The 70,122-nt window shown below is 41.6% G+C and overlaps 7 protein-coding genes across 9 annotated transcripts in view; 4 read left to right on the top strand and 3 right to left on the bottom strand.

The window, feature by feature from the left end:
- Positions 1-6,830: 6,830 nt before the first annotated feature.
- rnd1b (Rho family GTPase 1b) lies at positions 6,831-15,517 on the top strand. Its single transcript, XM_061074768.1, is given in 5 exon segments — positions 6,831-7,172; positions 7,670-7,757; positions 14,438-14,547; positions 14,648-14,782; positions 15,272-15,517. Coding segments are annotated over 5 exon segments (921 nt in total).
- A 14,821-nt stretch (positions 15,518-30,338) lies between these two features.
- Positions 30,339-34,462, bottom strand: LOC133005376 (probable E3 ubiquitin-protein ligase DTX3). 2 transcript variants are annotated; one of them, XM_061075039.1, is made up of 3 exons: positions 34,095-34,462; positions 31,817-32,034; positions 30,339-31,405 (listed from the first exon to the last, which is right to left on the bottom strand). In XM_061075039.1, the coding sequence occupies exons 1-3, from the start codon at positions 34,443-34,445 to the stop codon at positions 31,327-31,329; spliced, it is 648 nt and encodes a 215-aa protein (XP_060931022.1). In that variant the 5' UTR covers positions 34,446-34,462; the 3' UTR covers positions 30,339-31,326. The 2 variants fall into 2 exon arrangements, with proteins under 2 accessions (XP_060931022.1, XP_060931021.1); XM_061075038.1 differs by having other exon boundaries at positions 34,080-34,462.
- Positions 34,463-37,759: 3,297 nt separating this feature from the next.
- LOC133005664 (ADP-ribosylation factor-related protein 1-like) lies at positions 37,760-38,798 on the top strand. The gene has a single exon (XM_061075413.1). It carries the CDS (start codon positions 37,890-37,892, stop codon positions 38,493-38,495), a length of 606 nt encoding a protein of 201 aa, XP_060931396.1. The 5' UTR covers positions 37,760-37,889; the 3' UTR covers positions 38,496-38,798.
- Positions 38,799-39,651: 853 nt separating this feature from the next.
- On the bottom strand, positions 39,652-43,654 carry dtx3 (deltex E3 ubiquitin ligase 3). The gene is made up of 4 exons (XM_061075412.1): positions 42,950-43,654; positions 41,672-42,474; positions 40,573-40,790; positions 39,652-40,050 (listed from the first exon to the last, which is right to left on the bottom strand). Exons 1-4 carry the CDS (start codon positions 42,960-42,962, stop codon positions 39,975-39,977), a joined length of 1,110 nt encoding a protein of 369 aa, XP_060931395.1. The 5' UTR covers positions 42,963-43,654; the 3' UTR covers positions 39,652-39,974.
- A 5,539-nt stretch (positions 43,655-49,193) lies between these two features.
- On the top strand, positions 49,194-53,128 carry ptges3a (prostaglandin E synthase 3a (cytosolic)). Of its 2 annotated transcripts, none has more exons than XM_061074894.1 (8): positions 49,194-49,327; positions 50,195-50,308; positions 51,205-51,274; positions 51,368-51,466; positions 51,653-51,742; positions 51,843-51,887; positions 52,026-52,050; positions 52,169-53,128. In XM_061074894.1, coding segments are annotated over exons 1-8 (447 nt in total). In that variant the 5' UTR covers positions 49,194-49,325; the 3' UTR covers positions 52,171-53,128. The 2 variants fall into 2 exon arrangements, with proteins under 2 accessions (XP_060930877.1, XP_060930878.1); XM_061074895.1 differs by having other exon boundaries at positions 52,029-52,050.
- Positions 53,129-56,292: 3,164 nt separating this feature from the next.
- Positions 56,293-57,459, top strand: LOC133005264 (lens fiber major intrinsic protein-like). The gene is made up of 4 exons (XM_061074892.1): positions 56,293-56,652; positions 56,833-56,997; positions 57,095-57,175; positions 57,274-57,459. The coding sequence occupies exons 1-4, from the start codon at positions 56,293-56,295 to the stop codon at positions 57,457-57,459; spliced, it is 792 nt and encodes a 263-aa protein (XP_060930875.1).
- A 2,678-nt stretch (positions 57,460-60,137) lies between these two features.
- The window catches only part of stat6 (signal transducer and activator of transcription 6, interleukin-4 induced), a 19,715-nt gene continuing 9,730 nt past the window's right edge, over positions 60,138-70,122 (bottom strand). Inside the window, exons 5-20 of the mRNA XM_061074935.1 lie at positions 69,590-69,770; positions 68,037-68,128; positions 67,484-67,632; positions 67,024-67,140; positions 66,763-66,930; positions 64,780-64,867; positions 64,571-64,693; positions 64,278-64,370; positions 63,815-64,018; positions 63,635-63,729; positions 63,408-63,541; positions 62,345-62,494; positions 62,171-62,231; positions 62,018-62,068; positions 61,598-61,714; positions 60,138-61,486 (exon numbers count right to left, since the gene is read on the bottom strand). Of these exons, the coding sequence (XP_060930918.1) occupies positions 61,429-61,486; positions 61,598-61,714; positions 62,018-62,068; positions 62,171-62,231; positions 62,345-62,494; positions 63,408-63,541; positions 63,635-63,729; positions 63,815-64,018; positions 64,278-64,370; positions 64,571-64,693; positions 64,780-64,867; positions 66,763-66,930; positions 67,024-67,140; positions 67,484-67,632; positions 68,037-68,128; positions 69,590-69,770 (1,881 nt within the window). The 3' untranslated portion in view covers positions 60,138-61,428. The remainder of the gene's footprint in view (positions 61,487-61,597; positions 61,715-62,017; positions 62,069-62,170; positions 62,232-62,344; positions 62,495-63,407; positions 63,542-63,634; positions 63,730-63,814; positions 64,019-64,277; positions 64,371-64,570; positions 64,694-64,779; positions 64,868-66,762; positions 66,931-67,023; positions 67,141-67,483; positions 67,633-68,036; positions 68,129-69,589; positions 69,771-70,122) is intronic.

Genomic DNA, 70,122 nt, shown 5'->3' on the forward strand with positions numbered 1-70,122 from the left:
CTCTTTAATATTTATTTAAGGATCTTTGCCTCCATTTCATGTTTCACGCAACACCAAAATAAACGCATCCCATCTGCATCCGCTTTCACCATGTACAACTATAGAGCCAACAACATACCACACATGTAAATGATACAAAGTATGTGCATGACATATTGTACTCCTGTTTCATCAGAAGGGCTTTTTAGGACCATGCTCGCATTCACTTCTTAACATAACATAACCAATCACCCATTATCACAGCTTAACTGTACATAGTGTATATTCAATATGCAGATATTATTATTATTATTATTATCAAATTGCACAGAAACAACAAATGCCGACAGGAAGTAGAAGGGTTTTAGTCACTAATCTTTATGCAGCGCCTCAGAGAGCATGTTGTTTATATGTATTTTCTTCTGTTTTGAGAATGATGCACTGCAGTTATTTAGGACCACCGTACCGATCGCTTCCACTGACACCCACATTCATTTCTAAAGGACCAGGTTTGAGCTACATAACTTCTTCTCGACCAAACATAGAGAGCACAGTACCTTCTTAGGATTGAAAATCGAAACAAAAACAAAAATTCTAAATATCAGCTCCTCCTGTCTGCTTAATCTTTATCGCAGGAAAATTTCTACAAAAGGTGAATTATTCTTTGGACGTCCAAAGCACAATTTTTTACAAGTATCATTTCCTATTGTGCTTCACTTGCCTAAATTCTGTATGCAATACAAAGTCTAGACACTAGCTGAGACTATCAAGATATCTCCTCAGTTATGATGGGGTATAATTGCACTACTATCATTTATATGTCTGCTTTATGATGCAATAAATGCACTAAATGTTATGCTGTACCCACCTCCAATACTGAGCAAGCTGGTCTGATGGTAAACGTCTCCCATGGTTTCTGACAAGTCGACGAGAGAAATGAGATCGAACGGTGTCTGACGATGATGTGTACAGGGTGCATCTTTTGTCTTTGGTACATTTGAGAGAAGAGGTGAATTAAAAAAAAAAAAAAACATTTAAGTAACATTACTGTGTGCTGTGTTTTTATTTCTCCCCGGTAATTCATCAAACCACCAACAGAGGGCAGAAGTAGGATGTCTTGAGAGTCCTTTAGGTTGTGTGCTTCATGATCCATCTTGGAAATCAGACACAACAGTAATGGCCTTTTGACTCGTTTTAAACATACTATTTAAAAACGTACCTCTTACGAATGTAGTGACTTCATTGTTAACTGATTTCCATGAAACTATAATCTAAAAAGCTGTCAGAGTTATACAAACACTGTTTCTGGAAAAAACACATTGCCATGCTATTTATTTTAAAACAGTTTCACTCACTATGTAGAGTGCCTTGAGATAATGTATATTATGATTTGACGCTATACAAATAAAATATTTTTTTTTTTACTCTCTTTTGCGTCCTTTTGATATGGGACTGTATTTTACTAAACCTACTCAACTAATATAAATCTTAATATTACAGCATTGGCCAATATATGCAAGAATGCCTATTATACAGCCGACAACATCCAATGTTTGTAGTATTTAATGTTATAAAAATATATATCAATAGTCAAACGCTTTCTCTACCTGCAGTCCATGAAAGTGTTTCTCCCGCTTCACCACTCTCCCTATTGTTTCATAGGCTAAATGTTGGTCATTCAAATTTCCAGGCTCCATATGTGCAGAAAAATATTTCGTAGTTTGGCCCATTCACCTTCAAAGACAATAATGTTCCAGCCCTTTCCATCATATTTATCACCGCAGTTATTGCTTCACTCCAGCGGTTACAAATACACAATAGATTCATTCTAACTTTGCCTAAGCAGTGTATGGGAGATTCTTTCCAAAGTGACACTTCCCTCCGGCATGAAGCTATAAAGACATTTTGGGATGAAAATGAAGCTCAGCTGGTGTCGACCTCCCTCGTGCTGTCGCAGCTCAGTGGGAGCAAGCCCCTGCAGCCAGGGCTGGACTGGGAGAACAAAACGGCCCGGGCATTTTTTGGCTCAGACCGGCCCACATAATTAGCCGAGCACATCTGCCATTAAATTGACGTAACTTATGTCTTCTAAATGTCTTAAAGTAGCTCATATTAAAAGTACTTAAGTATCAAAAGTATCTGGTGTTGAAATGTACTTAAGTATCAAAAGTACAAGAACTAAAATTAAAAATGCAAAGTGCTTTTTATAGTAGGTCTAGGACACAAAACAACCCAAAATGTTTCTCCTCAAGATTTATCTCAACTGACTGAAAAATTACAACAACAATATGCATATAATGTATAATTTTACCAATTTTGAACCCTAGATGCTGAGGTTCAAATAGTAATGGACCAGTGCATCTGAACTTCTAATTAACTATAAACAAGTGCCTCTTGTGTCTGCCCAAGAACATTAATAAACCACAGTATAACCACTATACTATAGGCACACAAAATAAGACACTATCTCTTATCCTATTTTAGAGGAAGTAAAAGTCGTAACAAGATTTCTGAAGGTGAACCTGCGGAGGGATAGACCAACCTCTCGCGCTGCCCCCCCCCGACGGCAAACACGCCACCGGGACCTGCACATCTCAGGAGGGAGGGGGCAGCGAGTGAGAGAGAGAGAGAGAGGTGCGCCGTGGTTAGAGGCGTGCGACGCCAACCTCCGCTGCTCAAGTAACGAGCCAGTTTGGAGAATGTATTGAAAATTGAAAATGCGCGCTCACATGTCTGCCTCCACTCGCTCATCATTGTCGAGTCCTCCTCGCTCGTCTCCCGGCGCACCTGCTGCTGCTGGGCTGGTGAACCCGGCACCACATAGGTCCGTCAGTTTGGCACATTTAGCAGCCTCCACCTCCAGAGACTTCTGCTTTTTTTCCCCGATGCGTTTTTTACTCTTATTATCCATTTTAAGTTTCTGTTTCAGCAGCAGCCCGTCCCGCGATTCCCCCCGCCAATGCCATGAGGTCCCGCCCCACCCTGGTTTGTGTTGTGATTGACAGCACTGTCACGGCTCTCTGAGCCTGTCAGCCCATGATTGATTGACAATGACAAACAATAGACCAATAATATGTGTCGATGCTGGCAACACACTGCTAGCCCTCTGTAGCCAATTGGCCGGCCCAATTGGAGGGAATTTAGAGAGGAAGAAGAGAAAAAAAACAAAACAACAACATAGCGGACCAGACCGGCCCACATTGGGTCAACGGCCCACCGGGATTATGCCCGGTATGCCAGATGGCCAGTCCACCCCTGCCTGCAGCTATAGCTTCCAGAATGGATAACAATAACAAAAGTATAAAGGTTGGACTGTCCTAATACTTTTAGCAGTAAAGCTTAACTAAGGTGTTGGCCGTATCTCCTGACTCACTTAAATTCAAAATGATAGCAAGGTTTGAAATATCTAATTTTTAAACAGGGGGCAAAACTTTTGAAAGTCTCCCGCATTGGTTGGATGATAATTTGCCAACCACCAGCATAAGTTGGGGACGTATCATCAGTTTCTGCCTTTAATCACTAGACACCCTCTGCTGAGGCAGGCCCACCGCAGGCTGATCAGACCTGGGGGTCCCTAACATCTTGTGCCCCAGTTGGGGTCTTAATCCTTCTTATCCAGAGTCATTGGCTCCAGCGTTCTGCAGTCCCTGATGTTTCTTTTACGATCTGGCACAGGACTGGATTCCCAGCTCTTTCAGCAGCCTGCTGGTGGATGTTGCAATAAAGCCCCTGCAGACAACCTCCACTGGGCTGACTAATGCTTTCCATTGCTTTTATAATCCCAGGACTGAGGACGTGCAACATAAATCTCTCTGATCAGCCCTCACACGAGCGGTAATATAACCTGCCAGTGATTTAGATTCATCACTTCTAAACCAGGGATTGGTAGCCTAATATCACAGATCTATCCCAGACATGCTGGGGAAAATGTGTAAATTGCTGCTTCATATGACCACATATGAAACTCATGTTAGAAATTTGATGTTATGACACCATGTGCTGAGTCTCTGTTGGAGAAACTCGTGACCGGGATAATGACTCAGCTATTGTCTGTTTTCTTGAGGCTGTGTGTATGACTGTCGTCCGCCTCCTCCTCTTCCTCATCTTCGAGTATCAGCCATACTGGAAGCTGTCACTTCATGCCTGATGATTATTCACAGCCACCTGTCTCTCCCTGTCCCAACACAGCAGCTCTGTGGTGCCAGTGCAGGCAGTAATGTATTCTCTGCAGTTTGCTTCTGAGGGTTAGAAAGAGTTCATAGTCTGCAACTTTCCTTCTAAGTGTCTCTTTCTAACTGAAGTTTAATACAGTAACAATCAGTGGTGTAGAACAAAAAGCTTTGCCCTGTGTATATAAATCCTTGGTAGACTCACTTCCACTATAATGCAGCCATTGTCACACATGTACAAGGGATCTTTTCAAGAGAAAGTGTTTCGAACACATGTGTGCATTAAGAAAGGTTGCACAGTTTGAATCCTCAGCGTGTTCATCCCTCTTTTCACAACACCCTTTATTTACTTTACACTATGTTATTAAAGAAAAATATGGAATGTTATTTCTGCTGCAGTGTTTTAGGTCTTCATGACACCCTGAGCGTGAGACAAGAGGGGAAGGGCATTTAACTGTGGCCCTTACACAGAGGAGGGATTAATGCATTACTATATTATAAAAAGACGACTTAATGAGACTTCACTTCCAATCATGTTTGCTAAATTTAAGTGCATTAGTTCCACGTTAAGAGCTATATAGGCCAATTTGTTGCAACATAGAAACAGCACGTTTGAGTTAATCGGGAAGTGGCCATAAAATGATTCCATTACTGTCATTGTTCCTCAAAGATTATATATGTGTTACCTTCTCTGCAGGTTTCTGAAACTGAGCAGAATGCTGCATTATCAATAACTATATATACCTAACCCAGAACCAACAACCTGATTTTTTCCTCAAGATGCAGGATGTATTCTCTGGGAATAATGTAAAAGATCACATGTCCCTATTCATCGGCACAATCTGTTCCTTAAACCCTTTTTTAAAAATGTATTTTCAATGATTGTTTTTAATCTTCGGGTTCCCATCTTTATCGTTCTCCTTGAAAACTTGTTTTGCTTTATCTTTCCCCCTATTTTTCCTACTTCATATATTTGTCATTCACCAAAGACCAAAGCAAATTCCTTGTATGTGGAAAACCTACATTCTGATTCTAATTCTGATTACTTGAAATATGTAGAAATACCATGAATAAAGAGAGAATGAGCACGATGACACCACAACATATTTATTTATATAGAACACAGACAGGTCTCAGCATGGGGAGTGGGGGTGATTGGTGTGAACAAAAGGTAAATTACTTAATTACTTTACTAAGTTCAAAACTGCTCAGGACTCTGACTACCAACAGTAAGTAAATTAGCCAGGAGGCTGTTAGACACAGGAGAAGGAAGTTAATTCACTTTTATCCTTTGGTTCCTCTTTAGCAAACAATGACGTGCTGCTTCGGAAACCACCTTCAGGGTGTGAAATTCAGTGCCTGTGTGTCTCCAGAGGTTTGAGCAGCACGAGTGAGAGGAGCGACCTGTGACGTGACGTGTGGGCGGCCGATAGCTTGTCACCTATCACAGGGCCTCACACCGTCCCTCCACATGTCGGCATGGTGGTATTACACCGAAGCAAACTCAGACCGCCCTTTGATAAGCAAACATTCACTGAGATATTCCTTAAATCTTATCTGTCTGCAGAGTAACTGTGAGCGGAAATCTCCCATTTAAGAAGAAATCCACCACTCATAGTTGAATACACAAACGTTGCTTCCATCCCCAGTTCCAACACCAAGGGGTGATATGCAGAAATTGCCTCAGCACTAAACATTTTTATCAACAGTTTTAAGGCCACTCTCTGTTAAAGTTGTTTATGTTATTTAATATAACATAAATAATGTGAATGTTAAATGTGACCTTCACCCTGATCTGTGGAGTGCATCTTTTTGCTCCCATGTATGTGGATTATGGAAGTGACAAATAAAAACCGAATCTGAAGCAGCAGAGTTGTTTGCCTGCAATTGACTTGACTTCGTCGTGCAGATTAAAGTTAACTAATTAGTCCGCGGCGGATTTGTCTTCGGGTCCCGATGGGCTGGGCCAGTGGTTTGCTATTGATCCAGCGAGTCAAATCAATCCAATCAATCAATTTGCTGCAGGCTAAGTGTCGAGACCCACAGGTGACAAAACAGAGCTCTGCAGCGACTGACTCTCACAAGCCGGAACACACACTGATGTTAAACGTGTGTAAATTCATTGAGTCAGACTTACACTTGACTGCCAAATCTGGCCGGATATAGTTTGTACTGCTTGGGTCTATTCACCATTAACCACACTAACAAGTTTAGGGTCACAGGAAGGCCAGTAGTGCTGCATCATTGCCTGAAGTGGCCCCCATCCTCATGCCATCCGGGAATATAGCAGTAAAAGGTCATCATGAAATAAAAGATCTTTTTTGTTTTAAGTTGTTTTTAAGAGACAACATAAATCATTTATCCTTCTCTCATCCTTAAAGCAGTCCTTGGATTTTCCTGCACTATAATTTTTATAATTTAAATTTTTTATTTCCTTTTTCTTTTCTTTCAAATGTAATTTCACGGTTTCTTAAAACCTGCTCTCTCCTTTTTTTGAATTACATTTTAACATTTCTTATTATTATTACTGATGTTATTATCATTATTAGTAGTAGAACTACTACTAGTCGTGGTAGTAGTATATTCTTCTCAGTATAACCTTCGACAGTGTTCTGAACTAAATGGAAAATGAAACTGTTGCATCCTTGACTCTGATGTTGATCACTGAGTTGCAGCAGGGGGATGTTAGAAAGCCTGTGGAATGCTGCGCTCTGATTGGCTGCCGCTCGCCCATATATAGAGCCGCAGTGGCAAATTCAATCAGATCAACTGCGGGCATCCAGAGAGAGAGAGGGACTCACAGGGACGCTCATCACACCACACTGGGAATCAAACTTGCGCTGCTCTGCTGCTTGCATCTGATTTTTTTTTGAATACTAAACACACTGGACCACAGTTACCATCATGAAGGAAAGGAGAATTACACAACCGCTGGTCGTGAGATGTAAACTGGTTCTTGTGGGAGACGTTCAATGCGGAAAAACAGCGATGTTGCAAGTCCTGGCGAAGGACTGTTATCCCGAGGTAATGTTCCGATGCACTCATGTTCTTCATCTTTTCTCAAACAACAAATCAGTTGCTTTGTATTTTCATTCTAATTAGATTCTCTTAAAACGACTGAAGACGGCAGGAGAGAAAAAAAAAGCAGTGCGTCTGTTGCAGTGATTGTTCTCATGCGCATTTTTCTTAGACCTCATCCTTTCGCTTTAGTTTGTATCCATGTACCGTAAAATACTTTAAATCGCAGAATCTTTTCCATGGCATTAGCCCGTGAGGTTGTATTCCCTTTACATGCACCCGTGGCTGCTTCTCTGGCGCATGTGCTGCAGTGATCCAAGTGATTGATGGATCTGGAATCGCATCACATTCCGATGAGGCTCATGTGTATTTCATTTGATTACTCGATGCGTGTTGTTTTTTTTAATTTATTTTTTCGTGTGTCGCACTGATTATCCTGATAACAAGCTGTTCTCCCTGACACCTCCACACTAATGGCCCCACGCTGCTAATTGCTCCCTCAGACCTACGTGCCCACGGTGTTCGAGAACTACACGGCCTGTCTGGAGCTGGAGGAGCAGCGCGTTGAGCTCAGCCTGTGGGACACCTCAGGTAAGTGATCCGCCTCTGCTCCTCTCATCTGGGTGGCCTCTGGTGGCCTGCCGCCGTCTGTCTGCGCCACGGAGGGAGGAGGCAGGAGATCAGGGATGTAATGAGAGCAGGGAAGATAGTGGCGGAGACAGAGTTCATTCTACTGACGGACACGCATCGTGTGCACCTGTTGAGCCTGATTCATCTTTTAGATTAATCATAATTTAGTATAATAATAATTAAACCTTTTCCATATAGCACCTATGAACAAGGTTACATATCTTTTTTACAAAATACATGGGAATAAAATAAAAGAACAATCCTTTTTTTTGAAAGATAACAAATACAAAAAAAAACATATAAAAATTAAAGAACATCCATCAAAAACCAGTTAAAAAAACAGGCTTTATAAAATGATTTAAGCAATGACTTAAAAAAAAGATGGCAAGTCCAGTCTTTTCAGCCAAGGAGTTCCAGCGCCTCGGGGTCATTCAAGAGCCCCTTATCCAGTGATCAAACACCCACTAACTTCTGGCTTTTGTCTCCAATGAGAATTTACACCATTAGCTTTCACCACCGGTTCAAATGATGCAGTAGATTTTATCAGCAGTTAAAGGAAAGAAGACACCTGGGTCATTCCTTCTTCTTTTTTAATTTGAGAAGCTGCACCTCTTCTGGTTGCCACGTTATGACGTGTATTTAATTTCCGGTTCTTGGTGTGTAAAAAGCCATGAACGTTTGTGTACTTATTGTTTTTTACTGGCACACATCATTTGTTTCTTCGTATCATACAAGATGGTGATAAAAAGCAGAAAGACAAACTCAATCTATTAGTAATAGCAAAGGAGCCAATCACCTTTTTTTTGTGTGTTTACCCACGTTTAAAAATCCTGTGTGTAACCACAAATTTTATTATACAGCAAGTTTTAGAGGTAAAACCTAAATTTTAGAATTGAACATTGGGAGTTGGTAGCTCTTTATTACCTGATGAATTGTTTCCATGTGGCAGGAAGAGGGATTGACAAATCCAAAAGAACATGTCTGTGTTTTGCTGGAAACTATTGGCAGCAAGACAGAGATTATTCCACTTCACTTGTTGTTATTGCTGACTTTGTGCATCATATGTTCATTTACACAAAGCGTGAAAAAGAGGGTCAATGTGTCAGTGTGGATCTCCCCGGGGATCTGTTGTTCAGCGTGTTGACCTGAATTCTGTGAGCACGGGTCTGGAGCACCTGTTTGATTCCCCCTTCATGCCTGCTGCACAATAGCTTCATCCCTCTGCCTGCACTCTGAGCTTTACATATCTGCAGTATCATTAGGTCGCCGTGGCTGAGCGAGCCGGCTCGTGTGTGTCTGTACGACAAATCCTTTATGTAACAGACCCACTTGCATGAGACGATGCAGTTTGTTCTCATCTTTTTTTTCAACCCAAACATCATCCAAAAGCGGCAGTAGGGACACAGTGAGTGAAATTCTTTCCCCAGACCAAATCCTGCTTTTTAATCCCAGACTGGGGACCTTGGGTCAGGCCAGCATGAGTGGGCCCGGTGCCTGCAGATGATGGACATGCAGGGAGACATCCTGTCGAGCAGGAAGGTTTTTTTGGAGCAGACAGACAAGAGGCAGCTCAGAAACTCTGGTGACCTGCATTCGCCTCCATATGCTGCCCTAGGTCAGCACTCAAACAGCATGATGCAGAGGATTAAGACTCTGAATAGGACCACTGGGCCAACACCCCTTCTGACTTATCCAATATGTCTCACACACTTTCTCTCTCTCTCTCTTTCTCTGTCTTTTTCTTAATTTTTTTCTTGTCGCTCCCTTGTTAACCATGGAGAATAAAAACTTTTGTTTCCGGCTTGTCCTCAACTTCGAGGAACAATGAACAGAAACAATGACAAATGCTGCACGATATTTTACAAAAGTAGTGTAGTAGTAGTAACGGAGTGCAAAATATATTCAACCTTTATTTTTATTACAATGAGGAAGAGACCTCATTTAGAGTATAGCTGATTATAGAAAATAAACAAAATATTCCCCAAAAAACAAGAAAACGCAAATATGAAACTAACTTTGCAAAGTGGCAAAAAGAGCAAGAGTAAAAGTGGTCAGATTAAGTACAGTACTTTAAATTTGATTTAAAGCTAAATAATCAATCAAACCAATTGAATGTACTCAGAAAAATAGGTTACAAAGTGAGATGAAAAACTTAAATTGCCCTCAGGATAACAATGACTTGAGCTTTAGTTATATACTTTACATAAATCTATAAATTAACCCACAAAATCCCCAAATCCTGCATAGATGTTAATATTTCAATTATATTTTTGTAATCCGGCTTTGGGTTTGATTGAAAGCCTTTTCAATTTCCTGTTCCACTTAGAGGAGAACTTACATCTCCTCCTCCTCCCTCTTATTTTCTTTATAGACGTCTCTCCTGTATCTCCTGTCAGTGCTGCTGGTGATGGACGACAGGCGCAGGAGCAATTTGTTGCTCGCACTGTACAATTTACTCTTCTTACTGTAATTTGCTCTGATTACGTGGAGCCGCACCGAGAGGGTCTCCTCATTATCCCGACTCCCCTTCATTGATTAGACTGACCTCATCACCGGCCCCACATGTCAGGCAGCTCCTTCCACCCGGCTCCGCCATTGGATTTACAGAGCAAAATCAATCCACGGGTTTTAATCAGCCCAGTCTGATCGGACATGCGGGGGGGAGAAGAGAAGAGAGAAAGAGGAAGGAAGGCGAACACTGTCCATCGGCTCTAACTCATGAACAGAGGATAATGGATCTTGTTATGGAGTTAGTGACAGATTTCTTTCAGTTTGAATGCTCTTGCAGATAAATCTATTGAGGTTTAGAGGATTCTGGTATCTAATAATTTCTTAAATGATATATAGCTAAATGAAAGTTAGTTGGAATGAGCCCAATATCCATTTAAAGTGATGAAACAATCTGTATAATTGTAGAGGAGAGACATTGTTAATAGACAATAATTTTGTTAATGGTTAGATATCAGTCAATTCTAATGGCGACTCAGCTCACATTGATGTTAAGGTTCATTCTATCTAAAGGATGCATCTAATGATTATTTCCATTCTAGATTTATTCTCTTTATGGTTAATCGATTAATCGCTCGCTCTATAAAATCTAACAAACTTCTGAAACAGACGGTTGTTTGACTCAACTTCAGAAACCACAGCGTGATGAGCTTTGACAGTGTCAGGTTTCAAAGCAAAGCTTGTTAGCCTTTCAGACGTGGCGATGCACAGGAACAAAGACTCATCCTCCCTCTCCCTGCAGGGGGCTTCACCGCTGATTCTGACTGGCTCTGGCATGTGAGACCAGGAAACAACTGTTTGATGCAACGTAGTGGGGTTTTTTGGCCATGTCTGTAAAGCCCATAGTAATCAGCAGCACAGCTCCCAGCCGGCTGAGTGTGGGTGGAGGGGCAGGGCCACGCTCTCATCCCCAAATCTGTGAGTCATCCCATCACTGGATCATTTATCTGTCTGACCCCTGTATTCTCTCTGCTGGAGAGGAGTGTGCTAATGATGGAGACGGGCGATGTCACTCAGTTGATTAAGCACAGAAATGCACTCGCTCATGCACGCACGCACGGCGAGTCGGGTCCTCCCATCCCCCACCTGTGTGCTCCATCACAAGTCTCGGCCCTGTGAAGCCTACTTTCATACTGAATGGCCCAATTTCCACCGCAACAACGCTTGGCTCTGGGCGCTTCACCATCGAGATGGTTGGAGCCCAGCTCAGCCACATGGAATTTGGTTATGCTCGTTTTCATTTTCCCTCCGTTCCCCCAGTTCGTCAGCCTCGCTCTCCACGTTTCATGCCTCACAAACTCTCCATCTGTTGTAGCGGCGTGCTGTCGAGAAAAGGGGGAGAAAGGAAAAACATTTGGGCCACGGTTAGGCGCTGCATGTGCATCGATCTGTCTCTCCGAGGCTTTCTCTCGGCCGTGGCAAAGAAAGGAAGGAGGGATGAGAGAGTGAGAGAGTCAGAGACTGGTACCCTGTGATATCACACTGCAGGGGGTGAAGGATTAATGGCATAGGAGGGCACTTTGTGATCCGCCTCAGTAGGATGCGCCTCTTTCCCCCCTCTCTTCCTCTTCTTTTTTTTCTTGAAACACAATTGAAACTGTGATTTCTTCCAGGATACTGGATCCTGGAGTGTTGGAAAATAGCTGCCAAGGATGCAGAGCTTTAAATACTACCATTTACACAGTCATATCATTTTTATTTACCTTTTAAGGGTGGTATAAATATGCCTTGGTGAATCCTTTGTCCCAAAAGAAGATAAAATACATTTCATTGGAGGGTTGAGAAACCTAAAAACTCCCTGGATGTGTCCTCCCTCAACCTTCCCCCTTGACAGGATAATAGTACTAAACTAATTTGTCAGCTTTAATTGCTGAGGCTCTCTGACCCCCTGCACAGCATCTTTGCGGCTTTTCATTGATTAGATCACTGGCTATTTAATGCAGAATCACACCCAGGTTCCCAGCAGAGTGATCACCCCCTTTGCAATGTGATTGAGAAGATTTATAGTGCCTCAGAGACACAACACACACACACACACACTCACACGCCGACTCAACATCCCGGTTGGGCTAATTGCTCTGGTGTGAATGTGTGTCAATTTCCACAGTCAGCTAACGCAAAGTTGTCTGAGAAATCGTTTATGGGCATTAAATGAAAGTAAATTTCATTCTTTAGATCGCTTCTCTCTTCTTGTTGAATACAGTTGTAGTGCATCATTTAAATTAATCAGATTATTTCAATTAATTTACTGTAAAAATGGTCAAGACATAGAAAAAAAACGTAATACACAAAATTGCATCCCTTTGTTCCTTTGCAGTGATGTTTACATTCTCCAGGACCCTGAGCCCTGAGGAATTTCATCACAGCTTGTCATTATTCCACTCACAGCGCCCGGCAGCTGGCAAATTCAGTTTTACCCTTTGATAATGTGGAAAATCATTAAGTATTCATGGAACTGATCTGTATGCAAACATCCATGTTGCCTGTGCTTTATTTTTCATATGTTTCCTTATGATGCATTGTTTTCTATGGTGTAAATCAATTAGGCTGGGTTGTGTAACATGTAATGAGTGATTACAAACACCGCCTCTGTTATCTGCGGCTATAAGAGGCACAATGAAATCCTTTTGGGATTCACACGGAGCCTAAAGTAAACATGTTAATCCCATTGAGCTGCTCCTCTTCTGTTTCATCTTGTCACAGATCGCTATCACCTCTGGCTGCAGCAAAATTTAAATGTGTGAGCGTGTGTGTTTCATTAGGTGTGGTGCTGGCCTTAAATATGTGTTTTTGTGCGATGGATGTGTGTATCTGTGGTCCCCAACTCTGTTGCAGAGCAGAGGAATGTCCCCAGCAGTAGGTGGGTGGGCAGTTTGCTGTGTAAAATGATTGATTGGCAGTTAAGGCGAGCCTTTATGGAGAGGTGGGAGGAATGCCTGATGTAGATGGCGGATTTCAAGGCTGTTGCTGTGGTAACAGAGGGACTGGAGGTATCAGCGCAGAGCGGAGGATTTTTGGGGGGGTGGGTGGCTTACTTAAGGATTCCGAGCATGAGTGGGAGCGTCCGCCTGCCCCGAGCCCCACCGTTTCACTTGCGTAATCTACTGCAAGAGAAGATCAATGAGGATTTAGTGCTCGATTGTCATCTTCTGTCCCTCTGAAATGCCAGCAGAGGATAGAGGAGGGGGGGGGGGGCAGATTCAGGGACAGCAAAGTGAGGCTCAGCAGGAGAAGTGATGTCGATTTCACCTAATCCCTGCAGCTGTATTCTACCTTCCGCTGCTGCATCACACATTTTTACTGACCATCGGCCTGTTGTCATAGCGATCAATACGTCAAACAGTCCCCACTTTAAATTAATTCATTAATGGCTTAACACACAAAGTCTTACATATTTTATAATGCAAATTTAGCCTGTAACTTTGATGTGATTGATAGAAGCCTTTTAATATGAAATATAGTCTCCCAGTTTAATAATATCAAAAGACTGTTTTTTATCAAACATTAAAGGGAAAAACTCGTATAGATAAACTTTGAGAACTACAAACTGTAAGTTTGTTACTGTTGGATAAAACACTAAGGATATTTGGCTATATTTCAAAATGGTGGCTTCAATAGATTCTCCTTTATCTCACAAATCAACAGTAGATATCAATCAAACTCAAATCGCAATAAGAAGAGCACACACATCCGCCAAGACTGATTGACTGTTTACATTAAATGTAATATCTTCTCTAAAGTACCTGGAATTTATATTTGTTACCATACAGTAACTGAACAAAGACAATTATTTGATTGAGTCTTTAACTACAGTTTAAAATTCCACCTGTTGATAGAAATTAGGACTCTACAGATGTCATATTTTTCAGACAGGCAAAAATCTCACAATGATTAAGAAACTATAAAAATCCAGATCCACAAAAAAGTCCATCAAGTCTCCTGATAACCTGTCTAGTAGTCTTTGGGGTAATCCTGTTAAATAACAAAGCAACAAGTACAGATGAAAAATAAACCCAATCACCACCAATATAGTTGTTCTGTGTTCTGATCTCACCTCTGAAACTATTTGAAATCAGAGGTATCCGTGTGTTTTTATGTTTGTCTTGATGATTCTCTTGTCTCTTCCCCATAAGGTTCTCCATACTATGACAACGTGAGGCCTCTGTGCTACAGTGACTCAGACGCAGTGTTGCTGTGTTTTGACATCAGCCGTCCCGACACTGTGGACAGCAGCCTGAAGAAGGTAAAAGTCTCACTGCTGCTTTCATTGTGAATTCTTTTCTTTTGGATTGTAAACCGTTATTCACTGTCCACTGAAATAACCGACCTTTTTGCGTTCACAGTGGAAAACTGAGATCCTAGACTTCTGTCCCAGCACACGCATCCTGCTCATTGGCTGTAAGATTGACCTGCGCACAGACGTCTGCACGCTGATGGAGCTGTCCAATCAGAAACAGACTCCCATCGCCTATGAGCAGGTGAGACACAATGGGTTAGCACATTAGCACAATGAGGAGAATATTCCATCTGAACAGAAACCATGTATGGCCAAAATGACTTAGAGCATTTATCAAGCATTTTCTTTGTAGGCTTCATATTTGTCTATATTATCTATTCAGGCTGTTAGCAACACATCTTGATGCCACTTAACTCATCGTCATCTGAGACTTAAAAATATTTTAAATGGTTCTTGAATCAGGCTCTTGGGATATAAATATATATATATATATATATATACACACTATATATATTTATTTGATTGTATATGATGACAAAGGAATACAATTAGTAACCTGACCCACCCGTCAGTGACGCATGATCTTAATTTTGTAGCTATTTTATTGGCTTGCCAGGACATTTCCTCCTGAGCCTCTCGCCCCCAGTGACACTAATACAAATACAAAATTCTGAGAATTTATTAAGGGATGTTTTGAATGGCGCCCTTCATCGCTCCACTCATTTTTCAGGGCTCTGCCATGGCCAAGCAGCTGGGTGCAGAGGCTTACCTCGAGTGCTCGGCGTTCACTTCGGAGAAGAGCATCCACAGCGTGTTCCGCACGGCAGCGATGGCGTGCATCAACAAGCTGCAGCCCCTCCAGAAGCCCAGCCCCACACGCCGCCTCTCCAAAAGACTGCTCCACCTGCCCAGCAAGTCGGATTTGCTCTCCTCCACCTTCAAGAAGGAGAAGGCCAAGAGCTGCTCGGTCATGTGAGTGAAGACCTCTCGGGTTACAGTCCTCACATGCGACCCCCGGCCCCCCTGCCTCTTTGGTCTCGGGGAAGGGGGGGTGGGCATGATGGTTTTATCAGGGCTTCCTGCTGAATCCTTCCCTTACCCCCCCGGGAAACCAAAACGCCCCTCAGAAGAGGTGGACACCTCGCTGTCCACTTGCTCCTGAACCTTTTAGCGCACATCCATCTTTCTCCACTACTGTTAATCTTGCTTTCAAACAAACCGTATCAGTCCAGGTTTGATCATTGAGCGCTCATGTCTTCACCTGTAAACAGTATGCAACTAAACTGGTGTTACACCTGTCTGATTTTACTCTCTCTAGGCACATGTTGATTTTGTCCAATATGTGCAACGTGTGACGTTTAATCTTGTGATGTAAATGCCTCTTAGACAATTCAATGGATATTTTTCTAAGTGCAAAACGAAATCTAGCATGAGACCGTCAGGAATTAGCAAAAAAAATCCTGTACATCCCTCTTATCGAAGGTGTGTGCGGTGCAAACTAGCTTGTTGCTGTTGTCCCCGTTGAGGCCTGTGAGAGCACAGAGGTGCAGAGGGAGTGGGACACGCCACAGTGAGAGCTGTTACACAGAGGGCTGTTCTCATCGTCTCAGCGGTGATGAGAGCAGGGATAAGAGCTGTGAGTGCAGACCGCAGTCTAGACTATATCAACCTGCATGGATTGTTGGTGCATGGTTGTGTAGCTCTGCTCCCGCGCTGCTCCACAGGCTTTCAGTGGACTAATGGGAGGAGGAAATGACAATGCACACAAAATAAAAAATAAAGGGAAGTTGAACTGTGCTTCCGGTGTCTGCTGTCACAGCTGGAGTCTTATTTTTAAAAAACTGTTCTGGTGACGGGACAGACACGTGATTTGTACTGACGAGAAGAGACTGTTGTTGTTGTGATCAGGAGCATGAACACAAACGGTTCAATGGCTGTTCAGAGTGACTTATGAAGCCGTGGCTGGTTATTGACGCCAGCGCTACGACGGTTATTTAAAAAAGCGGATGATGTCTGTAGTCGCCCACCTGGTTCAGGCTCACTTCTAACGGGAGGATCTGGTTTGTAATTTCGAATATTTCTCAGAAGATTTGTAGCATTGCATCGTTGACAGTTTTCCAACAAATCTCAGATGGATTGCCGTTTTGAAAAAAAAAAAGACTTTCATATCACTTACCCAGAAGTCACTGAGATTTTTTGACGACTGTAATATGCCTGTGGATTTCTCTCGATTCCAACAATTCAATGTAGCACTCGCAACCCGACTATTCTTCCGAGATGAGTTTTGTGTCTCTTGTTTATCTATTGACCTCCAATAAGCAGCTCTTACTATAAGCTACAACGACTGCAGCGCAAAACATGGAACCTTTTCCTGAGCTTAAATCTTTGACTTCATGGTTATGTTTGTGTGCAGCATCGATCTCTGTGCTTCTAACCATAAAGCAATAATGATTTAAGTGCTTGTGATGCAAGGCAACCCGTGTGGCAATAAAGACGGAGCTTTGTGATTACTGTCATGCTCTAAATGCTCCATGGACATGTGAGCGAGAACCATCCCTGCTGTACAAAGAGGCTGTTGATCTGTGTTTGCCCCTCCCCCTCCGTGTAGCCACTGGTATATAAAATAACCAATGACGACATTATAGTAGTAAAAAAAAATTGGCGTATGCGAATAAGAGGGAACACCAGCGTTGGAGACTTTCCTGTCAATTTTACATAATCATCATTTTAAAAAGGTACTGAGGCAGCGCAGCCGGACTTTCTTGAATTGCTTGGGTGAGTTGACAGTGACATGCTTTTCAAATTGGAAAAAAAACTTCAAAGTCTTAACAATCATCTTGTAAAAAGGGCTAGTGTGTGGGGGAAATGAGATAATATGGTACTAAGGAAAACGAGTAAACAAGAACTCAACATGCACAGGCTGGCCCTGTCCAAAGAAAGTTATTTTTCCATATTTTTCCATTATTCTTTTTTTTTGTATTTAAATGCATGATGTGCGTACCAGTGTTGTTTTGGAAAATACCTCCCTGAGATGGTTGTAGCGTCTTGATGAAGCCGGAGGCTTCCACTCGGTGGTCGCAGGAACTTAAAGGGGTGATTTGCACAAAGGCTCCCAGTTCACGGTCACACACCAAATTCCTCGGCATTGCCTAGCAACAATTCAGCGTAGGAATCACGGAGACTGGCTGTTGGGTTGATTGTGTGGACAGAGGTGGTTGGCTCACAAGCAGACATCCCTACATTTGTTGTTTAAGCATCAGTTATGCATTCATTGCCAGGTTTGTTTTAAAAAAAAAAGAGGGTTTCTTGATGTTTTTCTTGGGGTCAACGCTGTGATGCCAGGACCTCTGAAAATGGGACGGACCTTGTCGGTTTATATGCAGCCTTCGTGTAGTAGTCAGTGTGTGGTGCAATGGTGCAGTCAAACTCCTAAGCATGTCTTATTAAAGTTGTATGATTGTACATACTGTCTCCTGTTTTATAATCACTGTATGATATTGTCAAGGATGTCAAATGGAAATATTGTTATTGATGTAATTATTTATTTAGAGGCTAATTTTTGTTTTTGCCTTTTTATTGGTCGACATGTACATTTGTTTAAAATCAATTTGGGAATTTGATGTTTTTTTCTTTTGTTTTTTGTTTTTTTTGCTGTGTTAAATAAAGCTTGCCCTGTCTGGCACCCTTGAATAATTGTTTTTCTGTCATTTAAAAAGTCCCATGCATTCATCTAACATAGTGTCTCTGTTACTTCAGATAGTTTCCAAGCTGTTGAGATGTTCCTCTCGCGCCTTTAGTCTATTTACATTATACATTGATTTAAATTGAAACCTCCATCAAACAGTGGTATTGCTCAAAACCTTTTACACATTTCATAAAACAGTCAAAATACCCTGATGCCTTATATTTCGTTCATACCCTCCGATCATTTTTCTGATCACATATTTCTGAAGGTTGCGGTAATGGAAGTGAACACATGTCTCCAGTGGTCTATCACTTCAAGAATCCCTGTATGAACTGGGGGGCTCATGTCCTCCACACTATCAGAACTAATAACTCCTTTAACAAGCTCTGTGTCGCTGCATGCATACAGAGCACGCCTCATTAAGTGTAGAGCAAAGTTTAACAGGGATGGATGAGGAGCTGCTGACATTCTCCATCACTTCATTTTCTACTGACGATCAGTGAGTGAGACACAGACTGGAGCAAGAAAAACACGTCAGTCAGATGAGCAGTTGACAAACAGCCTAATAATGACAGTATAAAGTTTTGATATTCACTATTAAAAAAATAAATAGAACGCCAGCTGTGGATGAATGAAACCAAATCCGGTGTTAGGTATTATACATGTAGAGACAGCTTGGCTCCCGTTCAACCTTACAGATTGTTGGGAATCTTCACAGCTTCCCTGTCACTTCTGAAGATGCAGGAGGCTGCTGCTCTCGTCTGTCTTCAAACCTGCCACATCTGGTCTCCTCCAGATGTTGAGGTGTCTAAGACTGGCCCGATGCCACAGAATGCGGAGGAGGTGCCAGCAAATCAACCAGCCTCTTCTTCCAGAGCTCTAACTAGACTTTGAAGCAGCTCTAATGGCGCTGTGACACAGTGACACATTTAATCCACTCCTGTAACTGAAGGCGTATTAGTTTAAGAGATGTTTCTGGAACAAAAATAGAATATTCTCTTTTCAGATTTTAGTTTTGTTCTCCACCAACTCTTAAGTAAAATAGAATGTATAGCCTCTTAATGCTTCACCGGCTATTCACCACTGCAACCGTCTCTCTGTTTCTCACTCAGCCTATAACATATACTTTCCACCAATGTTTTCACAGAAACATTTCTGATCGAGGATAAGGTTAATAATCCTGGGTCTGAAAGTGATATAAAATTCCAACTAAATTTTATTATTCATTAATGTTTTGGTCTGATGATTCTGAGAAGTTGTGCATTGGTATGAAACAGAGTTACGTGCTTAGACACATTTTTATGATGGTGTTTGACAATTGAACCATTACAGGCAACGGAAGAAATATAATCAACTTCTCTGTGTTTTCCACCTTCCCTACAACACTGTTCTCGTCAAAATGAAACAGTTTGTTAGGAGACTGGTGTGAGGATGTTGATCCAGAGATGTCCTGTACGGTGGCCCTGAGACCATAACAAACACAACAGCAAAAAGAAGTAAACACAAAAATAAATAAGAAAAACTTGTGTTTTCCTATTTGGCAAATGCTATTTTGTGTTTTGTTGATTTGCTGTTGTGTTTTTGATTTGCTGTTGTGTGTTTGATTAGCTGTTTGTTTGATTTGCTGTTGTGTTTTTTGATTTGCTGTTTCCAGTTGGGATTTGCACTTCGGGTCGTCTGTGGTCTGGATGCAGCAAAATTTCCCCCCAAAAAAACACTCGAGCTAAAAACAAACTGAATCATGGGAGGTTGTGGAGCTGACTGTTGGAGCACCTGAGGTAGAGGCTGACATTGTACACATGGGGGCACACACACTGGGTGTGAGGACATGTAAATGGGCCACATACGCTGCTCGTCGTGGTAAATTAGGCCAACATCTGGACAGGCACTGGGAGTTCAATTGCCCACTCAGCTGTGGCTTGCACCTCGAGGGCTCGGTTAAGGAGAAGTGGCATCATGGAGCAACCCAGAGAGCTTTTAGGATCAGCTCTGCCATTTTGTTAAAACTTTGCCACATACACAACCTCAGAAAAGTTCTTTGTCTCCTAAACAAACAGACGGTCCCTTTGATCACGGATTACTGTGTTGCCATGGACAAATATGTGATTTTACCCTCACAAAGCCAATTTAATGGGCTGTTAAATGCTGTGCATTAATTCTGATTCACACACATTTCTCGCAAAAAAATAAATATCAATCATCACATAATGAAATGAAATTCATGAGTGACAGGATCATTATCTAACATTATCTTACCAACATTTAAATAAATTACTTTCAGATTGATGATGGCAAATACTCCATTGGTTATTTACATATCCTTTAGTGATGACAGTAAAATTAGTCCAAGCTAAGGCTGGACTGGACTTTTTTTTTGTGGGTTTTGATGGGGGTTGGACAAAGGGTGATGTGAGGGCAGCTAAGTAGCATTGAGTAGATGACCCTCTTTGCTGTTGTGTAATTTTAATACGATCGCCTGGGTCCTCAGATAACTCCCTGCAAGGACACAGCAGCCAAAAGTAGTCATTCACTTTGTGCTTCGGTGCAGGCAGATGAAATAAAAGGGGTTTGACTTGTAAGCAATTTGAAGTTAGACATGCACATTTTCAATGGGAAACAAAAATGGTGCTGATGAATGAGGCAGGAAAAAGAAATGCATGCATGCATCTGTGTGCATCTGTGCAGATATGTGCTAATCTTTAATTACTGATGAGGTGTGACGAAGGAGAGTCCTGCAGTCTGTGTGCTCTCTCCCTCTCTCTCTCTCTTCCGCTCCTCTCTCCCTCTCCCTCTCGCTCTCTGTCTCTCTCTCTCTTAGACAAACAGACACCAGATTCTCTGCCGCAGTGCAGGGCAGGGCCAGAAAATCCAAACCCATCAATTTCTTATTCAGCCCCTTTCAAAGAAGGGGTAGCATAACGGGATTTAACAGAAGATGATCACAGCATTTTCGATTATGTCTTTTGTACTCTGTATTTTAGATTTATTTTTCTTGACGAGTGTCATATGATAAAACTCAAATATTCTTTATTATTTTAATTGTTGACATTGCATCATAGTCGTCCTATGGATGATAATTTTACACACACAGCATCAGTAACCGTCCAACATGAGGATATCCGTATCTTTAGGCAGCTCAGAGAGGAGTAAACACTTTGTGTGCTGCAGCTCCTCCACTCCCCCCCCCCCCACTACCACCACCTCTCTTCTGTGTGACCCCTGACCCTAAACTCCCTCCTGTGGTTAAACCCACGGCTCCCCCAGAGCTCTCTCTCTTGACCTTGTGCTTCCCTGGCAGCACCACCAATGAGCTCAGTCAAATGTGAGCAATTGTTTAATGTTCCCTGTGGCCACAGTGGGAAAGCACAAGTTGTTCCTCCGACACTGAGTGTTGTAATTTTTTTTCTAAAGGACTCCAGAAATCTCTGTGGTGTTTTTTAGGACACATCCCAATGCATTAACCAGGATGAGCCAAAAACATGTCAGTGGCCCAAGTCATGCACATTTAGCAGATGGGGCCTAGAGGAGTAATCATCCGTTTATTCTAATCCTCACTCACTACTTGTGTGGGCAACCATTGCCTCTGGTCTATGTAATAATAGGTATTTGTTAGAAAATAAAAACGGGTGCATTTTAGTCATGTTACGTTGTGCATGAATACCAACTTCATAACACTTCATTTTTAGCTCACCATAAATAAACGTTACACAAAAGCAAAACCCATGGATTTCTGTGAGTGTTGTTTTTCTTAAGGGATTGGATTGTCTGGTGCGGATAACGTGCACAAGTGCAGAGTGTGAGTGCACAAATCCAAACCTTACATCCCAACCATAAACACACACAACGTGCACATGCTCTCCCTCTCTTTGGGATCACTGGGCAACCACACAAAGGCTGAGGCGTGCTCTGCTGTGACACTCTGAGTACGAGAGGGTACGGAGGAGCACATGCATGGGCTGTAGGCTTAACACACACACACACAAAGACACACACACAGCGGATTTGGCTACAGGCCACATCCTCCGTGTGTCCTCACAAGCCAAAATAACATGGCGATCCAGCACGCCGGCCATAACCCGCCGTCCCCTCAGCTGCACCAGTGGAGAAATAAGCAGGGTCCAGTGCTTTGTCCTTCATGCTGATTAAAATGCTAGATTAGGTCGGCCGCACCAGACTGAGAGAGCAGCAGTGATAATTACTCCATAATTACACCATATTGTGTCTCTGCTGCGTTTCAGCAGCATCGTACTATTTGGTGCTCGGTTGTCATGTGCATGAGCAGCACTTTACTTGCACGGATCAAGGTACTGGATCCAAATGTGTCAGCCCGTACTGATGGATGCGGCTGCTCTGTGATTCAGGTTCATCACCCACGGGGAACATTAAACAACTGCTCTGAAAACATGGGCAGCCATTAAAAGGAGCAGTGCGTGCCTGTAAAGAGAGCAAGTATCCATCAGTGATCAGCTTCATGTGTGTGCATGCATGTGTGCAACTGTTATCCTTAAGGTCCCTGCAGCTATGGGAGAAGTATTAGCAGTGGGGGGGGGGACAGACAAAAGGGAGGCGGAGGGTACTGCAGGCAGCACTCTGCTCATTTTTGTCTCAGCGACTTCTCTTCAGGGAACCATGGCTACAGGCGGGAGCATGTGCCTTTTGTGGTTTGGGGGAGTGTGAGGTGTGTGCTCGGGATGCACACAGGGCCCTCCCACCGAGCAGTAACTCTCTTGCTCTCATGCTTTATAGGGGGGTGGGTAAAAAGAAATAGGAAGATGGGAAAGAGAGAGAGAGCAAAGGCAGAGGGGGAGGGGGCGAGAGAGAGAGAAGAGATGGGATGATGTCTTCCCTCGCTCTGCATCTTTTAGCCTGAACCTTGTGTCTGTTTTCACCTCAAAATGAAGTTGAGCTTGAACAGAGAGGCTCTCTTCTCGTCCTGCTGCGACAGATATGGACACTAGTGTGGTCCAAATAAAATGGAGGGGTGGCTCTGGGAGAAACACTGAGCTGAGCGATGACATTGATCCTTAGTGACAGGGGAGTTGTTAATGTACTGAGAATACACACACTGGAGGGATGTTCTTGCATGTTCATACTCAAAGGGGGAACTGAAGCATGGAGCCGATGCAGATTACATAAGCACGGCACTGGGATGAGGTCTTCGCTGGCCTAGCAGCATCCACAGGGAACTGGAGAAAAAGACGTGAAGATCGGACGGATCACCTCATGAGAGAGGCTTCTGATTATCCGACGGGCATTTGATGTGGCAATCTGCAGCAATTTCACTGAATAGATGTGTTGTCATGACAACAACAGGTAGCACATCTGTAGTAAAAGCGTGTTTCCTTCTTTTTTTTAGATGAAAGAAAGAAGTGGATGTATAGTGAATGGATTTTTTATCAGATCAGCAGAGTTGCCTTTTCAAGTAAAATGCATCTGTCCTGTTCTACCATCTAACTCCAGTGTGCATTCTGTGGTATAAGACAATATGAGCTTCAATTACTGACTCATGGCAGCATATGTATAATAAAAACCTTATGGAAGATGGTCTGTATATAGTTTTTCTAGTCGTGATGACCATTCAATGTCCTTTTTTTTGCCATTCACCCATGCACACCCATTCAATCATCCATACGCAGCACTTTCTCCATGAGAAGAGGACCTTTGGGGGTTCATTAGCTTGCCAAAGGACACTGGGAAGGAAAAACTGGGATTGAACTGACAACCTTCTGGTTAGAGGAGACCGCTCTACCCCTACAGCCGCCCACTGAGTGCCAGACGATGGGTGGACATGGCTCTCAGCTAACAGCCATCCTCAACATCCATGCAGCCTCTGCAGACTGTCTTCAATGGACAGGAATACAATTAGTCAATGTACTTGCAGGAGTAGCTGTACCTCAGGAGGTACTAACCAGAAGGTTGGTGGTTCAATCCCCGGCTCCTCCAGTCTGCCAGTGTCCTCGGGCTGTGTATGAGTGATGATAGAAAAAGCACTGCCTATAGATGTGCTGTATGAACACAAATATTACATTTTTATGCAATTTCCTGTTTTCTAAATGACAAATTAAATCAATTCAATTCTCCACAGCAAAACTCTGACCTCAGACCTCCTGCAGGTTCTCAGGTGAGACTTTGTATTTGTGGGAGGAGAGTGCAGTGAATGTTTTCATGTTCTAAACGTAGTCACGTGGCTTAAATAACATCCTGCGTGGAACAAAGAGAGATTCAAATTTTGTCGGACAGTCCGATGCCCTCCTTTCTCCAGTTTGTCTTCCAGCTCCTAAAACCCAGCTGTAGATATTTGGTGTCAGAGACTGGATGTATAATATGTATAGTTATTAAAGACGGGAGTTGGAAATGATTAAATATTTCAGAGCGTTTCAGTGATGCTTTTTGATGTTGCTTGTCTTAGCTCTGCGGAATATCTTGATGTAATAAAAGCTAACGGCAGGTTTGCTGTCTGGGTTTGTGTCAATGTCTTATTTTTCATTTTTTTAAGTACTTTGAGATAAAGGTTTTTAATCAATATGTGCTCTAGATACTGGGATACAGCGTGCTACCAGCAACACATCGGCTCCAAAGACATTCTCATCTCTCATCGGATTTCCATCTGCCCTCTGTGCGTCGCCTCCCTCTCCGTTTCCTCTTCCTCTTGTTTTGACTCACACATCCCTGAGTGGTGGGGGGGGTTTTGATAAGTAAATGTGCATTTTTCTCTCTTTCTGTCTCGATACAGACTGTGGAGGGCCTGGAGGCACATTTGTGACAGGAATTAGTATGCCACGCTAGTAGAATTTAAACACTCACTCTCTCCTTCTTCTCTCTCTCTCTCTCTCTCTCTCTCTCTCTCTCTCTCTCTGTCTTTAATTGCCTAGATAGCGTTAGATGTTTAAAAAGAGCTCTGGAGTGGAGACAATTTATTCATAGATCTACACTGTGTTTAACTAATGTGTTACATCATAGTTTATTATCCTTTAATTTTCGCAAATGCTTTGTAATATTTACTTTAAATATAAAACAAATATTTTGACAAATCACGCAATCTGGGACACAAATTGTTTGCATTTAATTTTGACAGGTAGATATGCCAGAAGTAAGTTTGAATAATTTGTTTTCATAAAAACTCAAAGGGTGTTAAGTTTGTCCATTCTGGGCTACTACAAGAAACATGGCGGCCTCCACAGAAGGGCCCATTCTAGGGTAAATAAAACGACAATTTGTATAATTTAGAAGAAACACTCACTGTAAAAACATCACTGGGATTATTTTATATTAGATTTCTGTCAGAAGATCCCTTTCACCTAAATCTTACACTGGACTTTGAGCATTTCTTTATTCTGTTGGCTTTGGGATGCTGGTTTGGCTAATTTAATTTTGTTAATCTTTTTGGAAAAAAACACAGGAAACAAGTTGATCTATGAATATGAAAATGCATCTTATGACTCACCCTGATTTCTGCATTGGTACAAGGATATAAGCTACTGTAGCCGGAAAGGCTACTCACACAACACTACTATAATTATCTGACATGATTAAGCTCTCTGTTTACTTTTATGATTCAACGTAAACTGCTTAGTGAGCTGTTTGCCGCCATAAAGTGCAGCTGTTCCATTCTCTAATTGTAAGAACTCCTGCCGAGCGCCCTGCGTGTGCAGCGGCTCTGCATCAACAAACCACAGGTGAAGCAAGGTGCCCACTTCATAACTGCAGGGATTGTCTTGCTTTCACACACTTAACCTTGATGTTCTTAAAAGAAACTGGTTAGTGTGTGTGGGTTCGGATAATTGGAGACTAATTTGTCCGTAGGTGTGAATGTGAATGCTAATGTTTGGTTGTCTCTGTACGTTGGTGCTGTGATGTGTCCAGGGTGTAGCCCGCCTAAGAATAAGCTGTATAGATAATGGATGGATGGACGTACAGACGGACGGATGGATAGATAATGGATGGATGCATGGATGGATGGATGGATGGTTCTACAGGTTTACCTTAAAGATCTGCATCAGGTCTCTGCATGAATGTTCAAAGTGTGCTTAAAGTATAGAAGAATTCATTATATCACTTGAAATAAAATCTTTGCCTGAGTCACAGTTTCTGCCTCCAAGTCTCTCAGCTGCAACAGCCCACAATTTTGCACAGCGTTATAAAATATACGGTTGTGGGAGCACAAATTCTTTCTCAGCGGCTCCAGATTTATATTTACACTGTATATTCAATTTGAGAAGCCTTAAAAGCGCATGCTCAAGGTCCTGCCTGAGCACATTTATTTTGATAATCCCCATGGTTCCTCTGTGGCACCTGCAATCTGGCAAATCAGTTGAGTACAACTGGTTAACACTAATTACTTTAATCTGATTACTGCAGTCGACAAGTGTAAATATGCACCATTGAGATTGGTTACATGTGTATTAGATGTGGGGGTTTTTTCTCCTGTTTTTCCACCGTATTAGTAAACAATCAAACATTCAGTCAAACGTGAGGTATTCGAACTGAACTAGAATATCACTCAATAGAGTTTATACCTCCGCCAAGGTCCAACAGTTTCCTGAAACCACATTCAAATTCATTAGATCTGTATCTGTAATTGGATCTGCCCACATTCATGCAGTCCCCTGAACAAGCTTGATTTTTTTTAATCAAGATTTAGGAATAATCCATTGAGAAATCACCCAAAATGTTTAAAAACACCCTATCTGATGGAAAGTACAAAAAAAACTAAATCCAATGACTTCTTCCCCGACACATCCTCCCCATCGAGTTACATGGAAATCCATTCAGTTGTTTTTGTGTAATCTTGCTAACAGACAAACAAAAAAAACGGGCTGAAAACATGACCTCCTTGACGCAGGTAATTGAGCAATAAAGGCTCATTGCTATTCATGCAGTACAATAACAGGTCTCAGTGTGTCACACACAGTAGAGGGAAAACTGCATACCACAGTATCATGTCAAATATAGCAGTGTGTATTAAAACTCAAAGGAATCCACATCATCACTACCGGAAGGAGGAATGTGCTCACCAGTGTCTCCTCCAAGATACATTTCTTCAAGCCTCGTTTTTTATCATAAAAAGAAAAAAAACATTTCCTTTCCACCATGTGAAAAAAAGTTGAGTTCGCTGTTGAAAAGAAAGAGCGGCCCTCGTCTGCGATTCACGTTTTTAAAATGATAAAAAGGTCATGCTAGTTGCCATGACAGCCACAGCTAATTGCTCTTACATGAGACAGTCTGAGAGTGAGTCTGAGCGTGGACGGCCAAGGCCGAGGATACTGACAGGAAGCACAACAAAAGATCCACGGCACCCCCCTGTAATATGTGAGATGAACCAAAAGCACTTTTATAAGCACGATGATCAACTGATAACAATGTCGCTCCTGTAATTCAAGTTTGTGGAGGGTATTACTGGACGTTGTTTTCCTCTCCCACACAGACGATGGTGCTACTATTCTCATATCACGGAGAAACTAGGCTGTTGCTAATGAAGAACAGCTTGAGAGGAGGCTTCAATCTGTGACGCCGACAGCCCAGCCAAAGACCCCGATCGTTTGCCAGCTCTGCCGTTGTGTCCTGTCGGTGGAGTAAGTCGGTAAATCTGTCAGCAGTACTAAAAAAAGCAAAGGGTCTGTTCTGCTAAATCAGGCAGACAAAAAAAGCCGTGTAGCCCCTGCAATGAATCAGAGAACAGAATGTGAGAAACTGACAAACACACACACACACACACACACACGCACACACGCTCATGTATTCACTAGTGCATATTGGTACATACTGTACGCACAGATGCAGTCAAGGGCACACAGACAAAAGCCACAGAAGCGCAAGCACCCACACACCCACCTTCACTTTGCTGTTCTTGAGCAAACAGCCTCGGGCACAGTGAATGATGAGCATGTCGGCGGTGTGGGCCGACATTCTGTCACACAAAGAGTGTGTGTGGAGACGGTTCATAAACCTCACCTACAAACACACAATCGAATGTCTGGTTCTCGTCCGTCGTGGTTTTAACATGGAGATTTTCTTTTCAGGGAAGTCAGAGGATCTTTATCTCTTTCAAATGTGGTATTAATAGAGAAAGGTGAGTGGGGATATAATGAAAAGCAGAAAACTATAGGCTGTGTCTGGAGGAGCTGATCCTCATTACACTGTGGGAAGAGGAGCATGCCCTGCACTGAGACAGGCAGGTATATCTGTGATTGGGTGGCTTTGGCACCAGAGGATGAGAGGAAGAGGAGGCAGGCAGGCTGTGTGCCAGGGCTTCCCCCGCTGCCAGAGACGCTCTAATTAAGGAGCACAGTGGGGAGAGGGGGCGAGAACAACAGCTCTGCACTGTCACATACTGATTTTCTTATCATCTGCACTGCACTGACGGGTTCGAGCGCCTGTGTGCTTCTCGGGTGCCCCTCCTGAGAAGCTGTCTAGTCTGTAGTCACACCCAGAAACATGAAATCAACAAGGTCTTGGTGCTATTTTCAGTGTCTGATGGAGGAGTCTTCAAGTGGAAATGAGCGTGAGCAGCTATAGATGTGTTCATTTTAATCCACACACTTCCAGAGCTTATTTTCACTCTGTCATCAGTCCATTTTATACAGAGGCACGTCACATGGCTCTATAAGCCGATGTATGTTAAATCCACCCGCAACATTACTGTGCATAATCATTAATACATATTTATAAAGCTTCTTTTACAACTCTGTAATTCCTTGCCCTTATTATCAGCAGATGGACTCTGACAGGGAAGGGGAGTATACCTGCAGAGAGGGGCAAGGAGTCATTGAATGTTAATGTGAAATCTGCTCCCAAAGCCATATACTTTTTAAGTGAGTGTAAAAAAAACAAGTAGTCTAAAATAAATAATAATAAATAATAAATTAAATGATAATGCATAAAGAAACACTGTCCTCTAATGTAAAACCCTCTCCAGCTTCTTTCATTGAAATAGTTCATGTTCAAATGTAGGTTACATTCAGTGAAGTGAAAGGGAATTTTTAGATAGCAGACACAGAATTTATATCATGTTATATATCTTCAATCAATATGCTAACCTACTCAGAGAGACAACTTGTCCAGTAATTCGAAAAATGTAAATATGTAAAAACTAGTTCAAATGAGTAAAATATTCATGAGAGCAAGTGGATCAGTTGATGCTGTATGTTCTGGACACTTACACCAAACATAATTCATATATAATATATATGCATATTTAAAAGTTATAAAGGCTCAACAAAGACAAAAATAGATGGTGATGAGGAATGGATTGGACCGATGAATTATGGGATCAAATGCGAGAAGGGGGAGGTGGGGCAGTGATGGCGGTGGTGGTACATTTGACCAGATGGGTCCTGGTCTGCTTTGTGAGAGCAGCAGATGCCCTCGGATCCTACAGGCCACAGAAAGTCCCCCAGCCCCTTTAACATCCGAGCGCTGAGGAGGTCGAGCCTGATGACTCCGCCTCGTCACATGTGCACTCGTTCTGATAGAAATATAGGTTAAAGGTTGTTGTTTCTATCCCATAAATCTGTGATCTAACACTGAGGGGAAAAAATCCTCTGCTTGTGATTGATTTTTTATTAGTAACTTGGGAGACCAGAGGACAGAAAAGTATAAAACAGAGCTTGTGTGTCAAGCTTTGCTACATCTAGAGACACCTGAGATCATACAATCCAACTATATGTTCGTATAAGGTTGAAATATTCCTGATAGTTTCTCATTTCCTCAGCCAAGGAGGTTATGTTTTCACCAGACCAAAAAATCAAGCATGTTTAAGGCACTAAAATGTATGAACTTAAATAAAAACCTGGATAAATGTGGTTTCATAAGGGGAATGTTGGTGTGTGCTCTACTGAGAGCATTTAAAGTTATATAACTGTTACGTTATTGGATTTCTTACATTATCCAATATATATATCATATTTTCTGAAATAAGCATTTCCCCATCAAAATGAATGATACATGTACAGAATGTTCTATCACCACATGTGGAATTCAACAACTTCCAAAAACACTTCACTTGAACTTTTAACAGGCCATAAGACTTTTTGTTATTTTTGAAATCTAGTACAGTTTTTGAACTGTTAAAGCTTTTTATCTGGAGTGGACTGGTCTTATTAGACTCATCATGCAAAATTCCAGGTTTATTAGGGTTGCAGATTGCTACTGTGACACACGTGTTACACATTTAACATACAGACACGTGAATGATGTCAAATGCTTTAGTGTTCACAGTTCCGTCAGAAATCCGGTGATGATCGGTTGAATGTGGTCAAACAAAGGCATCCTTTCTCTCATTGTACACAACAGTCAAACCTGCCCCGAGCACCATGGAAACACATGACTCATCTGCCCCTCTCACTGACTTTGGGCGATGAGGTTTGGGAGGTGCTGTGGCTTTGGGATGAAGATACAGCTGCATACCAAACACAGACTTCTCTGAGGAGAGCAGCGCCCTCTAGTGGACCACAGGGGGTAAGATACAAAATGAAAATGGACATGACTGGACCGGTGAATTGAGTTTGTTTGATTCTCTCTTCGTGGAACACTTCTGTCAACACAGCATGTTTCCTGATGAATACATCCTGTGTTCAACCAGGCATAAGTGAAAAAAAAATAAGACTTAAACACTTTAATTCCAACTGAAGATGTTTTTAAACAAATGTGTAACAGATAAACAGTCATAGAAAATACCTATAAAAACAATAACTTTAGCAAACTATACTCAAACAGATATAAAGGAAAGATTATTTTGAAAATACAAGGCACCGAGTCTGTGCTTTTGTGTGAAAGTGTGAAAATAGCAAATAAGAACATTCATCTGATGATGAGCAGTATAGTCCCTGACCTAGTACTCTATAACCTTGTTTAGTGTAAGTACTTGTACAGGCTGTGCTTAAAGTCATCTTTGCATAGTAAGTCGAAAGGAACATTTAAAATCTTTGGGGAAAGCCGTGATCCTCAATGTCTCACATCCATTATTCAATTCAAACACCCTGCAGAGAAAAACTTCCTTAAAGTGTCGCTGATCAAGATCCCTGTGGAGGAATGTAAAAGTGCACACTTGTCATAATACTCAGCAATAATAAATCTAAGTGAACCATTAACGTCTTCATCCATTAGTCATCCTCTGTCACTCCTTGAAGACGAAGCTCCTCTCGAACCCTGAGCAGATAACCTGGGTCTGGATATCCAAAACTGAAAAGACAAGAAACACAAGCAATCAAAAGCAATGTAGTAATTCCTTCTCTGCAACAAAAAAACAGCTTTCTTCATTTTACCTTAATGCATCTTTAGTTCGAGTTTAAATTCTTACAGCTAAATCACTTTTGGAAAAAGAATTGGATAGAGAATGTCCTGATTCTCAAGAAAAACTGGGTCATGATCCAAGTGATCACTCCAGGTGATCACTTTGTTGATCACCTGGAGTTTAAACTTTTTTCTTTTCTTCTGAATTACATCAACATCTACCAGATGGGTTAGCATGAGGTCTGGATCAGATACACACTTACAACATCTAATTAGACGAACATAAACCCTGTGATACAGCCAACAGGAAAACCCTGCAGGTGAAAGGAGTGGTTCATCTACAGCAGTGAGGTGTTATACCTTTGTGGGCCGCCTGTAATGGTGGTCTTGTGGTGAATGTCGTTCCAGGTGATGACGTTGTGGTAGCCCGTGGTGGCAGATGTTCCGACGGTGAAGACTAGTCTTCGGTCAAACGCCTTCCTCAGCAGCCTCGCCACCTCCTCCCCCTCGCTGCAGGCTGGCAGGTAGGCTGTACGACTGGTGCCGCTGTAGCGCACCCCAGGATTCGGGTGCTCAGGCTGTGACATGGTAAACACCAACATGTCGGTTAATGTGATAGCTCGAGTTTTCATGACCAAGACACTGATTAAATGATAAAATGTATGACATGATATCTGTAGGAGGTGATGCTTGTTCTCATGTCTCCCTACAAGCAGCTAATCGAGGAATCATTTGTGTGTTAATTTGTGAATAAAACGGCTTTGATCCTGTATTGAGGCCCAGGAAGCCTTTTCCTTATCAATTTTAAGTTGTCGTCAGTGTTACACAACATCAAAACCTTATCACCCCTCCACTGCCTTTCTGTTTTCTCTGCTGGATGTTCGTGAGTTTTTGGTTTGCCTGTTGTTGTTGTGCACCCACTCCTCCTACAGATCACTTTACATCTGATGATTTTAAGAGCGTCTTGTCCACGAAGCACATTTGAGATCCACCCACAAGTTTGAAGTGATGTTCATGTCAGAGGACAGTGAGGGCTGTTCCAAAAGTTTCAGCTTGTGTTTCTTAAATTGGTGGATTTCATATCAACAAGCCCGAATCTTTATCAGTTTTCCTTTCTTAACTTACTTCAGGACAGTCACACCAAGTGAATCCATTCCTCCCCGTGCCCCTGGCTGCTACACAACCCCAAAGTATAATATATCTATCCCCATGCTTAACCTTTGGCAAAGGGGGAGTTAATAAGTGCTGACATGGCTTATGAAGTAAAAAGTATAAAATCCCTTTTGCTGAAGGGGTTGTATTTACTCCTTTTCACTTCAAGAATCTACCAAATATGTAATTTGCCTGGAGGTGCCCACCTTTACTGTATGAATAACAAGACTATAATCAAACAAGTATTATAATTTGTTAATCCTAATTCAAATTCTTAACAACTGTATTTGTCCGCGGACGGCAAATTTAAGGCACGTAGAGAATGTCAAGACCCAAAACAAGAAAAGAAAACAATGATGACATCAGTGCCATGTCCACCGACTAAAATCATAAAGTGAGAGTATTGTATATGACTGTAAAAGAACTATGAACAGGATAACGGCTGTGAGAAATGATTGTTAGATAAATACTGAATGATTTAAGTGATCTGAGTGCACAGAGGTAAGTAATACAGACGTAGAGGTAGAGTTAAGGTGGATGAGGAAGTTATGATCAGGACCAGGTAGCAGCAGATTAATAAATACTGAATAATAAAATAAATACAGTAGTATGAAGAAATATATATGGAGCAAGTAAATAGTAAAAACCCTGTTACTGACATGATTTGTAAGTATTTTTTCTACATGTGGTGGGCCAATCCAGATAGAAGGCACATTGTGTCCTCTGCCTCTACAATGTTACTATGGCAACAGAGAATGCTCCTCTTCAAACACAAACCTACGGGAAGTTTTAAACGTGACTGTCTACGAACTGTTGGTTTGTTGCCTGACACTGAGCACGAGGAGGAAATCTCAGAGGTGCAGGGTGGTTAGTTGAGTCATGATACCTCAAATCGAGAAGGGGTGTGTGTGTGTGTGTGTGTGTGTGTGTGTGTTTGTGTGTGTGTGTGAGCGAGAGAGAGAGAGAGAGAGAAACCCAGAGTGAGTGTGCATGCATGTCTGTGTGCATGTGTATGCTTGTGTGCATGTTTTACTTGATCATTTATTTTTCACTTTTCATTGCCACAATACTTTGTTTGTATCAAGATTATCATTATTATTATTACTATTATAATAGATTTATCATGCAAAAATATTTTAGGCAAAGATGTTTCCTTTTCCACACCCTCACTGATACTGCAGGAGTTTATTCCAGATTATTTGGAGATCCCCTTTTCATATCAGATGCAGATAAAAGTAGATTAAAGCCAAATTCATTCAGTTTAAAGTTTGTGTCTCATCTAGTAAAGCACACACACATTCATATTTATATTAAAATAACGATTCAACTATCTGGTCTTTCCTGAGCTCAGTCTTCAATGACTTTGAATGGCTTTGGTGTCATACTGCGCCCCCTGGAGTACACATGTAGTACTGAAAGTAAAATGGGAGTACAGTGGTGTAACCTGCATGTGGTTCCTATGTGTGATCACCGTGAATCTCCTCACCCCTTGGATTCCTTCGGGGAAAGAGTATTTAATGATGATGTGGCCGTACTTCTCGTAGCCGGGCAGATACGTGTGGCTGCGCGTAACCGCCATCGTGCCCGGCGGCTGGGTGCCCGTGTGCGCGCCGTGGAAGGTGTTGCAGATCGGGCACGCGGGCTTCACCCGGAAGACCTGGTCGATGCAGCCAGTGCAGAACGAGTGACGGCACGGCAGCGTCTTCTCCTCCTGAATCTCGTCCAGACAAATGGCGCAGTCCTCCGAACTCTTCTCGTTTCCGCTGCTGTCCATCATCTTCTTCTTTTCTTCCTGCTGTGACGCCACAAGCATCAGGAGCTGCTTCCGCGTGCGCATGTAAACAAGTTGTCCGGAGTCACGTGACGTCAGCCAAACATTAAAGGCACCATCGATGAAAGGCACTGTGTTTCCCCGCAACCGACTCTGTTCCTGAATCATCTGACTAACAACACTAGGTGGCGCTAGAGAGAGCCCCATTAGAAAAATCTGCCATTACGAGAATAAAGGCATAATTTAAAGAAGTATATCATTGGCCAATTAAATGAGGGAAAAGGTCATAATACTGTGGTGATAAAGTTGTTATTTAATATAAAGAAATACTCATAATATTACTACAATACAGTTGACGGCTAATTTGATGACAAAAAACTCATGATATTATGGGAACGAAGTTGTCATTTAATAAAAGCATAATTTTACTAAAATAAAAATGTAGGTCTCAAATAAGTCATGTGTAAAGTCCTGGCGTTGTTTGAAAATAAATAAAAATTGGCTAATTTAATTACTAAAGGTCACAATATTAAGAGAGCAAGTCCTAGTTTTATGAGAAAACAATAATATTACTACAATAGGCTATTTTCAAAACAAAAAATTAGTCCCTAACAATCTGAATGTGCAACTATAAATTAATCTATACAATATGTATATCAACGGTATAATGTCACCACAATTTATTAGTAATTTGCTTATGATCATCAATAACCTGATGTATGAAAGAGGGAAAAAAATCTGGATGAGGAGCAGTATCTTATGTTTCATTGTTTGTAAAACTGTCCATGTGATGGAACCTGTATCAATAAATATTGAAAAGGGAAAACCAGTTTCCACACACTTATTCATGTAGAAAGTGATGCTCATCTAAGAAGAACTTTAAATTATGATAATGTTGACCAAAATATATCCTTATTAAGAAAAGTGTCTCAAAACAAACTCAACTCTTCTCTGTGTTTCCTAACAGAAAAAGTGATTTTTTTCCAAAAAGGTAGCCTGCCAGTGGTTAAGAGTTTCTCTGAATAATGAATTCAGTAATTAGTTGTTAGTAAAAAACCTTGTGATCATCCTCAGTTGTGTAAGGTACACCCCAAAATCATCATCATTTACAATTACATACCAAATAAGGTGGATCGTAGAGCCATGAATATCTAGAACTGTTCTTCACAAGCGTACAGAAAACACATCCGGACAAATTTGTAAATGTGGTTGTGGTGAAAAATAATGTGTATTTGAGGTATTTCGAATCTCTCTCCACTCATCAGTCACTATGTTGTCAACTACATGGTAGAAAACACATGAGCAGGCAGAATTCAATATTATTTGACATTATTATAGTCTTTGATGCTACAGCATAACTTTAAATCAAATCCTTATGAGGCGACAACCTGAACTCATTCCAAACGGACAGAGAGTTTAATATGCTCACAATGCACCTAATTTATTTGGGGGGCGACGCTGAATATTTCAACACAAACCCAAACATAACTTTTTATTCAAGTATTAAAATGTAAAGCACATTATTCTGAATATCAACAAAGTACCAATCAACACAATTAGAAAAGCAAAACTCAAACATTTCTTCAACAATCGATTTGTAATGAGTGTAATCTCTCTATGATCCATCCTCCTCCTCGGTCATGTTATGCATAGACATGTTTGCACAGTAGCTTTAGTAAACTACAATCCTGGGTCCCAAAAATAGTTCAGTTGGTCCCTTAACTAAAATACAAAAGGGGATGAAAACATAATAAAAAGGGTATTTGATTTATGGATCCAACCGGTCAAATTAATGACAAATTTACCACTAGCCAAGCAGGTTACTGTACTTAACGAAGCACTTTGAGACACACAGCGTTATCTGTCTGAGGGTTTCTTCAGCATTTGAACTACAAGAATGTTTGTGAAGGAGAAGCTAATTTAATACACTCTAGTTTACATATTCTCATGAACCGTGTAGTATTTGTACCTAAAGCCAGTTAGAACAGCTGCAAACATAATGCTGCGAACCTATAAAATAACACCAAGTTGTGCCCAAACTGCTTATTCATTAGTAATATCATGCTTTGATTTTTATCCAAAGTGAATATAAGAAAGGCACAACAAAATCAGTATTCCACCCACACTAAGTCAGATCAATTGTTCCCACGTCATTTTTTTTTTCTCTCCATTATTGTTTCACTGTAGGTTAGCTATTCAGATCAACATCTTTTTTAAATTGGAACATTAGCAGGCAGATCTCCCAGTTTGACTGGGACGAAGGCATAGATATTTAGAGAGCGGATGTGCCTTCAATTTGGTTTGGGTGGTCTATATGCCCTTTTACATTTGACATCGTTTTAAATCTGGTAATTAGATGAGCACATTACAAACAACGGAGGTAATGGACTCAACACATTGGAGACATCTTGAAAAACAAAGATGCACACTGGCAAAAAAAACTAAAAACAGACGGCAGTCCTAATACATGTAATAAAAGGTGTTGCATTGAGACAGGGTTTAACATTCTTCCTATTTAGGTAACAATGAAGGGGGGGGGGGGTGTGGAGATCACACGCAAATGAAGAGTTTCCAAGCAAATTGACATCAACTTGTAGTCACCAAGCTATTAGCTGATGGCTGCATTAACCTGTTTGCTCCGAGCACTCTTCCACACAGAGGAAGCAAAAAACCGCAACTCCTACTCCTACTTTAAAACAGACTGCCGTACCAAAGTGCCTCTTGAGTGCTTTAGATTGCAACAACTTCAGAAAAGGAATTATTTCGATTCAAGCAGCTCTACTCTGCCACATGATCCTTGCAACAAGTAATTAGTAACAACAAAAAAAAAAGAGACGTACTCAACAGACAATTCTGGAGATAAATCCCAGAATGTGTGCTTGTAAGAAACAAAGTAATCCTCGGAGTAGAAATAAACATTAATATAACATAAACTGTCCTGATAACATTAAACTTAGATTTCCTAAATAATATATAAGTATTGTGAATTCCTACTCCCCACAATGCTCTTAAATAAGTTGTGGCATCACAACAGGACATACCACGTCACAAGATGGCTGCCGGAAGCACTACATCTCCCAGAATGCACTACTCGGGGAGGTGCCAATGCCTCAGCCCTCTCACTGAAGCTCAGGTGTGGGAGGGGGTGAGCACAGAGGAGTGGAGACACACACGAAGCAGCGGGCAGGAGACGTGGAAGCATCCACGTGAGGAGCAAGTTTATGTAGCCAATGTTTTCCTTTTGATGAACTTTTATGTTTAGCATCCTAGAAAACGTTTTGCAGAGTCTACTTCCGGGTTTTGTTACGCGTAGCGTTTTAGCTGTGTATGACGAAACCGTCTGTTATTTACTTTATTTGTTTGAGCGCAGCCCTGTACATGTTTGTTTAGATGCCTCGTAATGAAGCTAGAGGGCGCACTCGCTGTGCTGGCCCTGATATGTACGTTTGGCTAAGTTAACAAGCTATCATTGGCAGGACTTAGTACTTGTTTGTTTACAATTTTCCCAGGATGTATACTTTATTAGCTGGTTTGTATAAGTACATGTTCCAAAAGGACGAATACTGCGTTTTGATTCTTGGACTTGACAACGCAGGGAAATCTACCTTTTTGGAACAAACCAAAACAAAGTTATGTAAGAACTACAAAGGACTGAATTTATCAAAGATCACAACTACAGTTGGTCTTAATATTGGTACAGTTGACCTGGGCAAGGCTCGTCTTATGTTCTGGGATCTGGGAGGTCAGGATGAGCTTCAGTCTCTGTGGGACAAGTACTATGCTGAGTCACATGGAATCATCTATGTGATAGACTCAACTGATGAACAGCGCCTGACAGAATCAAAGGAGGCCTTTGAGAAAATGATCAACAGTGAGGTATTAGATGGTGTTCCTCTCCTTGTGCTGGCTAACAAGCAGGATGTTCCGAACTGTTTGTCTGTACCGGACATTAAAATTGCCTTCAGTGACTGTGCTCTGAAAATTGGCAAGACAGACTGTTTAGTCCAGGCTTGTACTGCGCTCACAGGGGACGGAGTGAACGAGGGCATAGAATGGATGGTGAAATGTGTGGTCAGGAACATTCACAAACCTCCCAGGCAGAAGGACATAACATAATAAGTCATCAGAACTCTTTACCCTCATTTGGAAGTGAGGGTTTCTCCTTGAGGACATTCCATTAAAACCCTTGAGCTGATGAAAACTCCAAAAAAAGAGCTCAGGTGTGGAAGGAAGAGAGCACAAAGGAGTGGAGACACACACGAAGCGGCCGGCATGAGACGTGGCAGAAACTAAGTTGGGAAGGATTCACGTGAGGAGCAAGTTTATGGAGCCTGCGTTTACCTTTTGATGAACTTCTATGTTTTGCATCCTGAAAGACTTTTTGTTAACTAAATAAATCGGACCCTTCGTTTAAAAGTACTTTTGCCTGCTCTGTCCTTCTGTGACGGACTGCCCTACACCCTTCTTGTTGGTAAAACCTCCGGTGATACCAGAAAGTGCATCAGATTCCATTGCCAAATGTGTCAGGTAGAGGATTGTGTAATACAAGAATACAGTGCACTCAAAGTATTTTCCGTCCACGTGTAGCATAGGGTAAAGCCTAATTTGGAGGAAAGTGAACAAACAGAGGAACAGCTAGCGGAGTGATGTGGGCTCTGCTGCAGCATTAAGCCGGGTTTACGCCGGGCGCTGAAGCGTATTGCGCCAGGAAACACACTGAAAAATGATTTTAAACTATATTAATGAAAATTTTTATATGATATAAATTATCAAATATGCATTCCATACTTTGTATTCCCCGTCCGTTGTCCTGGAGTTTTAATTTTCCCAATTTTCCCAATCACATAATTGATTGTCCCCCCCTGGCCATCCACAACAGCCTCACAAGCAGTCATATAGATAAAAAAAGAGAGAGGGGGGGGGGTGGCTGGCTATAGGCTGACATTGAACTGAGCAAACAGCGGAGAAGTTCTTGAAGATGGATGACATTAAATTAATAATTGTAGTGAAGAAGTACAGTAAGTTGTATGATGCTCGGCACATGTTGTATAAAGACAACACCAAAAAAGACAAATGTTGGGATGCTGTTGCAGCTAATGTTAGAGCAACAAGTAAGTATATGCTTTTATACTACTGGGTCAACGGGTCTCCTAAGTGCAGTGCGTTTTCCATTTTTCCAAAATTATACCATACAGATGACACATAGCTGGTGGTATATTTGTTAAACATACGGCCTCAGTATCAACCCTGTGTAATCATATTTACACCGGGTTTATACTGAGGCCGTATGTTTAACATTAGGCTACAGGCAAATATCAGCTGTATGTGTGATTACGGAACGGAATCGCAGGGTGACCGCCGTGGAGAAATGCGCGTCCTGTGTGAACAGCCAGGCTGCTGCGCGCTGGAGATTAGCGCGGCGCTTCCGCCTCCGGTGTAGACCCGGCGTTAGACGCTCGTCTGTTGAGGGCCTCGACTTCGGCCATCCTCCGAAGGACGGACAGTCTCAGAGCACAACCTGGAGCCGAGTCATGTCCGCCGCAAGGACAAGGACACTAAGAAAGTCGCACAAAGTCCTGGAAGAGTCTGTCGTTGTCAGTCCGCTGTGATGCCTTTCTCTCTGAGCTCCTCCGTCACTCGTACCATGTAGGTGGGGTCTGGGTAGCCAAAACTGTCAGGAACAATAAAAAAAGCCATCAGTGCATCTTTATGAGCTCGGACAGCGATCGCGCCATCAAGCCAAGGACATCAAGAGAGAGCATTTCTTTGCCAGGAACTGTCAGTTAAGATGGGGCAAACATTTTTTCCAAAGGGGCTGTATGTGACAATGCAAATTTCTGAGTCAGTCGCTCTGGACATTTTCCAGACCTTTCCTGCCAGCTCCCTGGTAAAATGTGCAAGTGAGCCCATGAGAGAACACAGCAGCAACATTTTACAGTGAGAAAGCAGGGGCGGTGGTGGTTTTTCTAACACATTTCTTTTACGATGTAAAACTGGAATAATAGAAATATATCAAATTGAAAAAGAGGTGCCACTCACGTAGAAGACGACAATGACATTTGAGAACTTTTGGTGATAAGGGCCGTTACTAGTGAGAATTTGCTATAAATAACAGTTCTTTCATTCTCAGTTCACATCTCAAGTTGTCGAAATTATTACCAAAAGAGAATTGGAACTAAAAGCCCATACATACCAGCGGGGCCCACCCCATATTGAGGTCTTGTGGTGAATGTCATTCCAGGTGATGACATTTTGCATGCCCGTAGTCATGGAGGTACCGATGGTGAAGATAAGGCGCTGTTCAAAGGCCCGGCGCAGCAGGCCCAGCACCCGGTTCCCCTCGGGGCTGTCAGGGAGGTAGGCCACACGGTCGGTTCCTGGGTAGCGAACTCCAGGGTTTGGGTGCTCCGGCTGCAGTCAATAAAAGGATCGGTACAATTATTAAGGAGCATAAATTACTTTTAAAACAGTTTTGGCTCTGTAGTTTGTGTCTTGTGTTTTAACTTTTCGCTGAATGCTTTTGCAAGTAGTGTAGCAGTTTCATACAGAAGATCCTTCAACAAGAGCAAGAGCCACATCTGACGTATTTGGGGCATACAGACCTAGCACTATGGGAGGGAATTCCTGATTTTACACGTAAAGGTCAGTTTGCTCATCGGGAGCAGTAATAATTATTTCATAATGCCGTGTGTGGGGAGGATATTGTGGGAAGTATGAGAACTGAAACCCTGTTGAATTTATCAGGTCTGCTTGGGTTTGGAAATTACACAGCTACAACAGAGTCTGCATATACACAAACTGGGAACAGGGAGTTTAAAATGATGTTTATCTAAATAATATAAAAGATACTGACACTGGATACTTGGTTGCATTGTAGGAAATGTTGGATGCTGCATTCTTTGGGTGAAAGGTGACAGAAGGTGTTAAATGTAAAAGGATGACCTGATGATTAAAGTGCCATGTGCTATGAAATAGCACTGAGAAAACACCATTAATTTAAACCTTATAAATCGGAGCTAAACTCAAGTATTTGAGGAATTTGTAATTCAAATGAAAATAGTAGTGACTTAGCCTGTTTTAGGTTTCCAAATATAATTTATCTGAAATATGAAAGATCATCTGAAAACTGACATTTTTTGAATGTTTTCTCATACATTTGAAGGTCTGTCATTAAATTTGAGAAAGGTAATGGGTTCAGATGCTGTTTTGAAGTCTTGTTTACAAATAGAGCCACAAAGATTTACACAACATTAAAAATAATAGGTAAAATCTATTCCTGTGCACATGCTCACCGCCTGTAGGCCCGGAGGGAAGCTGTAGATGATGCAGATACACCCATAGCCTTCATGGCCAGCAATCTCCAGATCCGGATCTCTCTCGACGATCATGGAACCATTGGCAGGCTGGTTCCCGATCAACTGGCCGTACACCAGTCGACACACAGGACAAGCTTTCTTCACCTTAAAGGCTTGATCCAGGCAAGAGCGACAGAACGAATGGCCGCACCTCTCCAGGGTGGTCCTCTCCACTATGTCCCCCATGCAGATTGAACAAGTGTTGTTGTCCTCGGCCTCACCATGGGAGGCCAAGCCAGAGTCTGTGTCCTTCCTCTGGCTGGCCTCGTGAAGCATGGCACAGGCCTCCTCATCAGCAGGCTTCCTGAACCTCTGCTGCTGTCTCTGGGAGCGTCGCGGCTGGGCCGGCGGAGGCTGGAGCAGGCTCCCCTCGCCGTTGGGCTCCAGGACCCCCACGCAGGGCAGCAGAACCCTCTTCCTCTTGTGTCCCCCCTCCTGTTTGCTCATCTCTTTGCGGGCACAGCGGCATAAGTCAATGAAGGCTTTCCGCGTCTCACTGGAGATGGGTCCATCCATCACCCCGGCTCCGGCAGTCCTGAAGCCCTCCACCGGCTGCAGCCTCACGGCGCAGCAGCCCCCCCTCTCTCCTCGCCTAATGATGCCAGCACTCATCCCCTGCTTGTGCTGGAAGTCAATGAGCCAGGGCCGCCCGGCCGCAGCCAGGTAATCCCACACCGCCTGTGAAACCAGCACCTCATCACTGCCCTGGCCAGCACGCACACTCATCTCATCAGAGGAAACTGCACAGAGAAAGACACACAAAAGTCAACAAACAGGTATTCACACAAACAAAATTGGTGTGTTCACTTGTGTTATTGTATGATGCTGTTTTGAAATGCATTATGGGAGGAGGTTGGGAGGTTGCTCAAACATGACCACAAGAGTGTTATTGTTTCTGCAGGGCTGTGATCGGTTATCATTTATTTCCCATGCAGCCTATAACCTTCCAGGCAATGCAGATTATAAAAAACAACACACAACAAGACCCCTCTTCCAGATGTTTAGTTTGCAGTGTGCCTGTGCCTGATGACAGAGTGGACCTGATGTCTCTACAGCTGTTTGCGGTGGCTGCAGCGCGTCAGTGTCAGCTGTTCAGAAATGCACACTGTAAACAAAGGGAGCCAGAGCCCCGTTATACGCGCAAAAACACGAAAATCCCCGCATATGGAAGAGCACAGGGGGTGACACTTCTTCGTGAGCCGTTCGGGTGGTTACCTTGCGATCCCATAAATCCCTTCAATCGTGAAAAGAGAGTCCTGTGGAGGAGAGGCAGAGAGGAAGAGGAGAAGCTGAAGGGCTGGACCAGACGCTGCGATCACTGCTGCTCGGTGATAAACACGCCGAGCCTCAGCCATGCTCCGCACCAGCAGCAGCGGCGGCGTGCGGGGTGGTGGGATTCGCAGATCTCTAGCTCAGCCTCAGCCTCGGATGCATTTCATGTCCACGCCACGATCAGAGCTTTTCTCCCGGACACCTCTCACCCTTTGCCGGTGGCTGCTGAGGAGCGAGGTGCGGATTAAAGCGCACGCTGCTCCATCACAGGAGGCCTCTCTCTCTCCGGCTCTCTGACGTGCTGCTGCAGCTTATCCGCGGGTAGTTGCTGTGTTTCCCAGTCAAGACATGACACACGAACCTACCCCCGGCTCACGTCTCATCAGTCCACCAGCAGCACTTCCCTGGCGGACGATCCACGCCATCCGAACCCTGCCCCTCGTCCCCCAGCTGCCCGCCCCGGTCTGGGTTCGCGTTCCCCGGCGCGTCCTTGGAGCTAAACCCGGAATCCACCGACACAAAGCTGCAGATGATGTGTGACAGCTCAGCTCCGTCCAGACCTATACAGTCTCTGGTCCAGACTCAGCTCCGGATCCCGTGTCTTCTCACTGTCTCTCCCCGTGGGTCCGCGTCCTCCTCCCGGCCGGAGACCAGGAGCAAACACAGCCGTCAACAAGGCAACTGGGACTTACGAGAAAATGTGACCAGGAAGTTCGTCACTGAGCTGACACGATTGGCTGCGTTTGTGCTGTGTGTGTGTGTGTGTGTGTGTGTGTGTGTGTGTGTGTGTGTGTGTGTGTGTGTGTGTGTGTGTGTGTGTGTGTGTGTGTGTGTGTGTGTGTGTGTGTGTGTGTGTGTGTGTGTGTGTGTGTGTGTGTGTGTGTGTGTGTGTGTGTGTGTGTGTGTGTGTGTGTGTGTGTGTGTGTGTGTGTGTGTGTGTGTGTGTGTGTGTGTGTGTGTGTGTGTGTGTGTGCGTGTGTGTGTGCGTGTGCGTGTGCGTGTGTGTGAATCATACTTTCGGTCGTGATTAACAGCTTTAACAGTCACACACTGCTCGACACACGCCAATGCAAACAAGAGAGCAACCTACACACCACGGAGAAAGGACCCACTCATTCAGTTAAGATGCAAATTAAGCTGTCTGTCACACACACTGACTGTAATAACAATCATAATGAAGCGTTGCATGCTTTTTGCCTGAAAAAAAAAAGGAATGACTGAGGAAATATTGACACATAGAGCTGTTCAGGCTTGGACTCTGATCATGAGACCGAAGTTTGGTGGTGATAGGACAATGCACTGTGGACTCTTTTAGCGCGCCGTACCTCAATGTGGAGGAGAACTGTATCAGCCTTTGTCAGAAATTATGGATCAAAGAGATTTTACAGTAGAGTAAATATTGCACATAATGCGTTTTTCAATTCTAACTAATGAACTTTAAGGCTGAATTGCTCCAAAATGATACAGTAAATATGTTTGATACTGAGTGAGTGAACAGTCAGGATGGTCCTGAGGACAACTGTATCAGCCTTTGTCAGAAATTATGGAATAAAGGGATTTTAAAGAAGCATAAAAGATTGGCTCGCTCCGTATCATGGACTACCATACATTCTGTAATACAGGCGCACTTGAAATCAGGAAAAGACGAACGTCTGCTCACTTGACCACGAAAAGACGAACGTCTGCTCACTTGACCGCAGTTCAATGTTTACACGGTTTGAGGAAATGTCCAAATTCTGAGCCAGAAAGAGACGTGTCCTTTGCAAGACATAAAGTTTCCTTTGATCTAGGAAGACTGACACTGCAGGAGTGGAGTTGTTTGTTTGCGGCTCAGTATCAAAGGATTCATGGTCCATGTATGTCCGTGTTACGACATCTTGTTTTAAAGGCGTGTAATCAAACTTTGACGCCACGCCACGGTCACACCGTGTGACTAAAAATAAATCCCTCAGCCCGTTTTTATCTCCATCTTGTTGTGATGACACTCATCTCAATTTGAAGTTGATCTGATGTAAGCCCTGGTACAAGTAAATTAAAGTAAAAATGTGGAATATGGCCAAAATGGCCACTAAATGCAAAATAGCAGGCTTCCTGTTGTGTTTTTCCAATTGCACCTAAAGACTTTTTTGTTTGTCTGGTCATGATAAACCTGTATATTGATTTCTGTGAAGACCGGTCAATGTGAACACGTTCCAGGGGTCTCGGGGGGCACCGTTGAGCCATTTTGTGACGCCCATTGAAAATTCCTTCAGAATACGTACATTTTCACCACTTTCTAACTTTGTGCAAATTTGGTAAGAATTTGAGCATGGTAAAGCCCTCAAAAAGCCAATTAATTTGCCTGAATTAATAATAATAATAATCCTTACAATTAGGGCCTCATCTGACCTTTGATCAGTGCTCGGGCCCTAATAACAGTAATAATCATCATAATGATCATAGTAATAATACTGGAATAGAATACACATCTCACTAATAAACCCACAGCTGCTTTTAATGTTCATGTTCATATTTTTGGTTATTTGTTTTTATTTACTCTCTGTATTTTTAAGTTGTATTTGAACATTGATTTAAATGCCATAGAAATCGAATAAATTATTATTTTCGTTATTAGTATTATTGTTATTAAACATGGAAATGTGTTACAACAGACATATTGTTATTACATTAATTTTCCTTTATATTGCATTTTCCTTTATCCTTACTTTACTAATGTCTATTTTTTGACTGTCCTCTTTTCTGCTTTGCCCATTGTGGAACATAATAGAGACTTATCTTATCTTACTAAATCACAGCCATCTTTCTTTTATTTCTTAGCAATCATTTAACCAACTTTCAAGTCAAATGCCCCCCAAAAAATTTATAAATCCTTTAACAAGCATATTATCAGCAAATTTAACTTTTTGCAATTTTCTGTAATTGATAAATTGCAGAGGTTTGGAGCCCAGGTTGTTGTTTCAGTTCTCTCAGGTCTGATAATTGAGAGTTGCATTCATCACATGTTAACATTTGATCTAGAAAGTAATTTCCAATAGTTGCAGTCCTTCATTTATTTTTCTTTCAAGACCAACTTAGACGTTAGGACCAGGCGTTGTGAAAACTAGTTAGTGCAAATGACCCCAGGAGATCATTTAATAAATGGCAACTGTCAACTGCTTTTCCAACACAGATATTTGAAGTGAGCAAACAAAGCCAACAAATGTACTAGAAGATTAGGGTGGGAGCAAACAAGGTCTGATGGGCTGTACCAATAAAATACTGGAAACACACATGAACTGGTGTGTGTATCAACACAGTCTCCACCCTGCTGCTTTTCACTAGAGGCTGTGCACCTGGGTTTTACTCAAACAGATGACAGTTGCTGCACATCACATAACAGAAGACGTTTTAACTTTCTTCAACAGATCCATATATACCCACTCCTGCAATATGCTATACAATCAAATAACTATCTGTGCCTCAACACTACATAAATGAAAACACAAATTATAAGAATTTCCTGATTCTTATCAGCTTCATCATTACACCTCGTGTTTAAAGTTTCTTAAAAAAAAGAAAAGAAGTAAAAATCTGTTTTCTTCTCTCAATTAGAAAACAATGCAAGGACATCTGGAAAGTTAGAGGCTTAACTCTGCAGCAACATTGCAGGAGGCACCAGCAGAGCTTTCACTGAAACTATGATATAATCGCTCTGCCTATTTGGGTTTTTGGTTATATTCAGGATTTGCTGACAGCGGCAGTCTGCTCCTGCAAACTTTAGATCGCTTTGCTGGCAGTATTTAGGCAACATCACGCAATATATTTGACATCACTTCTCAACAAACATTTAATCAATCTGTATTTGAATTTAACAGGTATGTGTCATGTAGTTTTTCATATCATCTGCTTCTATCGTTTTAAAGGACACTTGATCAACTCCATAAGTGGTACCATTACAATCAGGGAAGTCCTTGTAAGGTGAATACTATACAAGTTTTTCAATTTTAAATGGGCAGGAAGATATTAGCCCAAGTAAAATAGCACTCAGTGGAGTGCATACCTCCCTCAAACAGTCCCTTTATAAAAATCACTTTTACATTCACTGTCTCAGGACATTTTATTGAATTCGACAGAATTGCACACACAAAAAACATCTATACCCTCAACAAATCTGCGTTTTTCATTAAGAAATTAATTATTCCGTACAATTTTTGGAAAAATGCTCTACCTCCCAAAGGAAAGTGGTAAAAAATAATTCATGGATTTGTCCCCTGATGCAGATTTGCATAAAAATGTACCACATGTCCCACCACTGTGCAGAATCTCATTGAAATTGGTTTGGTAGATTTTGTGTAATAAACAAGTAATAGTAAACAAACACTATTGAAAAAACAACCTCCTTGCTAAAAAATGTACGGATTCTGACACTAAACAGGACTATGAGGAAATGGAATAAACCCGGACCTAACTGCAGAATGTTATCTTTCTCACCACCAGATAGGATTTCCCCTTCTCCTAAAAATTTATTAAAATTTGAACAGAGAAGTTCAATTGTAAACTCTAACCACAGCCCTTCCTATGGTCAACAAAAAAAATCTATTTTATTATCTTCTCCATTCCTGCATCTGTTGTGTGTCTTTTCTCTTGTTCTTGAAAAGAGAAATGTCCAGCACAAAGTGATCAAAGGTGGAAACACAGACAGGTTATTTTTCACCAGTAACCTACATCCATCTTTACTCTGCACCAAGCTTTTCTAATGTGCCCTTTTCTCTGATTCACACACTGCCGCTCATGTAGAAGATTGTTCTTCTACCTAAGATTCCACCTGTGTTATTTGTGGCTCAATTGCCAGGTAACATTTCCCACATTTTCTCACTCACTGCCTCACAGTGGGGATACACGCAGTGGTACAGTCCAACAGCTTGAAGCTGCTCCCACAGTGACGTCAGCCTGAGAGCCTCCATGTTTTCCTCTAAAGTTACCAGTCATTTTCCATTTCATTTTCTGATGCTTGAATGCGTTGGTCCACATGAAAAAACACATGGAAAAAAACAGCAGTTATTAATATCTATATTATATTAATCACATCTGTCAGAAAAATAAATAGAATATGGGAATTTAAGGAATTCCGAGAATACATTTAATTTTAGCTAGGACATTTTATAAAGTCAATTAAACAGTTATTAAAATGAAATCATTGTTAGATGTATTGACTGAAAATACTAACTCGTCTTATACTACTTCTGTAATGAAATAAAATGCCTATAGTCCTACAGGCTCTCAGTACATTTAAAACTTGAATCAGTACAAATAGAAGCAACTTGACAAAAAAAACAATAAGTATCCAACGAATATAAACTATACTTAAAGCATCAAATTATTTGAAGTACATTAAGGTTTTATTGATTGTCTCTTGATTGTGGAGAATAATACGTGCTGCATTCCTGGTGTCTTTTAAATCCCTTCTTAGATAGAGAAAAATCGAAAATTTATATTTAATATGTTGCTGGGTTGTATCACAACAAACCTGAGATTAGGCGAATCATATTCACTTTATCTTGGTATTTTATGTTTCCTTGCTTTGTTTGTAGCTGGCTCCACTCAATTGAATCTAGTTGCTTTGTAACTAAATAAGTATTATTATTATTATGATTATGATTATGATTATTATTATTATTATCATCATCATCATCGCTGTGAGTGCTGACCTCCACCAAATGGACCTGATTAATGTTTTTCCAAGTGTTACTCATGCAATAGTTAATTTCCAATTCATGGCCTTAAAACTATATTTTTTTGACACCTATACAAGTCTGGAGGAGGATAGTTGATGCACCTCAGCTGGACCATGCACTTATTATAAGAACTATATTATACATGATATAAGAAAGTCTCATAATACAGTTATGAGTGGCAGGCCATATATCTTGCAAATGTTCGAAACTGAAGTGTGATCTATCAAAGTATCCAGACCCAGATAATGCATGAAACCTGGGACCAGTGTTCTCTAACATTCACTTTATCCCTCCTCTAATAACGTGCATCGTTCTTTGAATGATGCACATGGTACAATCACATTATTACCAATGTCTTACACCTGACCTGTCTCCCCTCAGTGAAAATCTGCCCCTGATGGTTTCTGGCTCCAGTGGTCGCGTCTCATGCACGCTGGTGAAACCCCTTGACGTCACGCCGGAGCCAAAGCACGTGATCCAGCTGTCGGTGTGCACGTCACTGAGCTAACTCCACTAACGCGGTTTCACGGATCTTTTAGCTGCAGCCTGCTGACGCTGTGAAACCATATCGTGCACCGAAGAGAGACCTTCATTCCCCTGTGAAGATGTAAGTGTTCACTGCGTGCCCGCGGAAGGTCGTTGCTAGCTAGCGTAAAGTCTTTGCTGCAGTGTAGTGGATCCGCCTGCTGACGTTAGCCAGGGGAGCTAGCACACGAGTTAGCCTAGGCGAGTGCCGGACTAAAAAGGCACAACACGTCATTTAAAAAAAGAAAAAAAAATACCCACAGCTAAATTACCGTAGGCACATTGCAAACTGTCACAGCCACAAGTCGAAATACATACTACTTTTGTTTACTTGCGTTAGCTGAGGTGACGTTAGCTAGCAGGCTAATTCCAACCAACATGACGGGGGTAATGCTAGCGCTGCAAAAGCCCGGTGTCATGATTAGCCGGGGAAACGAAAGCTTGTGTTAGCTTTCGTTTCTACTCTGAGGTGCTCACCGAGGAGAACGTGTCTTCTACCACAAGCTGCCCCACTACGAAGGAACGTACACCTCCAAACCATATGGCTCCCATCTGTATAACTATAGACCTCACTGCGGAGGAAGCCTTTTCCAACTCTCTAATTGCGCTAATCTAATTGTGGCTGTGGTATATGTCTACTATCTGTAATGTAGTATAGGAGGATCCACCATTTTGATTAGGGCGTATCGTGATAAGTGTTCTTATCACACAAAACTAGTTATTGGATCAAATAATGATGGGTGCTTTTCAGGCTCTCAGGCTGTTCTTGAATGAATGAGTGAAGCTTCCATCATCAAGCATGACCTGAGATGAACTGCAACCTGTGAACGTGAATCATTAGAGCAGAATATGAACATTATACACCCGACACACACATCCCTCTGTCAGATCAAGATGTAAGATTGTCCTCATGTCACTTATTCCCTCTCTCTCTCCTCTTTGTCACCAGGCAGCCTGCAGCAGCTAAGTGGTACGACAGACGGGACTGTGTTTATGTAGAGTTCTGCGTGGAGGACAGTAAGGAGGTGAAGGTACAGTTCGACAAGACCAAAATAGATTTTTGGTAAGTAGCATTGATTACTCATTAACTGACCACTATTATCTTAAGAAACTTTATCCCTTATTTGAATAATCCAGACCCTGTATATGTATATGGGATCCTAAGTCCGTACTAGGTGTGTGGGTTCCTAGGAAGTTTCTAGTTTCCACGTCACACTGAGTTCATTTGCAAAAGGTCTCAAATCAGGTTCCAGACTTGTGATGTCATAAAATCATTTTGTCTTAAGCAGAGATTTAAAGTGTGCACATTTCCCCCTTGAGCAGATGAACGTTGGCGTGAAGCTGCACATACACCTGCTTTTACGGTGTAGATCAAACATCAAAAATGCAGTAAAAAAAAAACAAGATCTGTTTTAGCCCGAGGTCCTGGGGCAGCGTCATATTGTAAACCATTGTAAGGCATGCTAAACATGTAGCCACATACACATGTAGCATACCCACTTAACAGGAAGAAAGTTGGCTAAAAGCTATTGAAAATAATTTTTACCTTAACCAAACACAATTTCAACACCTAGCAACAAAATGAGCATAAAGCAAAAACACACTGAAGCTGCTTTCAGACATGCACTGAACTCCGGAGAATCTCCGTACTCTCTGTGTGAAAGGAAAACTGCCGATAAAGTTTCGTCCCTAATTCTCTGGACTTTGGAGAGCGGCCTGAACATACTTCTACTAAAACCAGTATTACTTTGCTCTGCTTCACTATTTCAGCGTTAACCCTGAGTACAGTAAATGTTGATATGTTGTTCTATGGCTTATTGTTAGGTGGAAAATAAATCTTTATTTATGCTGTAGCCTAGCTCCATTGGCCAAGTGTTTAATAGTGTATGAACAGAATTGTTGTCTTCAGTTGTAGTTGAATGTGAAATATCAGGTTTCCTTTTCCATTTCTTCTTACAGCTGTCTTGCTGGAGCAGATAAAATCAAGCACGAAAATACATTGGACCTTTTCGCAGAGATCGACCCCAAAGTATGTTTTCTATCACTTGTAGTCATAGTTGTAGCTCCACCATGTGTTGTATCTGTTTTAAACCCTTCATCAAACTCTTTCTGTTACCTTCAGGGATCTAAACACAGACGCACTGGCAGGTCTGTGTTGTGTCGTTTGCAAAAAGCAGAGGGTGGGAAACCATGGCCACGACTCACCAAAGACAAGCCAAAGGTAAACTTCTGCCATTAAAAGACTTGTGGATCCACAATAGTGTCAACCTTTTGGTTTCGATGTGTTGCACACCAATTCTAAGTATAGAATGCCCTCTATCTGTACACCTTGTAAATATCAGCTGGAGTAAAGTGAGTACATCCCAAATATCGCCTTGCTCAAACATTTGAATCTATCATCTCTTAGTGCAACTGGCTGAGTGTGGATTTCAGTAACTGGAAAGACTGGGAAGATGACTCGGATGAGGATTTGTCGAGATATGACAAATTCTCAGAGGTAAGCCCCTTCAATATGCCCAGTGCGTCAAGTGTGAGTATGTCCAGATGTACTTTAGTGCCGACAAACTGATTGCTGTCTCTTTTGGGGGTTTCTCTAGATGATGAACGGCATGGAAGGAGATGATCTATGTGATCTAGATGAGGTAAATAATGTTGTTTCACATATATTACATTTTTGATATGGTTCGTATTATTTATTACAGTGAGCGGTGTATTTTAATCAAGTGAATATAAAGACGTTTAGGAAGAAATGTAATTGTGACTTCTGCTTTTTGTTGCAGCAGTCTCCAGACGGTGAAGCTGAATGTAAGTTCTATACCAAATGAGCTGTCTAACAATGTTATCCGCTGTAATACGTCAATTATGAGATTCAATTCTAATGCTGTTGACACGCATCACATCTTAAATTTTCTCTCTGTTTCAGAAATTCCCGACCTTGAGTAGGTCATTACGAAAGCCACGGCACTAGCAAACAAAGCAAGTTGTATGTCTGTTGAGGAGAGAGACTGGGCACGAGTTGGCAACCACGTTGGAGAAGAAACGTCATCTCTCCACGCTGTTTCCAAAGCGAAGCCGCTCAAGGAGTGACTAGGAGTGACTGTTGGATAGAGACATGCACACAGATCCGTAGCGACATACAGTGCTGTGCTTTGGTGTTCTGTTCTGCATGGACAATTCTGTTCAAATGAAAATGTTATTGTTAAATGACTGTAATGAGATGTGCTGATGTCTTACAGCGTCTCTTTTTATTTGCGATGTCGGGCTAAGAATTGATCATTGTGATTATTAATGAAGAAAGGAAAACAACTTAAAATGCCTATTTTCAAAAAAAGTAGATTTTTTTAATGACAGATTTCCCCCCCTTTAATGTTTGTATTGTAAATTGCACTTATAATGTTTGTTAATTTAAAACAGAACCTGAGTTCTGCTTGCGCTGGATTTTCCAATGTATGCCAGGATCTGAAAATGTTAAACAAAATCAGGTTGTCATCATATTTCAGCATTTAGAATAATAAACAGATATGCTTGTGCAGCAGTTGTGTTGAGATTATGGTAGAAGAGTGTTTGAAACTTTGCATATAGTACCTTTTGAGAAGGTGAGTTTTCCGGTCTGTCAGTGTACCAAACATTGCACATTGTCACAGGTACACAAGTTAATTTTCTTCCAGAAGCATATTGCGTAGAGGGAAGAAATCTTATGTAGTTACCCAAAAGTTCCCAAGTAGTTAAAATAGTGGAGGTTGTAAATGTCACATACACTAAAACTACGATTTTGAGGCTTTCTTGTGTTTATTTCAACCTGTGTTGAACACTTTTGAGTTTATTATGCTGTGGGAGTTCAAGCATACATTTCTAATAAACTGCCTCAGATTGTTGAACACAAGGTCTGAGTATTGACCCATCAATTTTTCAAAAATGTATTTATTTACACATAAGAATAACGTAAGTGAAGGTTGAGGAGAGAAAGAAAGCCAATGTGATCATTCCAACTCACATTTAAGAAACTGCAAAATTGTTAGGTAGAAAAGGATTCCACTACCAATGAGTGACAAACTGATTATGATATGTGTAATAGCCATATCAAGTGAATTTCCAAAAGATAAGAGTAATCCCCAAGACTAAAGCAATTTGGGAAGGCACTAACCTGACCATATATACATTGAAATAGTTTTATTATAATACGTTGTCCATATTGGCTGTTAAATTATTACAATGTCCAAGAAAATATTTAAGATGAATCCAAGCTAATATGTCTCATTGGTTTGAATAACATTAGTCAAGTGGTGGAAAATAAACACTTGATTTGCCTCTAATCAGCGAGTTGAAGCCTCTAATCAGATGAACATAAGAATTCTGTCACATTGATGAAGACTTCGGACTTTGTGCTTCATCTGTTGCCAAAGGACAGAATGTCCTCGAGGCCAGTACGAAACAAGGAGGAACAGTTCCAGCTACTACTGAACGTGAGCGTTTTGCATTAAGCCGGAGCAGATGTGAAATGTCACTACATAACCACTGCGTAGTGCTAAAGCTTCACAGCCCTGGGATCTAACGAGTCTAATTCTTACATGGGCATTCCAGGGGGGATTGGAAGCCTGATAGTGCTTTTTTTGCTGTAAATTTCCTGATTAACTTGCCATGTGAAATCACATCAAAACATGGCAACTGCTGGATGTTAAGGGAAATATCTCTTAATATTACATCTTATATGCTATCAAAACTAATTCCGTCAGTAAAGACCAGAGATTATTCAAAGCCATGACAACCATAGATTATTAAAGATGAAATTGATGTATATGATCTGGTGTTGAGATTGTCATGTGTTCTTTAATGTTTTCACCACCATGTGGCCGGTGCAGGCCTCAGTTTCTACTGCACTTTGAAATGTTTTCGGGCTGCATGTTGTGTAGGAGTCAGCAGTCTGGACCCAGGGAACAGAAAAGAAAAAAAAGATATAATGCAAGCACCTTCCCCCCTGTAAAACTAAACTGTGGGCTTAAACCTATGGCTTAAACACACAAAAGCTGGCTTACCACTGATGGACGGAGCTGGAGAAGGACATAATACTCGTGACAATAGAGATGCATCATCTGGCAAACTAATAAACGTTCAGGATCAGATCAACATGATTTTTTGAAGAAAAAGTGAGTTTTAATTAATAGCAACCACTGCTGTCCTGATAGCGGTAGATTCCTTTCACCGCGTTTTCCCTAATTGAGGTGGAAAAAACAGCCAATCATCAGACTGCCGTGAGATTTTAAAATGTATGCATGTATGTGTGAAAAGAAAAATCCAGCACACTGTCCTGTATTTGCAAAAAAACTTTATAACGTGTAAATTGCAAGTACATGACAATGTGCAGGATTCCTCTTCTCTCACCTGCATGTGCTTAGTCCTCTACGCACCTGTCCACTGTATTTCTGAAGGTGTGGCGCTTTCAGTGTCGTATGTATGTGTGAAGACCAGGCAACGTCCAAACTGCATAAATCTTTTGCTAAACTCTCCGAATGCTATCCCAAAGTAATTCTCTGGAGCTTCTACGGTGCGGAGGCCAAATATATACGCCTGTGTTTGTGTGTGTATGTGTGTGTGTGTGTCTGTGTGTGTGTGTGTGTACAGAGCTACACTGCACCATGGAAAAGTGAACTCAGAGATTCAACAGTGGCAACTAGACAAACAGATCATAGAAACCACCAGAAACTGTCGCTGCCAGCGTTTTTGATTCCATGCATAAAGGAGAGAAAGCAGTGAGGTCAGCATGATCCTTTCAGCGGTGCAGCGGCCGCCCCTCTGGCTGCCCTGGTCAGCATGATGCTCCAGTGAAGAAGCTCAATGCCCGGCCCTGCTCTCCCCTCTTCCTCCCCGACCCTGGATTTTCCACCGCTTTATCCGATCTGAGCCTCCAAACCCAGCCAGCGCACACAATGTAAACGTCTGGCCTAATCAGTTCTGCCGCCACAGACCTAATTTGTACCAATCCAGAGCACAAGCGGAGAAAGTGCTCGTGCTTTGGCGATCACAGTTTTGATTAGAGTGAATGTTTGATTGTACATTTCCAGGGAGACAATAAAAGGACGATGATGTAAAATAAGTTAAAGATTGAGGTTGTGATTGTATTTATGTTTTGTGTGCACCTATATCAAAATTAATAGAAAAAGAAAAACTGCCACTGCACATCCAGTCCTACCAGCTCAAAGGTGCTGCCCACCATATGGCCACTGCTTTTCTTTTTCAGGTTTAATAAGGGAAGTTTTCAGTCAACGCGTTATGAGAGGGATTCTCTACAACTTTTTGTTATTGCTTCGAACATGGTGGTATTTAGGGACTAGATCTTCACCTCTGATCTCCAGAGGTGTAGCTGAACCCCTAAAAAGTTGGAAATCCCACCGTGGGAATGGAATATGTTGTATTACTACACCAACCCTTCTCCACAAGTCCTCATTTCATAAACTCCTTTTAAACTAAGCAAGTGCAGTCTTTTTAGAGTATTATCAAGTCAATGAGTTTAACTAATTGTCAGGCTCCGCTTTAAATATTTCTGAACTTTATAAAAATTGCAACCTGTTAATATGGATTTAGAGTGACCAGACAGAGGTAAGAGCAGGAGAAGGGTTAACTGATTTTGTTTTTGATTCGGAGTATTGTGCACTGGCTCCTCCCCTGGGATCAATGGGGCTACTCCTGCCCTGGGGTGTTATAAAAAGGCCTCTGAGCTCCCCTGCTCTGGTAAAGAGGCTGAATGTCTGCAGGACATGCTTAACGTTTGTCTATCTATGTTCTTCTACTAACGACCAGCAGAGCTGGCACACAAAATTCAGTAGGTTACATGAGAGTTGCATGTTGAGCAGTTTACGTGTTATTGCATCTAGCTTTAGAGACGCGGTGTCTGTTTGAGGGCGAATTTTTCAGTCATTTGATTTATGCTCTCTGGTCTCCAACAGTCTTTTTTGTGCATGAGAGGCATCTCCTTTTAGTTAATTAGTTTGTTCATATTTTGACTTCTCATCCCTCCATCGCTCAGAGGTTGTTTTTTGACCTTTTTGCACCATGTGGGAGTTCAGATCCATGTCGTTCTGGCGGGCGGTGTTTGCCGAGTTCTATGGCACCATGTTCTTCGTATTCTTTGGGCTGGGGGCAGCCCTCCGCTGGACCACCGGGCCGCTTAATGTCCTCCATGTCTCATTTTGCTTTGGGCTGGCGGCTGCCACCCTCATCCAGTCTATTGGCCACATCAGTGGAGGTCACATTAACCCAGCCGTTACCTTTGCCTACCTGATTGGCTCCCAGATGTCCCTGTTCCGTGCCTTCTTCTACATCATAGCCCAGTGTCTCGGAGCAATGGCTGGTGCTGCCGTGCTGTATGGGGTCACACCCAGCAACATGAGGGGAAACCTGGCACTCAACACGGTAAGTTTACCAGAATACTCTCTGTCCATTACCATAAGTGAGCTGAGTGAGTTTTTCATGACATTTTAAATTTACAGTATGAGTGTAAAACATGACATGAGGAAGGCACATTAAGATGTACACATACAACAACTGTGTCATGCTATTAATCAGCCTTTCTTCACCCCTCTCATCCTTCAGCTGCAGCCAGGCATCAGTCTGGGCATGGCCACCACCATGGAAGTCTTCCTCACCCTGCAGCTTGTTGTCTGCATCTTTGCTGTGACTGATGAGAGGCGCAACGGACGTCTGGGCTCTGCTGCCCTCGCCATCGGCTTCTCTGTGCTCATGGGGCATCTTCTCGGGGTAAGACACAATCTTCAGTCTACAAGTTTACGACAAAGTTTTTGCGCTCCAACATAGTCCTGCGTCACATGAACCGCTCTCTCTGTCTTGGACTTAGATGTACTACACTGGAGCAGGAATGAACCCAGCAAGGTCCTTCGCCCCTGCTGTCCTGGTCAGGAATTTTGTCAACCACTGGGTAAGAGGATCATATTTGTGAATATTTTATACATCTTACTCTTTTAAACCATAGTAATGTGACATTTTCAGTATCCCTGACAATCTCTGTATTTGTAGGTGTACTGGGTGGGTCCCATGATCGGTGGAGCCCTGGGTGCGCTGCTGTATGACTTTATGCTGTTCCCCCGTATGCGAGGCCTCTCCGAGAGGCTTGCCACACTGAAGGGCATCCGGCCCCCAGAGGCTGAGGGCCAGCAGGAGACCAGGGGAGAGCCCATCGAGCTCAAGACACAAGCTCTATAAGTCCCGAGTAGAAGATTGGCTTTCTGACCCCTCCCCACACATCCCTCACCCATAACATCTCACTCCGCACCCTCAGTTCCCGGTCCATCCTCGGCCTGTTCAGCGTCTCTGCACACAAACCTCCTCAGCGTCTACACAAATGCTTACACGTATCCCGAACTCCTAATTGTGCATCCACAACTGAATTATATCCAAGGGGCACCCACAGCCCTGACCTTCTCTCCTGATTTCGCATCTACTCACCCTTCAACCTCCCGCCTCCTCCTCCTCCTCCTCCCTTGGACTGCAGGACAAAAGATGGAGGGTTAGAAGAAGACTTGCCACTGAAGGAAGCACCCTGTGCCCTGCGGTGTGGGTCAGTCAGTCACTTCCTGGCTGTAACTGCTCAGGACAGGGTCTTCTCCCTCTATCCTTCCCTTTCTCTCTCTTTTTTTTCCTCTCTATTTCGTAGTCTGCTAGGAGTGAAGCTACAGTAGAGCAGTGGACTTCTGCATGCTTTTCCATTTTGATCCGGTGTGATCTCGCCCATCGTTTTTTTTCTGTTTCATGAACTTTGGGTAAATTACATGTACGTATTGTACTTTAACAGTATTTATTTGGCTCACTTTTATTTCAGTTGTATGTGCGTGTGTGTGTGTGTGTGTGTGTGTGTGTGTGAGCGAGAGAGAGAGAAACCCAGAGTGAGTGTGCATGCATGTCTGTGTGCATGTGTATGCTTGTGTGCATGTTTTACTGGATCATTTATTTTTCACTTTTCATTGCCACAATACTTTGTTTGTATCAAGATTATCATTATTATTATTACTATTATAATAGATTTATCATGCAAAAATATTTTAGGCAAAGATGTTTCCTTTTCCACAACCTCACTGATACTGCAGGAGTTTATTCCAGATTATTTTTAGAGAGAGATCCCCTTTTCATATCAGATGCAGATAATTCATTTTAAAGCCAAATTCATTCAGTTTACAGTTTGTGTCTCATCTAGTGAAGCACACACACATTCATATTTATATTGAAATAATGACTCAACCATCTGGTCTTTCCTGAGCTCAGTCTTCAATGAACGTACATTTACAAAACTTGAAAGCTGTGGCATGTTGCTTTGTAGGTGGGAAATCAGGCTTTTACCAAGATTGAGACGACTTATCCAGTATTTGTGTTGGGCTACATTTTAAATTTACCTTCTGACAGGATTTTGTCCTTGAAGCTTTCGAGATTCATGTACAGGTGTGTGATAGTTGGTTTGCTTTTTACTTTTGCGTGTCTGCCATGGAAGAAAACCAAGCGAGCAAAACCTGACAAGCTGTCATGACGACCACGTGTTTTCCAGTTGAATTGTGTTGTTTGACACAACCGAGGCGTCTCTGTTACATCAACATCCAGGTTAGAAATGACAGAGTGCATGAGGTGTGGTGGCTTCTTGCTGGTGTTAAGCAAACACCTGGTGCCTTCTCTTTTCCACGCTGAGCTGGGTGGCTCTTTAGGAGTGATATAGTTTCAAGCCCCTCTCTGATATTCGGGAGAAGGGAGGAGGTCACTGCGAGGTGACTGAACTCTTTAGCGTGTTTGTACAGGGTGACACATGTACACCTTTATTTTCATACGGTCTACGAGAGCACATGAACTTTGAAGCTCTTCGCTGGCCCTGGTGTCCCCTCTCTCCTCCATCCCTCCTTTAATCACCCTACCTCCTCCCTTTGTTTTTGAGGCAGCCATCTTGTTCTGCTCCGATGAGGGGACATCCAAAGCTGCTGGGGTGGAGGGAAGGGGACGGGGCACTGAAAGAAGTGAGCATTTTACAAAATTTCACTAGAGCAGTCATTGAACCAGACACGTAAGCTGATTCTGCTTCTGCTTCCTCTACATAACTTTTTTTTTCAGTGTGATTTCCCTGGCAGTGGTTGAGTAGAATTTAGTGGCATGTTGAAATTAGAATTTGTGTTCTAATGGAAAAGCTTTGTGATGTACAGTGTAAAGTTTTCTTTTTTTTTTTTTTTAAAACAACACATTTCTTGATTGTTGAAACCGGATGGATAGGAAATATAATATCATAGTTATGCAATGTCTCCTCTTTGGCTGATGGATTATGGAAGTGATGCCAATAATGTTATACAACGATATGTTTTCATCCAATGAACAGCCTTCATGGAACCAGGCGCTTCCCAATCTCTATGCCACTGATTCATTATTTTTATATGTCAAAAAAAATCAAAAAATTCTTATGTTTTCAATCCTTTTTTGTCTGTTTTTTCTTTTAGACTCACTGTAGAAAAATAAGGAGTTTAAATAGATGTTTTCATGTTTTCATTTGTATATACCAAAGAAGATGAAACTAGATACACTAAGTGCAACAGTTATCATTTATGACATTCACTACAGAACATAACCCAGTAACCCCTCACAAAAAACATTGAGCAATCAGATGAGATCATATCTGTGGTATTATAAATGTATCTGTTGTCAACACCTTTTGCAGGATACACTCCTCCATGTAGTGCCACAAACAGCTGTTACGAGGGAGAACTAATATCTAATTTCTTGTACATTCACCAAAAATATTTATGATATCTTGAGAAGAACTGAGATTTGAACTTATCACCATAGTAATACGATTTTATAAACTAAAAGACAATCCACATGAATATAAATGGTTACCATCCAGTGAATAAGCATGCTACATCCAACACACTTTATTTGAGATATGCGTTATTACACTATGTATTAGGTGTCAGGTTTAGTGCAAAGCTTCTGATTGAGCCCAAAGTTAGTTTATGGGGAGGTCTGGTTTTGATGATACATTTAGATGTGAGTAAAAGAGGCTAAATTCAGAACAAAATTAAACTTAGAGCGATGATGATGGAAAGGTAATGCATCTGTTGTCAGAGCAACATTGCAAAGTTTCTAAATAACTCCAGTGCTTCACAGCTATTTCGATATTTTAGAATTGCACGGCTTTAACAATGCAAAACAGATAAAAAGACATAAACAGCACAACCCCATCTCATTGGGTTTCACACCACTGAACACAGACTGCATCGCAGAAAAGCAAGGAGAATTTTTTTTAAATATTGAACAAAGGCTTTAATATGTAATATTTATAAGTGCTCACTTGATGGTAATTGATACATTAATATACCTAATATGATATAAATGTTGCCTGCCACCATTATCATCACTTTCATTGTAAATTTATAGTGAAACACAATCTTGTCATGTTTCTTATCCTCACTATTCCACAGCATAGGTTTGAGCTCTAAACATTTATTGACCCATAGCAGAGTTACAAAGTATTAACCATGCATACTGTTCATCACTGTGTAACTGACTGACATAACATAATATAGCAGAGGCTTCCCAAGCTTTCCAATCACAAGGAGAGTTATAAACAGTAAAGCTGACATTCAAATATGCAACAAACACAAAGGATAACATGTGATCATGTGATACGTTTCATACCCTGAAAAATAATCTCCACTGTTCTGTTTTTCACCTTTATCTTTCCATGAACATCACGCTGTCAGCTATCACATAGAATAAGTCACTGTTGCAAAAGCGCTGTAAACAATAGAGTAATCCACTGATTTTCCTGAATTCACACAAATGTATCAAAGAAATCAACAGCCACAAACCCAGCATCAGGGAATAGAGAGAAAAGTTGTTGTTTTTTAAAGTGCAAGACAAAGCACAGAAGGCCGGGGGACAGCAATGAATGCGTTTTTCATTCTGGTTTGTTCTCAGTTTTACTTGCCTACAAAACGATTCCATGCTTCCTCCAGCTCAGAGTCCCAGAGACAAAAAATCTGTCTCTGAAGATAAGCAGATGGAGGTGTAGATGGAAAATGACAGTGAAGGACGAACGTCTGCACAAACACTTTATCTTATATAAGTAAGTTCATATGAGTTTGTCTCGGGTCTCTATTTGACGTCTGCTTTGCCCTTCCACAACAGTTTTGATGGGACGTCTTGTTATTCATCCAATGTCCGGAGAATACTGTCCAAATCCAGGTCCATGTTACCTGCGGGGCTAGAGACAGACACATACACTTAATGGTATCTTAACACTGAGTGAAACAATTTTTGTAGGACAAACAAAGCAAATGTACATCATGCACTGGTATGAAGATGAAACACCTACTTTTCCTCTTGGAAGACAACAGGAGGGTTTGGGCTGAAGTCCACCTCGGAATTAGCTGCAGTGTCCATTTCTTGAACGATGGAGTCCTGCGGGCTGAAAGACTGCTGGAACTGATGCCTGAAAAGAAGGGCAGGAACTGTAACCAGGTAACATTGACATTTTGTCCTGAAAAAGAAGACACTGGTAATCCATTATATACAGAGGCAAAGGTGCCTCCAACTACTAAAGTTCTTGACTTTTAAAACGTTTGACTGATTATCTCAAAGGTTCCCTTGGGGCAGCCTGGGTGGGACAAAAGTAAATATGCAGACAAACACAGTCTCAGTGTCAGAGGATTGGTCGGTAGCTGGTGGAGGACAGCACAGGGGAATAATGGTTTGGAAATAAAGAGAGGAAGAGAAGTGTAGGTGTGACACTTACCCAGGGAAGTTATCGGCCATGCGAGGAGGGGGAATCACTGAACGAGTTTCACTGCACACAAACACAACATGTTTAAAATGTTTTCCATAACTCTCAAAATGACTGTAAGTGCATAAGATGACGTGGTTTATTTGTAATAAAGATCTTCCTTACACGCCGACTTTAGTATGCAGTGACACCGGGATGTAACCCCCAAGGGTTGATGCTTGAGGCTCTGTTTGGACAAGAGCACAAAACAAAAAGACCTCCATCTGTTAATTGCCTGTCCTCACTTGGATTTAAGAACATAAAACTGAAAACTTACAATCTTTTGATGAAGAACATTACCTGAGTAGAATTTTTTGAAAACTTCATGTTTATGGAATTCAGGATACAGGTGAGTTATGTGATTGATGTCACGGATGCGGTCACCAAGGCTGAGGATCTCAAGGTCTCTCTTGGTGAAGGGCTGGATATTCTGGATTTTCTGGGCCCCATCTTGGGAAAAAGAATCATGTAACTTTATTTTTTCAGTGCATGAAAGAAGTCTGAGAGTTGTTATTATTACTTTGTGCTTCTAGCGTTGACTGTTTTACTCATGGGAGCCCAGCACTATGTACAACTCTAAAAGACCTCTATTACAATAAAGGTGACACAAATAACAGCATGTGAAATATGTGTCTCTTCACTATATACTGTATGTAAAGATGGACAACATGACTGCTCCCCAAAAGTGAAGCCATATCATCTTGATCGCCCCCTGGTGGCTGGCAGCAGTACAGGTCGTAAACCTTTCCTCCTCCATGTTATAGTCTCTATAATATAGAGGGTGGGCCGAACAAAAGTACTATAAGAAATAAAGACCTTTCTAAAAGATGGTTTCTGTCATTTTAAGTAGCTGTTATCACAGTTATGTATATTGTGCTCATTTGTACATTGAGTTTGGTTATGGCTAGTTATTTGATGCAATAACAATTTATTAAATGTCTTAATTGACCACTGAGACTGAATTGTCATTGGTCGAAGAGGGAGAATCGGTGGGACACAGAAACAGACTCTGACTCCATATGATGTGGAAAGCGCACGGTGGCGGCACCTGTATACAGGATATTTGAGCTTCATTTTTGAGGAATGCTAGGACGTGGAGACCTGTCGTCTATCTTCATTTACAGTCTATGCTTCCATGCTTCACTAGAGCCTTATTTGTCTTTTTTTTTAAAGCTCTCTGTTGTATAAAAAATGTTATAATCCAGGTAAAATGCTCAACACTGTTACTACAGAAAGCTTAAAGATATGGTCTCCCAACTTTAAACATTGTTTTACTATCCAGCAATTTAATAAATTATTTTTTAAATTATTACCGAATGTTTGTGAAGTTAAACAAGATAATTGGTGCCCCTCCAACACTTACGCTCAGTAGCAGACACATAAGCAATGGTGATGCCTCCGATCTCTGAGTCACTGAAGCGAAGAAGGAAAGTCCCGTTGGGCCTGTCTTGGAGAATCAGGTGGAGATGCTGCTTCCCAATGAAACCAAATATCAGCCTAATGGAGACAAACATTGGAAACACTTGTCATTATTCATTTTGTAGCAGGCTGCTAATTTGAACAATTTCACTATCTGTCCAGTCTCCTCACCCTTCGCTCCAGTAGCTCTTCAGGTGCTTCTTGGACAGATCCATTACTCCCTCAAACCACTGCCAGAAAGTGAAAGGTCGACCCGGGAGAACCTCCTGTAGGATTGAGAGCCAAAGTGAGATATGAGTGAATATGTCAGAATGTGTATGTCTGTGCATGACGACATATAATTGAGCGTACCTTATTAAACTGGGCCCAGGAAACCATCATGTTGCTGAAGTCCTCAGAAAAGTCAGGCTTGTCAAATATCTTCTGGGCCAAGAAGTGCTGGTTGTAGTGGTCCAGGTTGTGCTTCGTCTGGACCTCAGAGGTGAATTTACTGTTGAGAGTACTGTACATCATCCTCCAGGGGACGCGGTCCGGCACCACGAACGGCACTCTGTCCTGATGACAAAGACACACGGCGAGAATAATTGTTATTATTATTAACATGTTAAGTAGTTTTGTGCAAACCCAGGTCTCCGGTAGTGGATGATACTAGGTAAAAACATAACCATCACCTTCGACCAGTGATAATCCTGCAGTGATATATCACCTTCATAGAAACCCAATAAACCTTTTTCACAACAGACATTTTGACTTGGTAAGACGCAATAGCGGATATTATTAGAAAAGTTAAACAAAAGACTAATGTGACACTTACTGGTTCCGAAAAAGCACAGTCCCAAATGATAGTGGCCAGAGCGTTGTTGTCTTGACTTCCATGGACAATGACGACCACTGGCAGGGAGATCATCTAAAATCGATGACATAATAAAGTTTAACGATCAAACTAAGGAGAAACAAATCACATAAGGTTTTAAATAATGTTTTACGGCGGCAACATGTGGAATCTTCTATAGTTGTAAAATCAGTTTATTACTTCTGTGGCTGCTAAATGAAGCGTGTGAGATGACGAATGAGGGGAGATCTGTTGAAACTGGTTTCCCTACACACCTGTATCCTGTAGGGAGTGTCACAGCCTGTGATGGTGATCTCTGTGGAGAACAGGAGAGCAAATTTCTCCTCCGTCACAGACTCGGATCCCTTTCTGTCGGCCCTCTTGATCTTCTTGATGGACTGTTGAACCAAAATAAGAGTTTACATTTGCTAGGGGGACAGAACAATAACTAAATCTCAGCTGATGAATCTCTATCGGTACATACCATATTCCTAAAGGTAGCACATGTGCTCTTGCTGGCTGTGTTGTGTTCTAGGATTGCAGTGTTGTTGATCAGCTCCCCGACATTATCACTGCAGACAGCATAAAAAAGATTCAATAAGGATTTTTGCGTCATGTACATTAGGAACCTTTTGGAATTTATTTTCAGGGCATTTCTATTTCATTGGATTAATTAAAAAAACAATGTAGGTTTGCTGAATACTAAACAAAAGCCAAGACGATTATGCGTGACGTGTGATTTCATTTATAACGAACAAATAAGGGAGAAGAAAGTTCTGTCAGTGTTGGAGATCATGTTTTTGACAAGCTAAAATGAAGCGAACCCCGCAAGTTGGTTCAGGCAGCCAGCTCGAGCTGCCCTGCTCAAATCATGTGACATGCACCATGTGACACACCTCACTCTCCACAACCATCTATAATACACACCCACCTTTTTATGCGGCCTATTTAAGCAGCGATACATTTCCCATCACCCCCTTTGCTCGCACTGCTGCTGCAGTATTTCTACTAGTTGTTTCAGCCCCTCCACCACCCCAGCATCCACCTGTAGGCGGGGGGGGTTACAAGTTTTTGCTCATCACTCCCATCATTCTTGTGCAATCATATTAAAGAGTGATTAAGTTGGAAACTAGACGCCAAACCTGTTTGAACGTGAGTTATCTGACTGTTGTGGAGGCTGGACAGGGGAGCGGCCTTTGACCTTTATTATTCTTACTGTACATGCTGCCACTGACTGACATCATCAGATCGTGCAATGTTTGTTTCCATAGTTTCGCAGATCATACACAACTGCTGAGCCAAATGTTGATAACTCACTGCGCTCCAACAATTAATGTCTGTCAGCAAAAAATATACAGATGAGCAATAATTTCCCTCAAGCTTAATGAGGATAAAACAGAAATCCTTTTAGTCTGTCCAAAATCAAAAAGAGAAATGCTGGGAAATCATCTGGATTAGCTAACTCCTTGGATGTGATAAGTCTAGGTGTTATCTTAGACTCAGATCTGAGTTTCAACGCCCACATCAACAAGGTGACCAAACTTTCCACCATTTTAAAATCAGACAGATATTAAAAAGCTGACCAATGCCTTCATTTCTTACTGTAATGCACTTTTAACAAGAATAGAGAGTCCAGCTCATTCAGAACTCATAACCAGAACCAAGAGGAGTAGAGCACATTAGTCCAGTTCTAGCTGCTTCGCACTGGTCACTTGCACACAGGATTCCCTTTAAGGTTCTCCTCCCTACATACAAGGCTCTGAATGGACTAGGACGGAGTTACATAGCTGACTCTCTGGTTAACTATGTCCCCTCTAGAATTCTGAGGTAATCTGCAGTAAGTCTATCAGAGGTTCCCAACTACAGACGAAAGACAATCGGAGATCCAGCTTTTGTTAACTATACTCCAAAGTTATGGAACAGACTGCTGCTAGATATCAGAGAAGCTACTAGAATCAAGCTCATACCAACGCCAAGGCTAAACAATCCTACACATGATTGTCGACTTCTTGTAGTAGAAAATAAAATATAAAAGAAAAAAGGAAGTGTTTGATAGCCGTAGGGAATTATTTGTCATAAGACACCAAAGAACGAGAAAATTCTTGGATCTGCACCATAATGTAAATGTAAACCCACAAACAAACAGATGAAGGTGAAAATATTACCTCCTTGGCATTATGACAAAGGATAATGTAGCTTTGTTGATGTAGTAAATCTTGCTAATGGTGTCAATAAAATGCTTAATGACAAATCAAATCATTAAGCTCTTACAGAATTTCGTTGTTTACGATTCTGTAATCATTGTAACAGTTTAGAGATACATGTTTTCATGTTTTAATAAAAAAACTAGAGTAATTAACAGAACACATTCAAGAATGTTTATTTCTTTGTTCCGTAAAAATCTGTAAGTCATTAACTGTAATCTGTCATGTTACTGTACATATATATATATATATGCATGACTCACCCAGGGACACCGCCCAGGTTCCTGGCCTGCAGTTCATTAATGATTTGCGCCTTCAGCACCACAGGCTTCCCAGGAGCCACTTTCTCCCCCAGCAGATATCGCACAGTGGTGGAGAACTTTGACTGAGTCTTTATGACCTGAGGGGGCTGCTTGTCTACTACAAGAGAGCTGCAGGAAACATCAGCTACATGAGTGAGGAAACCATGTTTAAAATTTTTAAAAGAAATTGGAATATATACAGACAAAGAACTAATGTCCTACCTTTGAATCAGAACCTGCTGAAGCTGCCTCAGTCGTTCCTGGAGCTCTGGGATATGCTCCACTATCAGCATCAACTCCTGTCGCAGGTTCCCGTTCACCCCAAGCAGCTGCTCACACCTAACAGAAAAATGAGTAATAAGTAAAAATATTTAAAGACAAATACTAGACAAAAAATGCTGGCCAGAAATGTACTTTTGCAAAACATTATCATGTCACTTAATTTGAATCTTTAATGGTTAGGGACCCTAACTTAGGATTTGACCTGTTACCACCAAATGCTGATTTGTCCAATCTTCAGTTCTATTGAATGTTTGTGACAAATTTGAAGCACTTGTCTGAAGGCGTTCCCAAGATATAACTTTCTTTCTTCTATTCACTCTTGCTTAGATGTCATGTCGAATTAGGTGTGTGGTTTCACTTGGATAGGATAAAGTTAATGAATAAGTGGGGTGCACCTCACCAGGTCTGCAGGGGGTTGAGGTTTTCATCAAAGGGCTGTCCGATGGCGGCCTTGCACTGCTCCCACCTCCACGCCTTCAGCCTGCTGAGCAGTCGGACCTGACACTGGTCCAGACAGTCCACAGACTCCTGCAGCAGCTGGAAGCGTTTCTATAGCAACCAGTATCCAAACACATTAAACTGACACACATTGGCAAACACGTGCATGAATGTACATGTCAATAACCATCACGCACACAAACACAGAAATATTATGTACTGCACTAATAAGTGTTTAAAGTAATTTCAAACCAACATTAGGCCCAACAATTATATGGATGTTTTTTAGGTTCTAAATGTATAATGATGATGGTGAGAGACTTGTACTTGAGGAAGTGTGATTATTAGATGACTACAAATGTCAAACTCTGACCTAAGAGCAGTGTTCTACTGGCAATTTGTCTTAACTGCTTTAATATGACACTTATTGTGGTTTTATTTACAAAAAGAATAATCAGTTCCCTTCAGTTTCCAGTAATGTTGACACTGGCTAAATAAACTAGTGCCCAGCTCACCGTGGTCATTGCATTCACGTTGTACTCCAATTGCTGGATGTGTTTCTGGATTTCAGATTTTTTGGCATCCAGTCCGTTCTGCTGGATTGGCCCTGTAGGAATAAAATAATATGTTGAGTCGGCATTTTTCTAATAAGAAATCACCCATCCTGTAATATTTAATAGCAGGATAGCAACACTTGAACATGCCAAGTTAACAAAGACACAGTCAAAGCTGGGCTATATATACTCATTGTATGTACAGCTGGAATGCCAAGTACTAGAGTAGTTGCAGTGTTCATCAGAAACATTTAATAAAAGACCACTCAGGCCTCAAAAACTCCTTATGAAACCTCTTCTAAATTGACTAGATTCAGATTGTTATTCAAATCTGCAACAAATTTCAAACACTCCTTAATATCAGATCCGTAAATTCTTCTCTGAGAAAGCAAGGACAATATTGAAACCCTAACCCTAGTGGAGAAGTTTTCAGTGGAGACGCATTGAAGACACATTTACAGCATCATTTAAAAATGACAGAGTAGAGGAAAGCCTGTATAATAATAATAAAAAGAATAGACTTTATTTATATTGCACCTTTCCAAAACAAGGTTTACAAGGTGCTATACATGATAAAAACAACAGGAATCATAAACGTGTAATCACAAGAACAGTGTCAATAGAGGATTATAACAAGCAAAACATATTAAATATATATATATATATTTATATATATGTATAATGGCTGTAGGAGTTGAATAAGGTCAAGTAGTTGCTATTTGCCCAACTGATCACTGAGGTTTATTTCTCTTATCTATAAATGAGTGGCCAACTCATACTGTAAGTTATCATCCCATATGCAAAAACGGAACTTGAGGCCTTTGACTGTTGTCAAAGCAGGAAAATAACAAGATTAAATAACAAAATTAAACTTTGGAACATTAAGACTGAAAATAAATTTTAACATCAACAATGGCTCTGCTCCATGATTCCTTCCAGTAAGACATGTCAGTGAGTAAGCATGCACAATACCAGGAAGTAACTCAACAGAACGAGTCAATCATCAACTGTGATTTCATCAGTGGTTTTCCTGATTTGAAAAGTTGGGAGCACCTCAGGGCTCCATTGTTTGCCCCTCACTTTTTTATATTTACATGTTAAACCTCTGACATGTCATTTTTTCCCCCTATACCAATATTTATACGTCAACTTTTAACAATATAGTCTATATATAGCAAATGCAGATGAATTGCATGTATGCATTTAAAAAAATAAAACTGAATGAGGTTTTAAGTAAATTCCCTACTGATTAAACTTCATATCACAGTTAAACCGAAACTAAAAACTATTAAAAAGCATGAAAAAACGAAATTGAAACTGTTAATATAGAAAGCAACTTTTGTTTTATTAAAGAGGAACTGAAATAGTCTTACTCCATTTTCAGTCAATATCGGCTGTTTTTAGTATTTTATTATTGTGAAAATGAATAAAGGCATTTCTGCAGAAAGTCTCTAAATTTGTTTGAGTGTGTGTGTGTGTGTGTGTGTGTGTGTGTGTGTGTGTGTGTGTGTCACCTTGTAAACCCTCATAGTTCTGTCTCTCCCAGTTGAGCTCTTCTTGCAGCTGGTGCATTTTCTGTCGAATGTTCTGGACCTCCAGCACCTTCAGAACCAAGTGGTCCACATCCTGCATGTTGGGGAACGATGGTTCTCCACACTCATACTGGTACGCGGGAGGGCTGGGGATCTGAGTGGGCTACACACAGTGTAATATTTTTATTGATTTAACAAGGAGAGACACTGAGAGCATGCTATGTTTTACAATTATAGTGCATATAAAGAGGCGTACATATAAAAGTACATGTAATAAACCTACATCATTAGAAATAAACATACAATTCAATTACATTTTTTCACCAATATTCAACTTCGGCCACTGGGGGTCTCTTAATCAAAACAATAACAAAAGTCCTAATTTGATGACATCATAAAGCAGTATGGGATCATGGGAGTTATCTTCTTCACCACCATTGTAGATCTAAATCTACCTGGTGTGGCTCAGACAAATACTGTTCACAGATGAGGTCCAGTATTGAAGTGCTATGCAA

Source organism: Limanda limanda, chromosome 7 (assembly GCF_963576545.1).
Source record: "Limanda limanda chromosome 7, fLimLim1.1, whole genome shotgun sequence".
Classification (NCBI taxonomy): Eukaryota; Metazoa; Chordata; class Actinopteri; order Pleuronectiformes; family Pleuronectidae; genus Limanda; species Limanda limanda.

Excerpts from the sequence above, each read along its gene's own strand:
- LOC133005264 (XM_061074892.1), top strand. The coding sequence starts at position 56,293 with ATGTGGGAGTTCAGATCCATGTCGTTCTGGCGGGCGGTGTTTGCCGAG. Across the intron at positions 56,653-56,832 it reads GAAACCTGGCACTCAACACG|CTGCAGCCAGGCATCAGTCT; the intron begins GTAAGTTTACCA and ends CTCATCCTTCAG. Across the intron at positions 56,998-57,094 it reads TCATGGGGCATCTTCTCGGG|ATGTACTACACTGGAGCAGG; the intron begins GTAAGACACAAT and ends TCTTGGACTTAG.
- LOC133005664 (XM_061075413.1), top strand. The coding sequence starts at position 37,890 with ATGTATACTTTATTAGCTGGTTTGTATAAGTACATGTTCCAAAAGGAC.
- LOC133005376 (XM_061075038.1), bottom strand. The coding sequence starts at position 34,445 with ATGCGCACGCGGAAGCAGCTCCTGATGCTTGTGGCGTCACAGCAGGAA. Across the intron at positions 32,035-34,079 it reads AAGGGGTGAGGAGATTCACG|CCTGAGCACCCGAATCCTGG; the intron begins GTGATCACACAT and ends ACCATGTCACAG. Across the intron at positions 31,406-31,816 it reads ATTACAGGCGGCCCACAAAG|TTTTGGATATCCAGACCCAG; the intron begins GTATAACACCTC and ends TTGTCTTTTCAG.
- dtx3 (XM_061075412.1), bottom strand. Across the intron at positions 40,791-41,671 it reads TCCCTCCGGGCCTACAGGCG|CCGGAGCACCCAAACCCTGG; the intron begins GTGAGCATGTGC and ends TATTGACTGCAG. Across the intron at positions 40,051-40,572 it reads ATATGGGGTGGGCCCCGCTG|TTTTGGCTACCCAGACCCCA; the intron begins GTATGTATGGGC and ends TGTTCCTGACAG.
- ptges3a (XM_061074894.1), top strand. Across the intron at positions 51,275-51,367 it reads TCGCAGAGATCGACCCCAAA|GGATCTAAACACAGACGCAC; the intron begins GTATGTTTTCTA and ends TGTTACCTTCAG. Across the intron at positions 51,743-51,842 it reads GATATGACAAATTCTCAGAG|ATGATGAACGGCATGGAAGG; the intron begins GTAAGCCCCTTC and ends GGGTTTCTCTAG.